The sequence below is a fragment of the Aquila chrysaetos genome, chromosome 22 (genome assembly GCF_900496995.4).
Source record: "Aquila chrysaetos chrysaetos chromosome 22, bAquChr1.4, whole genome shotgun sequence".
Taxonomy (NCBI): domain Eukaryota; kingdom Metazoa; phylum Chordata; class Aves; order Accipitriformes; family Accipitridae; genus Aquila; species Aquila chrysaetos.
The window spans coordinates 8,318,040-8,390,128 of record NC_044025.1 but is presented as its reverse complement, the minus strand read 5'-3'; the positions used below and the strand labels follow the sequence as shown (position 1 = coordinate 8,390,128).

The 72,089-nt window shown below is 37.1% G+C and overlaps 1 protein-coding gene across 6 annotated transcripts; it reads left to right on the top strand.

Moving 5' to 3' along the window:
* The first annotated feature begins 23,976 nt into the window (after positions 1-23,976).
* GABRA6 (gamma-aminobutyric acid type A receptor subunit alpha6) lies at positions 23,977-59,044 on the top strand. Of its 6 annotated transcripts, XM_029998181.1 has the most exons (11): positions 23,981-24,304; positions 24,580-24,698; positions 25,018-25,085; positions 26,400-26,620; positions 26,727-26,809; positions 27,415-27,558; positions 27,991-28,143; positions 28,224-28,376; positions 32,550-32,809; positions 44,058-44,318; positions 49,196-59,044. In XM_029998181.1, exons 1-11 carry the CDS (start codon positions 24,267-24,269, stop codon positions 49,244-49,246), a joined length of 1,551 nt encoding a protein of 516 aa, XP_029854041.1. In that variant the 5' UTR covers positions 23,981-24,266; the 3' UTR covers positions 49,247-59,044. The 6 variants fall into 6 exon arrangements, with proteins under 6 accessions (XP_029854045.1, XP_040975160.1, XP_029854041.1 ...); XM_029998185.1 differs by lacking the exon at positions 44,058-44,318 and having other exon boundaries at positions 23,977-24,304; XM_041119226.1 differs by lacking the exon at positions 49,196-59,044 and having other exon boundaries at positions 23,979-24,304; positions 44,058-47,425.
* Positions 59,045-72,089: the final 13,045 nt, after the last annotated feature.

The following is a 72,089-nucleotide window of genomic DNA, read 5'->3' as shown; positions in this document are numbered from 1 at the left end:
GGAACCCTCTTCCATGCATTCAGTCAGATAATATCAAGAAAAACAAATGGTAATATCAATTGAGACTAGAAAAGAAAAACACTTTCCATTCTCCCCTTCTGTGTTCTGGCATGGCATCATAACAGACGGTTGTATATGAAGATATGTTTCCCATTGTGTTGGTTATACGAGTCATCTGTTAAATAAACCCATCAAAGGATTTGGATGCTTGTTTTAGAATTGAAACATCGATAGTGGGGGCTTTGCTCATCCCTAGTCCATACTACTCTGGAAGCTTAAAAAAGTAGAAAGCTTAGTATATGCATTTAAAACAAAACAAAACAAAAAACAACACCAAGCACTGTAATTTATGTCTCCTATTCTGTAGGAGTTTGTTACTTGGAAAATTAACAACATTCTGTTCCTACAAGGAAACAGATATACTTACTTTGACTTATGATTTGTTAATTTTACAAAATATTAGCATTGGTATTCAGCCAGGAATGTTTAATCTCTGAATGAGAGGGAAAAAGAAAGGAGAAAAAGGAATGCTGATGAAAGTACTGCAGTTGTGGTTACACTTCTTACGAAATTAATTATGTTAGTGAAAAGTAATAAAAACAGATGTTTCTAACAGGTCACACTGACTAAATGTCACAAACAATTTTAATACCCCATTGAACAACAGTCTCCAAGATTGAAACTGCTATTAATTTGAGGACTAGTCTTAAAAATGTGATTCTCTTCCAGTAGTGGAAAAGAGAAGTCTGCTCATAGTTTTAACAGATTTCAGCTATTCAACTGCCTTTGGGCCAGATATTTAAAGTGCGTAAAGATGTAGAAGATACATATGGGATTTACAGAAGTGACTAAGTGAAATTTAGTGGGAAGTAGATACTGCTGTCTAACTTGCCTTTAAATAATTCTGTTAAACATCTGACTCTATCGTCAAAGCACCTAAATAGATTTTCCCTTAGTAAACCCATCTCTTGGTCTTCAGCATTGCTGGACAACGTGCTTAGTTGTTATAGATCTTTTCTTTTTGTCTAGCAATGTCCAGGTTTCAGCTGGGGTAGAGTTAATTGTCTTCCTAGTAGCTGGTACAGTGCTATGTTTTTGAGTTAGGTATGAGAAGAATGTTGATAACACACTGATGTTTTCAGTTGTTGCTAAGTAGTGTTTAGTCTAGATTTTTCAGCTTCTGATGCCCAGCCAGCGAGAAAGCTGGAGGGGCACAAGAAGTTGGGAGGGGACACAGCCAGGGCAGCTGACCCAAACTGGCCAACGGGGTGTTCCAGACCGTGTGACGTCACATCTAGTATAGGAACTGGGGGGAGTGGGGGTGGGGGGATCACCACTCGGGGACTAATGGGGCACCGATCGGCAGGTGGTGAGCAATTGCACTGTGCGTCATTTGTACATTCCAATCCTTTTTTTATTATTATTGTCATTTTATTAGTATTATCATTATTAGTTTCCTCTTTTCTGTTCTATTAAACTGTTCTTATCTTAACCCATGAATTTTACGTCTTTTCCTGATTCCCTCCCCCATCCCACTGAGGAGGGGGGGAGGGCAGGAAGTGAGTGAGCAGCTGTGTGGTGCTTAGTTGCTGGCTGGGGTTAAACCACAACAAGAAATCACACCAGCTTGGAGATGTTAAGCAGCAGCAGGTCATTTGGAAACATTATTTGAAGTAACTAAGAAGTACAGAGTGTCTTGCAACCTGGAAGTCATATTCCATTGAAGTCTCTCAAATTCAAAACATTTTCAGATTTTGAATATATAGCATGCATTGTACAAAATGAAGTCTTCATTTAGTTTCAGTACTTTCAAAATAAAGTATCTTTTACAATTATTTAATCAACATTCATTTAATCATCACTTTCTTGTGATCGTGTTACACCAAATGATGTCTTGGGGCCAGGGCGGGGGGGGGAAGGAAGAGGTGAGACTGTCATAACATATCCAAGAAGGCAATTTACTTTTGGATTTCTTAATTCAGATTCAATTTACAGTCTAATAAGAAAGTTATTTTGTTATTATTGGACTTAGTTTTTTGAGAGAAAAATATGTATTAAGGCATCTTTCTTATCAGGCTCTGCCCTGAGAGCTCTGACTGGCTGATGGGACATGAGCAAGGAGAAAGGCTTCTGCATTCCTCCCTTTCTGCTGCAAGGACTAGATACCCATCACTCACCTCTTTACTTCCCACTTCAAAGTCTCCTTCAGATCAGAAAATGATACTGTAAAGCGGGAAACAAGTAAGGGCATGTGCTCCTATCAAACAGATTTGATGCAACAGGAGGGACTTTATTTTCCCCATTAACAGTACCCTCTGCCTTGTGTTCCATGACCCAGCTGTGGCCAATTACATTGGGACTTTCTGTCTCCAGCCACTGAAAACTTGAGAGCTTGAGATCTAAAGCTAGGACAAATACAGCTGAAACAGCATAAGCATGTACATGGTCACTCAGAGTGAACACTTCATAATAAAATGGTGTAAAAAAAGAATCAAGTGTGTTACACAGAAGAACAACTACTTGCAAGACACTTAAAATAAACACTTAGCAATGAGTTGTGATTAACAAGCTTTCTAATTTTTGAAGTCACCTGCCCATCAAGTTTTGATAAAAGAGGTCAAATTTGCTATAGGGAGTTGAAGTTAAGAGGAAAAGAGGAAAAGGCAGCAGAAAACTACTTGGAACTCAGTAAGGTGGATTTTTTTTTTTCCTTTAAATCTTTTTTAAAAGATTTTTTAGTTTTATAAAAGCAGATTCTAAAATGCATACCCTTCAGGTACCCTAGTTATAATGCACAGCTTTCCCTTCCAAGGGTTTTCTTATTCTCCCTTGGAGATAGGGCGAGAAGTCATTTCTAATGCTCTCTGAAACTCCAGAAGAAAGTGTTAACCATTCAAAGTTAGGTTCTGGTCCTACACATTCATCCAAAAAGCCTAGCTTTTTCTACTTATCTTTCTCAACCATAGATACTTCTGGCAGCAACAAATGGAATTTCTGCTTCCAAGTAAGTTGCTGGCCATCATTTGAGAAAAGGATGACTACATAGATCTAAGGAAATGTTTGCAGGTTGTGTGTGCTACCTAACTTAAGTAATTCCACAAAAAAAATTACTTCCGGGAAGTGGCGAGTCTATTACAGTTTATAAAACCAAATGTGATTCAGTTTTGCTGTCATAGATGAATCTCTGCTGTCGAACTTTCCCCATGATCAAGAAAAAGATATCTGCTGTAAAAATGGGAGTAATAAGAATGTTTCAAATAAAAGACCTTAAAACAACCTATTATGCACCAGAGTGCTGGAGAAGTCTCCACATACTCACATTCCATGACCCTATCTACTGATGTAGATAAACAGTGTTGTTGTTTACCTCAAATACTCTTGTGATGACATAATTGCAGCACGAATTTAGTAAATCTCTGCATAATGCTCATCTTGAGCCCATTAATGAGCTTCATTATTAACGTGGCACTTTTAGCAACTTACAGATGTGCTCCATTCTGCTCATTCCAGGGAGCAAAGTGACGCTTGGAATTGGACACTTTTGAGTTACCACAAACTGGGGAAGGGAAGGATGACAATGAATCAACAATCCAATTGATTGATACAAGAATTGGAAATGTAGTTCTGGAACCCTAGAACTTAGCTTTTTTTTTTTTTTTTTTTTTTTTTAACTTTCAAAGTCATTAATATAATGGCAGGATAACTATGTGCACAAAGCATCTGTAGCTTAATGTTTTTGTAGTACTAAAGTAAGAAAATAGACCAGTAGGGGAAGCGTTACCTCATTTTTTCTAAGCAACAAATTTAGAGGTTTTGTAATGATCAGGAGAATCAAACTGGAATCTTGAACAAAACCTTTCTAAGATGACAGAGTTGAGAACTACAATTTAAGTACTGTGGGGTAGTTTTCCCTTAGTTTATGAACTTATCCATGTTTGCAGATCTATAACAACTTTAATTGGGATAAAAAATCTTAAACAAGAGAAAAAAATTTTCTTCTCTTAGGCCAAAGTACTTGGTAGCGCTCAATGTGAATAAACAGTTAACTGGCATCTCAGATATGAGTGATATTTAATTTTAATTTCCACATCCAAATACCCATAAACATTTAGAAACATGTATTAATTAAAGTGTTTTTGAAACCTGAAGGCACTCAAATTGTTGCTATTAGTCTTCAGGCTACCTGAAGACAAAACAGTGTTCCAGATTCAAGAGTGAAAAATTCCTGTGTTCAGGACAGCATATCTTACATAAAAAATATTCTCATTAGTTTTAGTTCCTTTATTATAATGCATTATGTATGCAATTTGGAGGGCAAATCCATGAATTATCAAAAAATAGATATTTATCACATTGATAAATAAATTTATGTACAATATCTACTTAAATTCCCACTTCACTACACTATAACTCAGGGGCTTAAGCTCAACAAAGCTGTTTTGGTTTGTCTGGGAACAAAGCAGAAGGCTTTAAGCTTGTTTGCAGTAAAAGGAAAAGGGAATTTGGGGAATTGACTTCCATATGATATATTAAGGGTTGATCCATATTCTCAAAAGGGAAACATTTCAATGGGCTTCAAAACAGGGCATAAACTACTGAACTGTCTAAAAACTTTATTTCCTGGAAAGTTATTTGCAATTTGCTAATAAGTTTGCAGATGAGTTCTTCCACTACGCTCCGTTGGAGATAAGAACATTGAGGAAAGGAGGAATTTTGGTATGAGTTTAAACAATTAATATTTTTCCAGTAATTAATTTCTTTGTGATGCATTATGGAAATGCTTTTTATTTGGAGGCTAAATTGTTAGTCTGAAAATACATGCCATTTAAAAAAAAAATTGAAGAAAATCTTCCACTACCTATCTGGATTTCTTTTTCTCTCCCTCCTCCCCCTTAAAAATCTGGGATTAAACTCTCCATATAACAGTAAACAATAAGGATTTACCTTACCACCTTCTGCATTAACTCTGAAAGAAAAGTGAGAATCAGATCACATATCAGATCCTACATAATTCCTTATTTATTAGGCAGAATTATAGTCTCTTATTTGGATTTTGGTTTGCCAGTTACCCTTTCTAAAATGCGAAATCCAAAACCTTAAAAACTTTTCTTAAAACCTTTTCCCAGCTTCTTGCTTTCTCTTCAATAAGTCATATCGAAGGGTTCATTACTCGATAAATATTTCATAATAGTTTGTAAGTTTGCTTATAACCACAGAAAAGCTGTGGACAGATTTTCAAAAAAGTTACCTTTCACCCGTTGTTAGAAAAATTCAGAGGTACTGAACTTGTGTACACAAACCCTTCACATTATCACTGAGTTTCTGAAGATACTGAGTTAAGCTAGAACACTTTTCTGAAAGTGACTGACCGTTCTCTAAAAAAACCAGACCATTTTAGCTTTCAGATTGGACATTTCAAAGCAGAAGACAATTTTGATAATTCGAGTGATTATATTATTGAGTTCCAAAATAAAAGCAGTGCTAGCATCCAATGCTTGCTTTCTTACCCTAATAAGTTTTCTCATAGGTAGGATAGTCATTGTTTTAGGAACGACGAAAAGAGAGGTTTGTTAGGAGAATTTGCTTATGTTGCAAAGGCTCCTGAATTCTAAGTGTTCTCACATAATGGAGGTGTTCTTTAAATAAGGAAAAATTAATCTGAATTTTCAAGTTTCCTTTTCTCCAATTAACACGGTTTTAGGTGTTAAAAAAAAAAAAAAAAAAAATCTTTCTCATTTCCCTCAAGAATAAAATTTCAGTACCTAAACTGTATTTTCTGACAACGCTGACAAATTCATCACTTGCAAGAAGCAAGAAAAGACCCTAAACCTGAGATACTGAAGCCATGAAAAATCAGTTGAATACATACAAGTATGCATCATGACCCAGACTGGACTGACCAGGGAGTCCTGTTTAATTCAAAATTCCCTCAGGCTAAATTAAGGCGAAACGACACCAAACTATCAGTTAAAGATTTTATTCATGACAGAAGCAAACTGAACTGGGGAGGCGTGGTAGTAGGTGGCAGTGTTTCTCACAACAGGAATTGGCATAAGACTACTTCTGTAAACCATGTAACCCGTGGTAACCATATACATCAATTCAGGGAATAAGGAGATCCCTCCCGTTGAGTCACGAGGTTCAGAGCAGACCCCCTTGATTTCTAGACTCCTCCTCAGAGAAGGGCCCAGGGGCGGCTGGATCCACTCTTAATCTCAGACTTGGTCAACGGTTTATGTCTTGAAATGGATGAGGTGCAGGGATTGTGGAAAAGGAAAGACAGAAGAAGACAGAGAGAAAAAGGAACAGAGAAAGATTTCACCGGTCCTGGGTCCAGCGTTGGTTCAGTCAGCTGAGGGGTCCAGTCAGCCGAGAGGTCCAGTTCCAGTGGGCGTGCACACCACGGGCTTCAGTTTGTGTCCTTTTATCATCCTTGCCCCTCCTTCAGGGGGGCACCCAAACTCGTCAGGCTAATGAGCAGTTTGTGAGCCTCTGGGCTTGGGGTTTTTTTGTGGAGTAACTTCTTCCCTGCAGACGTGGCCGTTGTTTGATCTTTGTATCAGAACAGCTTATCAGAACAGGGAGCTGCGCACCATGCCCTCTCCCTCCTGTTGCTGGTGTCTGAGCTGATGGGCTTTTCACCTTGGTTACTTGCTGTGCAGGGTTTGTCTTTAAGCAGAACGTTGCCCCACCACAATGTTTGAGACATTAACTCTTTCAGTCTCTCACAGTACGTTCACCTGTATTGAACATAAATGTATCAGCGTGCTGAAAGAAGTAACTGTCTTTATAGGGACTGAAGTATGCATGTTGCATAGGTGTAACTGTAGACAACAACTACTAAAGATATACCAAAAAGTTCATACATTTTTCTTCTAGTCCACCTGCAACCTTCTTTTAATTTTAATCACAGCTTTATGCACTATCAGATCTATTCCAAAATATCTGATTTTATTCCTCAGTCATCACTGGCATTATTCAAGAAATGTAGGTATTTTATGCCCTAATCATCACCCGAATAACTGGAAAGACTAGGGGAAAACAAACAACACAAACACCACCACCCCCAATTCTCTTGGTAGATTTGTACCAAAAAAGATAAGGTAGTTCCTAAAAGGACTCCACAGATTCCAAGTTAAAACATTATTATATCATATCTCTAATGTAGATCAGCTAATTATTTTATTGAACCACATTTAAGCTCTGTGTTTAATGTTTCATTAAATTGGATGATTTATTTGTGCTATGATCCTGGAAAAATTTTAAAGACCCATTTCTTCTTGGAAAAATTTGAGATGGTAATAAAATTTAGAAAAAGGAGAAAGATCAGAAAAGCTTACTAAAACCATTTTTGTTAGATTATTTAAATGTTGCTAGCAAGGTAACCACAGAAATGAAACTTCGCTTGCTGAATGACATTACAGGATTTTAGGAATTACGCAAAGACAGTTTCAGGTTTAGATGGGGCAAGTTTTGCAGAGAGGGAGAAAATCGCCCACACGTTTAGTATACACTGAATAGCTCCTAGAAATGGGGAATATATAACAGATTTTTATTAGGATATTGTTTTGAGACTTCTACATAAAGACAGGTATCTGCTAAAAATAAAATTACTTTCCTCAGTGTATACAACTCTGCTATGTACATAGATGCTGCTGCTGATTGACCCAGTCAGAAGTTCAAGCTGTCAACAATTTCAGGTAGGACTTTCAACATAACATGCACAAATTACACTCTGCAAAACCAAAAATCAATCTATAAAAAGCACCTTGGAGAACAGGAATACTACGCAGGCATTTTCCTTTCATACCTTGCTGATTTGCATAGGGGTCAGTTCTCAACAGTGTTACAAATTTTGTAAATACATAAATTATATAACAAAGGTAATAACTGGACTTGAAAACACAATTCATGCTTTGCATTAAAGAAGGGATGAGCTGTCCTTCATTAATGAATTCCTGAACACAGCTCTAGAAAAGCTGTTATACTTCAGTGATATATTGCTCAGCTGTTGAATACCAGTTACTGTGTATTATACCAAGAACAGTTGCTTTTTGAATACCAATTGGTCATTTTAATCTTTTGTCTTCTGTGTTTGCATGAGTGAGATTCTGTAACATCATATAGAAAGAAATCATCCATCATACCTTAAGACATTGTCCTTTAAAGGAAAGCCCCATTTTAAGGCTCCTACTCAGTCAGTAGATATGTAATTCTTAAATTTAAGGCATGGATATCCTTTCCTTAGGAAAAGATATTCTGTACTTCAGAGAGCAAAATCTACAGACTTCATAGCACTTCCATACATAGCCATATTTTTGTATCTGACTAGGGCCAGCTGAGGTAAGCTGTAATATTTGGTATGAGTTCTTGAAATACAATAGAATTCTAAACACAATTTTCATGCACATGGAATTTTCTGGCCTTGAAACAAAGGCTTTATTGCTGAGTATGTCAAGAAACACATACACTAAGACAATCTGCATTTCAGTTGGTTATATAACATCCATCTTTTTTGTTAAAATAAAAATAAACTGCAAAATTCACCACAAGGCAATTAGAGACCAATATAATTTTCTTCATATCATAACCATCTTTATACCATTATTACTGACTTTGGATCAAAATTAACAAATTTGTATGTAACAAATGCAGATGAAAACTTCTTGAAATAAGTAGTAAAATTTTCAAACTCTGTTCTGATTTAAAAAAATAAAATTAAATAAAATAAAAAAATCAGGAGCAGGCCTCATAATGAGCAAGAGTTACTCATGTAACCATGTTCAGATAAAAGTAGAAATAAGCTGGGAAGTTCAAGCAAGAGTTGAGTCAGATAACTGGTTGGATTCACATGCAGTTGAATGAATATCTGTATACATAGTTTTTGCTCAGATAGAAATATTTTAGTAAAATATGGCACAGAGTAAAGGCTGGGCATAAAGATATAGCACTCTACACTTAGTCAAACTGAGCTTCTGGTCTACCCCAAAAAAGTAAACTTCAAGACCAGCAGCTGCCCTCCTAGGAATTTCTAGTACCTCCAAAACATATGATCAGCAATAATCATGCAGAATAGTCATCTAAATCTCGGTTGGTTCAATGAGCTAAAGATGTCAAACCCTACTTTCTTCTTTACTTACAAAAAGGCATTCAGCACATTGTGGATAAAGAAATGAGAGAACATGACCAAAATTTCCACAGCTGTGGAAATATATAATGGCCAGAAAAGGTAAAGTAACTTTGATAAGGGTATGGAAGATAATACACATTTTATTAAGGCAATTTTAAAGCACTAATGTCTCTACTTTTACAGAATTTACCAGTGGAATTCCACAAGATTTGCTGCTGTAGTCATAACCAAACTGTTAAACTTTACAGACTGCTACTGCAATAAATTAAATATTTTTGTAAATGCTTTAATAGGTGCATGTTGCTACTAATAAAATTAATTATTGCTATGCACCAAACACAAATTAATAAAAATCAATGATGCCTTAATACTCATGATCAATATATTTCATTTCTATTGCTACTCTCCAAAACCTTGTGCCTATGAATTATAGGACAGAGGAAGCTGAAAATAGGATTACTAACAATATTTTCAAGGAAAAAAAAATCTGATTCTCATGCATATTATCCTAATTGGTTATTGCAGTCGTTTAATATGATGCATAAGATAAAAATTCAGCTGAGTGCTGAAGTAGTCTTACAGTCTAGGTAACCACACGTCATTGCAGGCAATTGTGTAATATAGCCTCCTGCCAGTAGATGGAGATAGGAAAACAAACGAAATTGATGTACACCAATCATCTTCTGTTCAACTTTCGCTGAACTTTCATTGTTTTGTTAGGTATCTGCATTTGTCAAAACCATTGCAAAACCTAGCTAGATCAGTGTTATCTTTTATTAATGTTGTTTCTAAGAATACTTTCTCCCCCTCAGGTACTCAGAGTACATCCCATCGGAATACTTTTGAAACTGCATTGTGATAGAGCACTGCCAGCTAAAGAAGGCTCATTGCTACTCTGTCATTATTACGCTCCATTCCCCTCCTTTCCCATTTTTATCTACAACTTCACATTCTCTGTTTTACTCTGTGACATAGACTATTATTATTTCCTGTTGTTCACAAACAGTGTCAAATGCTGATTACGTAGTTGTATTGCTTACTGGCATTTCAGCTAACTTGTGCAGACCGCCAGCAGCAATATGTGCAAGGTAGATCAAAGGGAGTGTGGAGGAAGGTTAAGTTTCAAACACAGTAAGAGTTTCACTGATGACAAGACTAACTTTTGATGCAGTACAGGAAGATTGAACACAAATCACACCTTTCCTCCCACGTCTAGATAGGTTTTGTGTTATACACTGAGAAGATTTGGATTGTTTCTTTACTTTCTGGTAAACAGTATTAATGCACTAATATAAAACATGAAAAAAACAGAACAGATACAAACTGCAAGAAGGGAAATTCCAGCTAGATAAATGGTAATGAAAAGTCATAGGAAGATGGGCCAAACACTGGAACAGACTACTCAGAAAGGCTGTGAAATTCCATCCTTGGAAACACTCAAAACTGAGGTGGATTTGACCTTAAGCAAATTGATTTGACTTTGGAGCTGGATCCAATCTTTGAGCAGGGGACTAGAACAGATGACCTCCAGAGGTCCCTTCCAACTTAAATTATTTTATGATTTTATGAAAGTATATTGCTCCTTTTCTTATCTCAGATATACCAAAAGGAAAGGTATAAATATCATGATATTAGCAAAAGGAAAAAGTAAAGCAACTTTGTATTTTTTAAAGTTTTTAGAACATAATAGGAAATAATCAGAACAAAGAGGACCAAGATCTGAAGATATTACTAACATTTCTTCTCAAGTAAAAAAACTAGTATTTTTGTCTGTTGATAAAATGTTACTTGTCAGACAATGATAACTGGAATCATTCGGTAGTCTTTGGTTGCTGAAACTGACAGACGTTCAACAATACTCCTACAGAAAGAATTTTTTACTCAAATTTAGCTGTTAAATCTGCCGTTGATTTAAAAAATACTTTATTGAGGAAAGCTGGCAATTCCCATGAGGTACTTTAATTAATAATTTTCAAAGCTTCAGTAGATAAATGTTACCCTGTCAATAAATGCTGTCATGCAGTAGCACCACAAGATCCAATTGTACTAGGCACTGTAGAAACTAAGATTATCAACAGACTTCTGCAAGCTAAAGAATCTAAATCAGTAAGGCAGGCACATAAGAGAAAGGAAGGATGAGAAAGGCAGTATTATGATTACTCTTGACTAGGAAAAAGCAAAGGTTTTTTTGCAATGGATTGTGACATTTGAATTTATGATGGACAGCAAAATCCAGAAACACAGACATTCTCTGCAAAACTTCCACTTCATTGTAGCCTTCCAAGAGGGCTTTCCTGATCTGTGGGTAATGGGAGCCCAGATAGTAAGACACGGCAAGTGGCTGCTCTTTCCAGTGCTGTTGGAAGGACAGGAGCCCAAAGACTTAGATCATGCTTCTTGATTTAGCAGACAGTGTGACTGCTGAGGACCTGGGTCAGAAAAACTTCAGAAGCCCACAGACATTCTTCATAGGAAGAAGCCCACAGACATTCTTCATAGGAAGAAGCCCAAGGTTCTCTGCAGCTGAGACAAAACTTAAAGTGTTCACTTAGAGTATTTATTTTGACAAACATATTTCAATATGAAATTTTCTTATCATCAGAATTTTTCCATCTGGCTATTACTATAATTTGTCCTTCATCACAAGCGTGGACTTTTATAGAAAGTTGTACACAGAAACAAATTTTAGTAAGACCTGGGCCTTTATGAGACTATCCCATCTTCTTGTCAGCTGTAGTCTTCTCATGAGGCAAGATTTATATATGCTAGTTCTCTCTCATGTTTCAGTATTCTTGCATTTATATGAGCTTAAACATACATGCTTGTAGGTTCACACTCAAAAACATTTAATTAGAATAGTACACGCAAATAAGGACACTACTAATAATTTCAGATTTCGGGGTAGCTAAGCTAAACCAGAAGTAGCTGAGGCTTCAAAGACATAAAATGATGCGTCTGCAGAGAGCCACTACATTTGGCTGGCATATATAAAGGTGGACAGAACTCATTGGACACAACGAAAGCTGGCAAAAGTTAAGAGTCAGGTAATATAAAATTACTGCTGTAGCATTTTTTCAAACACTATTTTTAAAGGAAAGGCTACCTGGGAAAAAGTTTAGAGTTTGCTGACAGAGAATGCTATTCACTTAAATTTGGGGTAACAATTACACAAAAAATAAGCACAGTAATACACTGTACAAATAGTGGAATTGCCTTCTCTGTTGAAAATTTATTGGGCAGAAGCTGTTCTTTATCTGGTCTAGCTCCCATACATGTCATATAGCAAACACAGTATTACAGTCTCATCAGTTCAGAAATTATACACAACAATTTTCATCCACTGATCATCAGTTTCATCCATTGATCTCAAGGCATTTTAAAGGGAATCAGTATCCTTCTCCCCATATACTCAAGCACTCAGACTTTAGAAAGCTGAATTTACGTTAGGACCTTAAGGCCACTGTGACCCAACACACTGATTAAACTGAAAAGAATAGCTTCTGTATCTTATTATCTACAACTGTAAAGTTTGCATAGACAAATCATGTTTAAGATTCAATTAGAAATACCAATACTGTCAGAAAGAAAGGGCTGACGTGTCTAAATGGAAATACTATGCTTACAACATATAAGCATTAAGCAAGATTTTTTTTAAAATGCTATGAATGCTTTTGTGAGAAATGGAGAAAGTGTAGCTATAAAAATTGAGAAAAACAAATGAAAAGGATACATTACAGCAAAGGAAAAAAAAAAATTAGTATATTCACAGAAGCCTGCATGCAGAAAGGAGGACACTGATCCAGAAATAATTATACTGGGAAATAGGATAAAGAGGATAAAAATAGCTGCCATTAAACTGTTATTTTTCCGCCAGTTGTCCTGTAACATAATGTTTTTTGTCCACTGCCTAAACTGTTTTGTCTCTTATGTATTACATGTATTAATACATATATGAAAAGATGACAGAGCTGATTGAGATTATATATTTATATGGATATATAAAAATATATTACCTACTATATGCAAGGCTTAATAAACACAAAGTTGCCAAAATAGTGGAAGAAATGGAAATCTTTTAGGTAAACCAAATATATACTTTCAGATGGATTTAATTTTAAGTTGATAGGTTATTTCACTATGATCAAGTTTGAGGCTATGGAAAGTAAAATTACCAATGTTGAGGTGGAAGGAGATGAATGTACTGGGAACAGACAGGCACCACCCCATGAAACTGTAGGTTTGATAGCAAGCATTCTAATAAATCTGCTAAACTACAGCCTCACTTGATTGGAAAATAAGATGTCCATGCTTGTGCTACAACTAGTCCCTATACAAATTAACACTGTATAGCCTGTGGATAAAAGCACACGTTGGGGAGGGGGGTGGTGGTGGGGGGGGTGTTGTTGCAAGTAGACATACCCATTATCATTGTCTTACTGTATGTCACATAATGCAACTGCTGACTTTTAGACTTTCTTTCTCCAAGGTTCAGAGTAAAGTAGCAACCCAACTCTTTCAGTCACTGTGTACCTGAGGTCTAGAGCTTTTCTGCATAGGAGAGTTCACTGCCATGTCTTCATGTTGTTCAGCAAAACCGAGAATTATGTATTACATCTCTCCCTCCGTAAGTCTATACATAAGAGCCAATGTTCAGGACCAGATTCATAGACTTTGTCCATGTTTCTTTATTTGCAAGAGTCCTGATGATTATAACAGAAGATGGGAGAGATCACTAAGTACAGGACTGGAATATTTATCTGGAATATCATCTATACACAAAGAACTAACAAAAATTCATTTCAATCCAGCTCTTGACACTGTGTTTATTTATGTATCTTTATTTCAAGACTGAAAAGAACAATTTTTCATTAAGATAGAAGTGTTAGCAACTTGAGAAGCCTCTGAGTATTATATCTATTATAATAAAATTGTTCTAGAATATATTTCATTCTTTCACCATATATGTCAAAGAACATCTGGCAAGTATTTGAAGCAAATAATTTCTCTATGTTCTCTCTGTGTATGCGTGTCTTTCATTTTAGCCCCTTCCAGATCCCCTTTCTAGTAAAGGCTATAAATAACTAGAAAGCACTTATTCTAATTAGTGTTTCTATATTTTATAACCAGTGACAAATTACTGATTCCAAGATGCTCATCTGAGAAATATTATTTTATCCACTGTAAAAATAGTAGTAAAGAATAGTATATACAGTACCAACAAATCTTTGAAGATAGAAAAAATCTGCAATAAATTACAATTTTGAATGCTGTTGTAAAAAAGGGGTAGATGATTCAAAATTCTTAAGAATGGCAAGACTGTTAAACAGCAAATGATTAAAATATTAATAGATCATATGGCTTTTCTGTGAAATGCATGAAAAATTATTTTAGGTTACATATGTAGCAAATACATGAGCAATCTAATAATCTTTTTGATTCACATAATTTTCTATATAAATAATTCAGCATGAAATTTTTTAAATAAACCTGCATCTTTAATTCAGAATTTCATTGGAAGAGGGTACTTATTATACTTATTGAAAATAATTTACATGTTTCTGTTGTGTTATGGTGTTTCTTTGGGTTCCCCCCCCCCCCCAGTTCACACTGTTTGGGTTGGGTTTTTTTAAATATATACATATAAATAATGCTTACATTTTATATTAGGAGAAGGTGCAAAAATAGATATAAATTTGTGTCCTAAAACTGTATTATATTAGGTTTCATTTGAAGCCTTCAAATACATGTGTCAATTGACTGAGATAGCTAGCTCCTGTTTACAGTAAGGCATTTAAGGACAATCATTACAGAGGGATACAGCAAAGTAACTAAAAGTTTTATGTTCTCCAAGAGGCCTAACAACATTTGTTAGAAAAGAAGTAAATGCAGCACCTTGGATGTAAATATATAGCGATTTAACTGCAACATAAGAAAGGGCATATAGATTTTTGCAGTACGAGCAATTAATAGTTTAGTGCATTCATTTGCTAGTCTGAAATGTTTGCAAACAGGTAAGCAAAATATTTGAGTATAAAAATACCTCAGAAGGATATTTACAAAAACCAGCTACATTTTTCAAGATATTTGGAAGGTTAATCTTTTACAGTACTGTAACTTTGATGATGCTCCAATATAAGATTGATGTAAAATAACATGTACATTTCAATACTATTATGATTAATATGCAGATCAGGTGAATACAAAGGTTGAGAGAGAGAAAAAGCTGGTAGCTCCACAGGTAAAATCTGTGATAATTACCATTTGTATTGTTCTTAATATTCTTAATATGTCAGGAAAGTTGAGAATAAAACATTTTTCTTATTCTTTTTACTAATACAGAGGACTAAACAAACATCTTACTGGTTTCTATAATGCAACCATATAATCTTTCCTAATAACTTCAAGCAACTGTTGAGAATGAACCTAATTAAGGAACACTTAACTGGCTTATCTCTGTTTAAGCAGTCAACAAGAGGAAAAGATTCACATGTCAGAAGGTGTGTTTTATGCAAGCATACAACGTAATCATCTCCAACATAGGGGGTGAAAGAAATTTCAGTATTGTGAAACAAAGGAAAATAAGGAGAAAACTTTAAGGTTTACCAAATAATCCACAAGTAATAATTTGAGAAATATTACTTCTTCCATCCTCCCCCCTTTTTTTTCCTGGAGGGCATGGGGAAGAAGGAAGGGAAAGACTAACAGTTATAATTACATGAAAATTATTTGCAACACTAAAAGGGACAAATAAAAGTTTTAATTTCATATTTTTATCTTAACAGATTTCTTATAAATTGTGCTCTATAGTACACAATATTAAAAGACAGTTTAACTTGAGACTGCCAAACAACTTACATGAGGTGTTTGCTTTCTGTTTAACTGAGTACACAGCTAATAGCGCGTTCTTAAATGTACGAAAATACAAGCGCATGACTTTGGAACTCATGCATTTAAATTCTGTATTTCAATTATATAACTGTTTCTGAGAGAATATATAAAACAGAGACAAATATAGATGAATTAATTTTACTCAAGTGCTTAGGTGAGTATCTACAGGGAAGTGACATAAATCCAATCTCTGATCACAGTCAAGGAGTGTGAGCTAGAGGGGATAATACTGGTTATCAATGTATTCCACAGTTACTCTAGAGTGAAATATTAATGTGTTTAGTATAATAAAATATATATTTAAGACATTCAGGATCTAACATGTGTTCATCTTATTCAAAGCTACTGCAATAAGTTAGCACTTCTACATTAGTCTCTTAGCTAACATACAACCAAAACTCAGTGAACTGTAGGATTCTGAGAGAAAAATATGGATTCTCTAGACACATAAGAAGCCATCCAGGCAACATAGTAGTTTAAGTGACTCTGAGTAAGAGGCAAACAAGCTCTCTCTCTCTCTCTCTCTCTCTCCTCCCCTCCTCTTTTTGTTGTATTTTACTCTTGTGTAAAAGCAAACACCGCCTGCCCCCGCCACCCCCCACCCCCCCCCCCCCCCCCGCCGATTAAATAAGAAGTTCATTATTTCACCTTCCTTCAGGTCTAAAATGAGTTGAAGGTTTTTAATCATACTTTTGGAAGAAAAATCAAGTATAGAAATATCCATATCTGAGAAGTAAGTTTAGAAGAAAGTTAACTTCATCCAAAAATGATGTGAAAACAAATTAAATTAAATTTAACCCTAAGTCTCTACAATAAAATAAACCTCATTAGGTAATAGTTGGTAAAGACTTATTAAATACACATATGAAAAGTGGGTTTGTTCATTTAGTTTGATTTCTAAATGTGTACTCCTAAGGAAATATGCTCAAGGAGAGAATATTAACTAGCATATCACAATCTTTTGAATCACTTGTCTAACTTCTGTATCTTGTGCAGTCTTACATATTTTTATCCAGGCAGCTTTATCTTTAAATCAAAGGCAATGATATTAATGTGACTATGCTCTGCCTGTAAATCCTTGATAGTCTACCATCTACATGACAAAATAGAAACCCATTTATCTACTACCACACAACTAATAAAAGGCCAGCAAGGATTTACTGGGCTTTTTTTACTGTGCATTTGGGCTTAGCATTCTCTCTAGACAATGTAGAAAAGAACTGACCTCCAAAAAAAGCAGAAATCTTGAGACTTAAGAATCTGTGTCCACTGATTCTTGAAATGTGAAGAAGAATGACAAGCTAGAAACCATCTGTCTCTTATCAACCGGTTCCTGTTCACTGTGAAGAAAGAATCACCACTATCATTACTATTATATAATCACAGGGATTACTGTAACCATAATTAGTTAATATTGTTGAATTCACTAAGCTTCACACCAATTCAGGTGCAGTGAACCTGCAGTTGCCAGGGCCTGCTACCCCAGGTGCTGCTGCTGGAGAAGGGTTTCCTTCTCACCTGGAGCTTGCACCTTACACCTGTGCTGGAAACATACCCAAACAATCATAGGACCAATGTGTGCTGGGTTGACAGTCACACACAGGGAACTTGCTTCTTCTAGATTAGGACTGGGACACTTGCCAATGCAGTCAAGATGGCAAAGTTTATGCAAGATTCAGAAAAATAGAGAATATACAGTAGAACCTGCTTCTCTCCTACTATAACTGTCTGTCCTGAGACAAAGGATACTATTCTCTTCCTGATAAATTAATGCTAAGCCTTATTATTTAGTTGTGAATGGCTCTGTAAAGATTACCTATATTGAAATAATAATGGATGATTAACAGCAAGTACAGTTAACGTAACCTAGTGAATCAGATTTTTGTTTTCCATATAGTATCTCTGAGGTACAAGAGAACATCCTCTTTTAAAACAGGTCTGTCTTTCAAACACGCACTACTGAAATAGCATAAAAAATTTGAGAATCTGACTACATAGATGAGGTCATCTGGAGAACCAGCAAGGTTTCAAAAAGTAAAGCATTCTTTCCCTTATTCACTTACAGAAAGATCACTCAGCCATCAGCTCTACTGTTGGTGACGGTGCTTAAAAAAAGGTGACTGAAGCACAGCATGACACAGACTTAAATAGTATTGTTACCACTCCCTGATTCCTTTCCCTCTGCAACTGAGAATAGGAAACAGTTGCTGCCATTAACTAAGAGCCCTCTTGTCAGTCGATATTGAAAGGTGGCTGGTATGGCAGATGGCAATAATGATAACAAAAGAAAAGGTCTTTCGAATACTGAGGTAAGGGAGAGTTACACAGCTTACTCCTATGTCGTTCCTACCATGTCTGTTTTGCAGTGTGTCATGTCTATACAGCAGGGAAGGAGCCTACGGGCTTCAGTTTGGTTTAGGTTATTTGTAGATGGCAGGTGTATAAGACATCTAGAGAGAGCCATCAGCTTCCATAGAATGATTCATGGATGCTTTGCATTTCCCAGAAAGCTTTAATCATTATTATGACTGATAGAAATCGCTAAGAAAAACACAAAACCACACAATACTTGTATTGATTTCTACACTACACAGCCAGTTCCATCTGTACTTTGAAATGTCATTTATATACCTGCATGGTAGGTGGAACAAGTACTAACAACTGAACAGCAGTCTGTCCCATGTCCTTCAAAAATATTTAATGAAGAATTTGTTTAATTTGCTGCCCAGTAGATCTGCCAAAAGCAAGCTTCCTTCCTTTACTGAAGTGTTTATGCTAGACTGCACATTGAAAAATGTCTGAGAATCAACCTGAGATTTGGAACAATATGTTATGGTTTCTGTCTGTTTGGACCTTTGATTTTCCTGGACATAAAAGCAAACTCAAGTTCAATCTCCTATGCATGCAGGCTCAAATATTTAAGCATTTATTATGGAAAAAATAAGAATGTATGTTTGTATATTTGTTTGCAGGTGCATAACTCAAATTTGTATGTATGAATTAGCAAACAATTTTTCACTGTGGTCAAGCTTTGTACAGGCCAAGAATGAGTAGGACAAATGCACCTTTGCCATAGTGTGCTCCCTCAGTTCTGAAAGCTGCTCTGTCCTGTGCCAGCTCCCTGTGTTGCAAGGTACCAATAAGGCAATCTGTGAGCAGATGACTCATCCACACTCAATATTATCAGTGGCAGGGTGGGGTGAGCAGCATAGGTAGCAATATGTGAATACATTCTCCCTGAAGATTTCTGAAGGCAGAGGAAATATACTGAAAGAGTAAACAGAGTAAATAAACACTGTCCTGTGACAGAAAGATGACCATCAAGGAATAGCAATCTGGCATGCATCTTACTTACATAGAATTGTACAAGAAAAACTATTTTTCCTATATCTCCACTGTATATCATCTACAAAATTAATTTCTTCACTGGGAAATAAATAGAGCTAGTAAAAAAAAAACCCAAACCAACACTTCCCCACCCTCTGAAATCCAAATTTTTTCCACAAAGTAAGAGCACTTTTTAAAGAAAGTTTCCCTATGTCCCTTCAATTAATTTAGTAATCACATCCACATCATAAAAGCTTATTTCTTCTTACCTAGTATGTATATGCTGAAGAAAAAAACATGGAGGGGGACACACATCTCTGTCAGGGGCTGAACAGTTAGCATGTATCAGATTAACTGCAAATACCGGAGACTTAACTGCAGTCTTGTAGCCTTTGTGTGAAATTTGTCATATTTTAACTTGCTAGTTGCCACAGAAACTTTAGTCAGAATATCTGTTTTCATTTCAAAATTCCTCAGTTTCAAGAAGAAAGCACATCTCTCAAGAAGTCTTCAATGTTGCAAAACTCATCTATTTTTCAGCAATAGTATTCCCAAATGAATTAGAAATATCATCTTTCATCACAGTGCTAATGACATCCTACAAGGTGATAAAATTAGCAGCTGGAAAGTGTAATCTTGCCATCACACTTCTCAATTTGCCATTCACTTCTTCCAAGCTGTTGTCCAGTTCATGCTACTTTCTCAACAAATTTCCAAATTGTTTGTTTGCTTAAATGCCCAAAGCATATGTTGCTGACAAGCCTTTTATAAGATATTTCATTATTCCCACAAGAGCTTTGTCTCCCAAGAAACTTCTCTTCTTGTCTCTATGATAACTATTCCTTTGTAAAGCTTGCTCAGATCACTTTTATAAAATTATGATTTCCAAATAATTTTCTCAGCTATGTTTATTCTCAAACTGGCCTGATAACCACAGTCTCATTAAAATTTGCTGGTGGTTTGATCTTCTCTGATAAAGGAATATGTGCATTTGATAGTGTGAGCATTTCTCTTCATAATTAGAAAATAAATACAAGAGTACACAACTTCTTCGTTCAAAGAATTTAAAAACTGCTGAGAAAATGAATATAACTGTTTCACTGTTGAAAATTCCAAATTCCAGTACCTAAAGGGGCCTACAAGAAAGCTGTAGAGGACTTTTTACAAGGGCATATAGTGATAGGACAAGAGGTAATGGATTTAAACTGAAAGAGGGTAGATTTAGATTAGATATAAGGAAGAAATTATTTACTGTGAGGGTGGTGAGGCACTAGAACAGGTTGCCCAGGGAGACTGTGGATGCTCCATGGCTGGAAGTGCTGCAGGCCAGGTTGGATGGGGCTTTGAGCAACCCGGTGTAGTGGAAGGTGTCCCTGCCCATGGAGGGAGGGGGGGGGGCAGGGGGTGGTGGAACTACATGATCTTTAAGGTCCCTTCCATTCTAAGAACCCAAACCATTTTATGACTCTATGAATTCCACAAAAAGAAAATATTAGCTGAAAGTTCAAGATAGATTAGATTAAAATATCTATCCAAAGCTTATTTCAGCTCATGATACCATCTAGCTCTGTGACAGACAGGAAAGTCCCTTCTACCACCTTTACCATACAAAGGCTGATTTTAGCATTTTTAGAAGGCAGGCTGGAATATTTTGAATGGATTTGAGATCTTTTTGCCTGTCTCTGACTCTTCTCTGCAAATTCTTTACAAAGAATATTATCATGTCATTTTCCTGCAGGGAAAGCCCAGACTGAAATTATATGACTCATTCAAACCCTGCAGTCCACTTGCCCAAGTTATCTGCCTTGCCATCAGAGATCCATGCTGCCATGCAAGAATTGCTAGACTAGACTCAGAAGTGAGATAATAATAGACAAGGGAGTCCAAAGAGTTTTCAAACTGATGCACATGTATGCCTTCCTCTAGCTGCTTCTATACACATATTACACTAAACTGGATTTGCTCTAAACTCTCATTGATTCACTGCACTTGGACTCACACTCAGCTTGCAACTTGCACTCATTTATTTACAGCATTCATTAATTAATTTCAACAGAGCAAAGCCCAGTGCTGTGTAGCAGTATGAAAGCTAGCTCAGGGACTGAAAAGGGAATAGCTGTGTAGCACAGAATCCAATGCTAATTTACTTTGTTACTCCTGTAAATTATCTTTTTCAGCAGGGCAAGCTGGCATCGAGAGGTGTGCGCTATGCTCCTTACAGTAGCAATACTAAGGATAATCGAACATGTCACTGCTAGACCTCGTTTAACTGTTGGCTGGGATTCAACACAACTGTCCTGTTTGAGGACAAGTGTCATTATCTATATTTTTATTTTGAAGGCAAATACTGAATTGTTTATCTGTCCAAATCACCCCTTTAGCTTGTCTTATCTTAAGTGAAAAACATAAACAGAGCACAGTGAACTCCTAGAACATTTAAATTCATAGTGTTTCTGTTCCCTGTTTTCTTTCTTTGTTTTCTCCACAAAGCACCTATTTTTCAGTCTAAATAAGTTGTGAAGTAGGCTTCCATGGCTGGGCATGTATCTAACCCCAAATTTCTTAAACTCTGCGCTTACATAGATGCTTTATCTATAAGACCATCACAGATGTCCCAGAACAGCTGCTGCGCTGGAGGTCCAACCTGGTCCAAAAAGTAAATGTATTAATCTTCTCCCCAAATTCCAGGGGGAAAAACCCAAATATTCTATTTCTCTGACTCACATCCTAGTCTACGCCTAGTGAATGAGACAGACTGTTGTCTTTTTACACAATAGGAGTCTAATTTGGAACAGGCTTCTATTGAACAAAAGGCAGTTGTAAATTATATGATTAACAGAAAATGTGTTCTTGTTTAATTCACAACAAAGCGAAGTGAAGTAAAGGAAGTAAGGAGTGGTTGGTGGCCCAATATAGCACTGGGCTTTTAATGCCCAGGAGATGCTTATTAAAAGAAGCTGCTAAAATAAACCTTTTAAAAGAAGACAAATTGGATGTGTGCAATTAAGCTGGGGGATGCTGATTGGACAAGGCACGTGCTTAATTCTAAAAAGTGTGCTCCTCTTGCACATTCTGTGAATGAAATTAGAATGCTTTTGCTAATATTTTGCCAAGACTTCTTTTTCCTTTCATTTGAAAAGGACATTATTCCAAGAGGAGGCGTAAGGTAAGCCACAGAACACAGATCTCCTAGCAGTGAATAAAGTGATCCAATGGAGTCAGAAAAAGAAATAAAAAACCTTTAAAATGTGTTTATGTATTTATTACGAATGGAAGCATATTTGCAAAAATGGGCATTAGTGGCGTTTATATGCTAAATGCAGTTTTAGTGTTCTGAGCGATGCACACAAAAGCCTCAAACATGTCAGTAAATGGTTCTGAGTATCAACAAACATACTGAGCTATACTAGCTCATGATGAATTCACAGAGATCACATCTTTGGTGTATTCATAGAGCACCAAAGCCTCTCAGGAATCTGGGTTCACAGCTGTTGAAAGGCAGAGCCAGAGCTCTGGCTGTGTGCGACCAGCCCATCTATGTGGATTATATGATGCTACTGCCCATGACAACAGGGAAAGGGATTCAATGACAGAGGATATCCTGTATTTTTAATCACATTCTTATATTCTTTTGGTTTTGTAGCATCACAGTCTCTCTTAGACACAAAACTTGAGCACAGAACCCCAGTGTTGGACTTCATCTAGTCTTACTGTTGAATACATGGTTCTCCTAGTTTCATGCAAATACTTACTTTCCATTGCTTGATAGTTAAATACATTTGCTTAGAAGCTAGTAATGCAAATGTGGTTTATGCAACAAAATTTTATGAAAACAATTAATTTGCTTTGGTCTAGTTATTCGTTTCTCTGTATTACCATGAGGACAGAAAATTGACCCAACTGCTTTATTTACAGAGTTGCTAAATGACATAGGTGCTACGTCATTCATTGGCTTTATAAGAAGTAGTAAGGTCACAGGAAAAGCTGGAGCAGCCTGAGCTTGTTTTCCTTTAAGGCTGACTACGTTAACACACTTAGTGAACGAGGGGACAATAATGATCCAGTCAGTACTTATCAGGACAAAATTAGTAACGATATACAATCCCAGTGGTTTAAAAGTAAGGAGCTCCGATTCTAACAAAAGTCCTAGTAATGCCCTGGTTTAAAGTCCGAGGGAAATCTGTGTATGTAACTCTCCAAAACAGCTTAGTATTAAAAAAAAAAAAAAAAATCCAAAAACCTGAACCAGTACCAACTTTTACAGTTCAATGTTCGTATATTAACATGTTTAGATAGTCAAACCCTCTATACAGTTTTGAAGGACTGATCATGAGGAAATCTGTTGAGAAAGGTCAAAAAACCCAGCAAATTGAAAACTGTAGGGTTTGTTTGTTTTTTGGTTGGGGTTTTTTTTTTTCAAAGTTCTAATGATGCAGAAGCTGCATAATAATCTCCCTGTGAACCATAAACATAATAAAAGCTGAGGCCATTTCTAACATAATCTCTATCAGCAAGATGCCAGCGCTTTTCCAGATTTCCTAACGGGTCCCTGCTAATTCCATGCCAAAACTAGCAGTGGATTTCTTCCTTTTAATCTCCCCTAATGCCTTATTCGATTATTGTCACTGCTCTCCGACCGCGCACCGTCCCTTCAAACCCTAATTCCTCCCCTGGAACAGTCGGATGAGGCTGAACGGCGGTGGCGAATCCAAAGGACACCCAGGGCCACAGACAGCCCCCGCCTCCCCACCGCGGGCAGAGGGCTGCCGAGGACCACGGGGAAGGGGGTGAGCCGGCCGGACTCTCCGATATCCTCACCCGGCGGAGCCCCTGGCCAAGAGGGGAAGGAAGGATGAGCACCGACGCTCGCTCCAGTTGACGGGTCTGAGGGCACCTGCGCGTCCTCGCACGTACCTGAGGCATGGCTCTGCTCATCGCCTGGGCATGCATCGCCGTGAGGTGAGTGAGCTCGCCCCCCCCGGCCCCCAGCCCCACCGGCCCCCAAAGGCTCCCTCGAGCCCCGCCGCAGCCCGGAGGAGCCGGCGAGGGGGGGCCGGGCCCTCTTCCCTCCTCCGCTCTCCCCTGGGGGCCGGTTCCGCCACAGGCGCGAGTCCGGCGGGAGGGCTGAGGCGAGGGGACGCGGGCGCGAGTCCGGCGGGAGGGCTGAGGCGAGGGGACGGCGGCGCGAGGGCTGAGGCGAGGGGGCTGACGGCGGGACCCGCATCTCCTCGCAGCATAGAGAAGGCGCTGGGGGGCCAGGGCGACGGGGGGGACCTCTACTCGGAAAACATCACTCGGATCCTCGACAAGCTGTTGGACGGCTACGACAACAGGCTCCGACCGGGATTTGGAGGTAGAGGGAAACTCCCGTCCCCTCGGGGAGCCTGAGAGCACGCGGCTCGGTGAGGGAAGGCGAGCGGGAGCTCTCTGGCTCCCGGTGGAGGGGCTCGCCCCGGCGGGCGCGGGGAGGAGGGTCCCGCCCCGGACGCGGCGGGAGGGAGGCGGTGAAACCCAAGAGGCGGACGGCGGAGGAGGGAAGTTTCCCGTGCCCGCCAGCCCCCAGCCCGCCGGCTCTTGCGGGGCGGCCCCGGTGCTGCGCTCGCACCGCGGCCCCGAGGGGCCCCGCCGGCCCTGAGCCCGTTCCGCTCCCAGCTCGTCTCCGTGTCCCGCAGGCGCCGTGACAGAAGTCAAAACGGACATCTACGTGACCAGCTTTGGGCCGGTGTCCGACGTGGAGATGGTAAGGGCCCAGCTTGCCACCCCTGCTCTGCTTTCCTGGGATTCATTACGGTGGCATCCGAGTTGACCGTCATTAAAGCAGATTACGAGGCTTAATCTTTTTGACAATCTCTAGGGCCCAGCAGAGCTGTTTGGCTGGAGCTGCATATAGCTATTTCCCCAGCAGAGTCAGCCAGGGCAGCCCCTGGCCCAGGGCAGCCCCTGGCCCAGGCCCGAGGCTGGGCACAGAGGGCAGTGCTAGCCTGGGGTGAGGGCACGGATGGGAGGTTAAAGATGCCTCTTTAACTTCGTTAAGAGGATTGTAAGCATCAGTGGCCCAACACATAGGTTTGCAGGAAGGCTGCGTGGTAGGAGACAACCTAATGAGCAGCTGCAGGGGAACTGTGCCATTTATGAGACAGCTACCCCTTGTCGTGCTGGGTGCCCCCAAATTCGGGTAGCTGCGGACTTGGGTGAACTCCATCAGTTACAGCAGCCGCCCCAGGAAGATATTAAGCCATCAGAGTGAGGATAGCATTGCTGTTCTCATTCTGGAAATTGACTTTGATCGCTATTTTTGCCTTGATACACTTCCTCCAATACCTGCTCACCTGAGCCTGCAGTCCAGTTTGCAGGCAAGGAGCTGTGGGCCCCAAGATACAACCGAAAGTTTTTCTGCCTCTCTTCATCAGTCAATCTAAGATAAGGCATAACCTTGCCTTCTTACAGAATTTGCCTCCAGTCAAGGTTTATCTCCATTTCCTAAGCAACTTGTGTAGAGAAATCATTCTGAAGGTTTGTGAGAATATTACTAAGAATCCTTAAGAAAAATAACTTACATTAATATTAACTTGACACCATAATCCTACTGTGATGTGACTCACTCACATCAGTCCTTTCTTTGTGAATATCCAAAGTAAGCTGCAAAAGAGGCACTGAGCATGTCTTTTTGTTCCTGGCAATTAAACATTGATAGTTTGTTTTTGCACTTTGAAAGGATGCTAAATTAGACATTTGTATTCCCTTAGACCTCAGTCACTTTGAATTAAATTATTATTTCTGAGAGGGCAATGAGATTTTTTGCCTTACTTATATAAAATTCTGTGTTCACTGATTAATTTGTAACTATTCTTTAAATAATAAGAAAATAGAATATGTTTTCATAGACTGCTTTTTTTTTTTAGTAACTACTTAATGGTAATAGGATTAAGTGTTTAAGCAGTAAATGAAATGCCATTCACATGTGCGTTAGGTGCTTTCATGGAGTCACTGTTTATACAACAACTTGGGACTGCTGCCTTCCCCCATAAATCAACCACCTATTTATTTTCCATAGGAGTACACAATGGATGTCTTCTTTCGGCAGACATGGACTGATGAGAGGTTGAAGTTTAGTGGGCCAACTGAAATTTTGAGATTGAACAATTTAATGGTCAGTAAAATTTGGACACCAGATACATTTTTTAGAAATGGGAAAAAATCAATTGCTCATAATATGACAACTCCTAACAAACTTTTCAGAATTATGCAGAATGGAACTATTCTTTACACAATGAGGTGAGAGCCTATTCTTCTGCTTTTGGCTGACCTTTATTTTTGATTCTTTCAGCAGTGTTCCTGCCTACCATTTTTTTTCATTGTCATCTACTATAATGTATTCTAGACTAACCATTAATGCTGATTGTCCTATGCGGTTGGTGAACTTCCCCATGGATGGACATGCTTGTCCATTGAAGTTTGGAAGCTGTAAGTTTTTCTGTATCTTTCAGTTTTTTATAGTAATACATTTGGTCTACATGTATGTGAGAAGATCAGAAGTGAGATCCTAGGACACTACTTAATGACATAGCTGAAATTTATATTTTTTACACTAGAATCTTACTTTCTCCTCTGAGACTCAGACCATTCATAAGGACACGGATTTATTCACTGAAGGGTGACAGTTGAAGCATATTTTATTGTTTATTATTCTTACACATCTAGTAGTCAAAGTGGGTCCTTCAACAAGTCATAAAAGCTGTGGTACATTTACTATATTACTTCTAGTTTTGCAAATATTTAGTTGATCTGTGGTAATCCATTTTGAAAATATTTAGGTGATATGTGGTAATCAATGTACATGTTTTATAGCAAGTTCAGAAACAAAAGCTAGTGCCTAACAGGTCCCAACTCAACCATTCTCTTATTGTTGGTTTTTTTTGCATTTTGTCATTAATGAGGTTAGGAACTTGCTGGAGCAGGATGCATGTTTCTGTGGGTATTTGTGCCACAAAAGGGATCATGCTACTTATTTTTTCAATTGCTTATAAATTACATAATTAATAATAGTAACTTTTCCCTCTGTAACTCAGATGCTTATCCAAAAAGTGAAATAATTTATACATGGAAAAAAGGACCCCTGCATTCAGTAGAAGTACCACAGGAGTCTTCCAGTCTCCTCCAGTATGACCTCATAGGACAAACTGTATCTAGTGAAACAATTAAATCTAACACAGGTAAGATGTAGTAGCCATGTGGGAACTATTGACATTATCAAACACATCTTTAAAATAAATTACAGGGTTTTTTATATAGAACCAAATTAGTTTAATTATCTTTTGCCATTTTAAAATCTAAAATCCTTGGAAAGAATCTAACCATTGTCTCTTAAAAGATAGCTTTTCAATACAGTCCCTTTAAGCATACAATTTTTCATGCAATTCTTAAGAATGCACCCTGTCTCCCTGCCCCAGTAAAAACAATACATAAAATGAATATTATTCTCCTCTGTTTCCATAAGGTCACTTTACCTATTTTTAATCAGCTTATTTTTATTACGCACTAGGAGGCCTGTAAGTGCTTTCGTCAGAACATAGCAAGTTGGGTTTAAGCGAATATGTTTACTCATATGTTGCCAAAATAATGCTGACGTACTTGTCTCTTAACAGGTGAATACGTAATAATGACAGTTTATTTCCACTTGCAAAGGAAGATGGGCTACTTCATGATACAGATATATACTCCATGCATTATGACAGTCATTCTTTCTCAGGTGTCTTTCTGGATTAACAAGGAGTCTGTTCCAGCCAGAACAGTTTTTGGTATGCTGCATTACGGTCTTTGAACAGCTCAGCATCACATATACCATTCATTCATTACTTTCATTGCTTGTTTGTTTTAGGTGAATATTCACTTCAGCTGCTCTATTTCCATCTTCAAAGGAAAATAGGCTACTATCTCATTCAGACATACATTCCATGCATCATGACTGTAGTCCTGTCTCAAGTTGTGTTTTGGATCAACAAAGAATCTGTTCCAGCAAGAACCGTGGCTGGTATTCATGTTTTGTTCTTTTATCATTTACTTCATTCACTGTATTGAATCCATTGCATCAAACAGCTACTGTAATCCAGTGGGGATTGGAAAAGACAGCTAGTAGGTTTCAGTGAACAAATATAAATACTAAAATTAAAGGAAGTAATATTCAATCTGCCCATGTGAGTCAAAATTCTTTACTCAGAATGTTTGGTTAGCCAGACTTGTTTGTGATGTTTTTATTCCCCTGAGTATTTTGTTGTATGCAGGAAGGGACAGTTTCAGAGTAAATGTCAGCCTCTCCATTTTTTAAAGAGGAATTTTTCAATTGATTTATTCTTTTGTGAAACCAACCTGAGTTAAAGCTTTAAAAAAAAAATCATATGGGATGGAATTAATCTCATCTGACATAAGGTACCTTACCTAGCACTCATTCTGAAGTGCTCTCTTCCCCTTGTCTACAAAGGTACCTAAACAACTAGCAAGGACTTTAGATGGATAAAGTTAGGTGAGATGAATCCTGTCCCTAGCACATGTCGGAGTTATAATGTGAAAGGTGTGTCCATATTGCACGGCAGGGCCCTTTTTTCTTTCCAGTGGTTTGTATTAATGCTCCCAAAGCTGTGAGTTTTGTCTCCTTAATTTTTAGTGTGTGCTCTGCTATTAAAATTGACACACACCTCCTGCTTCAATATTGATAAGCTCTGAAACTGCACTCATTGTTAAGGGGTAAATTTGCACTGAATTGTTGTTTCTAGAAAAACAATCATAAAAATACTAAGTAAAAATAATAAAACTTGTCAAAAACTTCATGAATCCACTACCCATACATACATGTTTTGCAATCCTATCTATCTTCTCTTATCCCAGTATTTCTATAAAAAAATTCCCTTTGTGAGACTTGTCTTCAGTAACAGAAAGGCAGTTATGTGTTCCCTAAGCATAAACGCTGCAAGTCTCATAATTCAAACTGAGTCTATAATTGTAGTTAGCAGGCTACAGAATTTGTATGATTTGATTTCAGTCACTTGGCATTTCCTACCTGCATGGAATGGTATTCATAAAAGCGTTGCAAACTTTTAGGAGTGCTAAGTGAACACAACTTCCTCAGGTGCCTCTGAAGGAAGATTGACACTTTTGTTCTTGAAATCCCCGTTGGGAATTGGGATACAGTTTGGCATCATTAAGCACTTACAAGTATTATTTTCTGGCAATTGGGATTTATTTAAGTGCTTAAAAATATTAAAATATCAGGCAATAGATTTTCAAGGATGTTTATTGCAATTGAAGCATAAAATATATATAGGAAGTTTGTATACCAAATATGATGCTACCTGATTTGGTTTTATGTTGCGTCTCTGGACTATACAGTTATATCCTCTACATTTGGAGTAAAACATATTTGCTACCTAGTGGGCAGTGGAAGTCAATTCTACATGCTTGAAGTAATGTGCAAGTAAGTCTTTAGCTGATTCAGTAATAATTACATAGAGATCCAAACCCTGGAGTAAATACAGAACTAGAAACAGAAAATATTTTATGAAAATAGTAAAATAGACACTTTTCTCAGTATTGTGGAAAATTAGTCATGTTGGTGTTTTAAAAGAATATTTCAATCCTTATTCCATTCTTACTTCTCCCAGGCACAGCCTGAATTTATAGTCCTTACTAATTCAAAATCCCATGGATTCTGAATACCTTCATCTAAGGAAAAGAGGGCAAAGTCCTTATGACAAAAAAACCTTTCAGGCCCCAATAAAAAAGAAAAGGTTTAAAATGGAGAAGGTTTAAAATGGAGAAGTAAGTCTCCTTTATGCATCATATTGCAAATACTTGAATTATAAATTTTCGCTTATACTTTGAAGTTCTCAAACTGTAAGTTTGCAAGAAGAGAAATTAATAGTGGAAGAATAACAATGGTGTGCCCAAAACAGCTTCTCAGAACAAATTCATTTAGCTACTCTATTTACCTCCAATATGGATGCCAGTTATCCTTTGCAGGTAATAATACAATAAATACACTGAACATTTTGCAAAGATAAATTAATGGTCATAAGCACCTATTCTTTACAGACCTGCAAGTGAAAAAGGGGAGACAGAAATACTTGAAGAGGCGCTCTTGCGTTCTTTATAATTGTCATTGGAAAGAACAGCAGATTGCTAGTATGAATTCCTTATTTTATGTGGAGCTATGTATGTAGATATGCATATACATATATATGTATATATGTGTGAAGTTTTATGAAGCATGGCATTATCAGAAATTACTTTGAATAAGAAACATCGTTATTGGAGGCCTAATTTTAAGTATGCTCTGAATCCATATAGCAATGGCTATTATTTCACATTTTTATGTGCCTTTATCTAATCTTTTATTTCTGGCAAAATGTTCATCAGTTATTTTGCAGAAAGATAGTAGTCAGCTTCTACCTTCCTAGCAGGTCACCCTGGGAATTATAAATTAATATCTAGTCATTAAACTTTATTTATAATAAAATCTCAGATAGGGAAAGGTGTTTAGGTTTTTTTTGTTGTTTCATTTTTAATAAGAAAAGATAACATATTTCAGTCTTTCCATTATGTAACAAATTCTTGAAAAATTACCAAGAAGTGTTCAAAGTAGAAAGACAAGGGTAAACAATCATCAGTTACACAGTTTACCAACTGTAATTTGGCATTCAGTTTGATAAAGTAGTTTTCCACAGTGCAGAGCATTTCATCAATATTCACTCCACACTGAGAGAAGTCTTATCTATATCTGTAATAGAATAGGAGTCTTATTCCTAAGTTTAAATTCCTGCTGCAGTAAGTTTTTATTCAGACACAGAATATATCATTTTTATTACTAACTAGCACATGGACAGATTCTAATCTAATCACACATCATACTGAAAAGTTCATTCTGGACCTTTGAAATTGAAATATATCTCAGCATATTTGTATTCATATTATAAAATGAGTCTGGCATGTTTGGGGGAAGTAGAGATCCTACATACTTTTATACCATCTCCTATTTGCATTTCATTAAAACATGTTAAGTAATGACATTGGGACGTAGTTAACCTCAGACAGCTGGCAAGCTACATCATGTGAAAGAGTTGCAAAAAAACTCTGAAAATAATCAAGTCACCCTGTCTTGGTGCTGCAGTATGCAATGACACTGCATCCTTTCCACTGAGCATCATTCATAGCATATTGATTCATCATCATGACATTATAACATCTTTTACTTTCCCACCTACCCTTTCCCAACTGGAGAAAAAAGCAGAAAAGGGTATTCTCCACCTTACTGTCTTTAAATACCTGCAGTTTTCACATTCTAGCAGGCATAGTTACAAGTAAACATGAGTCACAGAGGCTTTTATGTTAATGAATGAGTTTGTGCTTGCACTTTTTGCTTGTATCAGGCAGCAGTGGGAAGTAGGTATATTTCCTACATTGTTAACGCTATACAGTCCAAACCAGAAAAAATAAATTAATGAATTCACATGAAGAACACTATGGAGCCCATAAGCTACATGACCAGATTTGTTATGTGAAAATACATAAGCAGCTCTTGAGAAGTAGCTTTTCTGTCCTTCCATATTTGTAACTATGAGCCCTTTCAAGTCAAGATACTGTTAGTGAATCTTAAAGACTGTATCCAGTGATTAAAGTCAACAGCACAGAGGACCAAACTCTTATTACTTGAAATATTTGGATTATAGCCTACCACTGATTTTAATGCACAGTTTCGTTGATTCAGTGAGGGTACTGTAAGCCATGATCTGGCTTGTGCAACAACAGGAGAAAGAGAGGATCACTGTTTGGAAATGACAGTATGTTAATCTAGATTTCTGCCAAACATTCCACATACTAACCCCTCAAGTAAAGTGTCTCTCATGGTTTCAGCCTGAATTTTGTTTTACCCATGTTTATCACAAGTCTAAGAAGCTGCACCATGTGGTATGTAGTTATCTTAACTTTCACTCTGCTCAATGTATTAAGGAAGTTTGTTCAGAGCTTTTAGATGCTGAAGCCAGTATACATGAATTAAAGAATACAGAAGACTCGGCAGTCTTGTTGGTTAGCTGGTACACAGGATGACAGCTAAAACCAAAAAGGAGTTGTTTTGTTTTTAATATATTAATTTAAGAGTAGCAGGGTTGAAGCAAAATTCTAATGCCCCCATTTTCTCTCTTTTATTTTCAAGGAATCACTACAGTTCTAACAATGACCACTTTAAGCATCAGTGCACGCCATTCTTTGCCCAAGGTGTCCTATGCTACCGCCATGGATTGGTTCATAGCTGTGTGCTTTGCCTTTGTCTTCTCTGCACTTATTGAATTTGCAGCTGTCAACTACTTTACCAATCTTCAGACTCAGAGAGCAATGAGGAAGGCAGCCAGGGCAGCAGCACTGGCAGCAGCACTATCAGCAGCAACTGTACCGGCAGAGGACGAGATTGTCTCGGTAATTGCTTGCTTTTCTGATAATAAGCATCATATAGGAAGAGGCAGCTGAAGTAGTGAATGAAAAACAATATTAAAGTGATCTTAACCTGAAACAGATTATGTAACCAGATCATGCCTATTTATCGAAGACATTGTTCTTATTTCAGAAAATGAAAAGACTTCATTTATTCCTACTGTTTACTTAAATTTGAGGTATGATTTACTAGAGAGATGTTTATTTGGTAAGATATTTAAGGAAAGCCATTAGACTGTTACCCATAGTACTTCTCTTGAGCAATGCTGTAGGCAGTGTGGTCAGGCAGCTGTGGTTCTCTCAGTAAGTCTGCAGAATTTGTAGGGCACTGTACAATGGAATGAACATGTGCATTGGCCAGATGATTATGGGATCACTGTAGTACACTGCTACATACCATAAGTGGGTCATCTGGAAGAAGAGGAATTAGCCTTTACATAAACTTGGCATCTGTTACTTTCATAAAAATCTGTGTTGGTGGAAGTTTGGGGAAAAAGTGTAAAGATTAGGGATAGATTTTAGTACATGCGAAAGACAGGAAGGCTTTCTAGTATCAAAAAACTGTGTCCGAATTGCCTGTAAATATTATTCCTTACATCTCGGGCTAAGTAATGAATACTGTCTCACAGCATATGTTAATATATTTATCACTATAGCCCTCCTGTTTTCAAGATCAGTTTTACTACCACCACACTTCCCATTTTGAGAGGAATAACAGAATTTGAATGATCTTCTGCAAAACCTTTGAGTCTGTAGTTGAATAAGGAAGTCAATCTAAGAGCTTTTGAATATCAGGGCAACATCTTACCCACCATATAGTAATTTTTCCACATTTATTTATAAACAGCAGTTAAAATGACAACATTTAGGTACATTAAAAACGTTAAGTTCATAATTGATAAGTTCCATGTAATAGTGAACCAAAGCTCCACAGCATCTTGTTACTGGTCCTCATTGGAACTATTCAACAAATGTTCTTCACTTCAATTGGGAAGCATTGTGCTTGTAAGCTATATTGTATTTTGCTTATAATTTTTATTAATATTGAAAAAAACTGAAGACATTGTAAGATAAAATAAAGAAATGCATTTTATTTTCACTAAATATATAAACGCAAAAAGAAGCAGATCTTTATCCATTTTAACTCAGAACCACTCAGAACTAGCCTTTTTTTTTTTTTTAAACCACAGTTACATAAAGAAAATACAAAAGAACGTGCAAAAAAATTAAAAGGAGCTTGGAAGCAAATGTTTGCAGAATCTCGCACTGAGTTTGAAATGACAGCAGAAAGGCTGATTTAGTTTTGGCAATATTTGCAATGTTCATATCTACATTTATTTTAACTAGTAAACTTTTATAATTATATTTAAACCTTACAAAAAACAGTGAGGGGAAAAAAAGCATGCATTTGCCAATATTTAGGGCATACTTCCCCCTTTCCCAATATCATGGTATTTGACTGAGAAGTACTCTGGACTGAATGAGCAGAACATTGCAACAGTAAAATAGTGTAAAATAAGAAAAATGCTGTTAAGACTGAAGGAACTTTAAAATGTACTAAAGCTTCATTTTTATTCTTTTGTTGACTTTTTTTTTGAGGGCAAGCTATCAGAAAAAAAGCCAAAGAGATCACTTGGCTTTATGTAGCATGAAGGAAATATTGATAGCTGCTATATAACGAAGAGGAACAACAGCTCTGATCTTTCCTACACATGCACTTCCTTATTCAAGTTTGAGTTAATCATAGGGAGGTTTCCAAGAAGGAAAAAAAAAAAAAGCTACCTTTTTTTCATTGAAGTCCCTGCTGAGTGATATGAAAACAGTTTGGCCTACTCTGCACGTGCTACTGCTGGTAAATTCACAGCAGATGCTACAAAGCCACCTCCATCACCCTCCCTTCCCCAATCTCTAGAAGACAACTGTTTCAAAGAATAACCCTCTGCATTTGCCCAGATATACTAGAACATATTCCTGATGATTGTGGCTCCTCCAGTACTTGTGGGTGAGATTTACATGGTGTCTGTATCATTGCAGACCAAGCTAAACACAAACTACAAAATTGCTGTTGAAAGAATTAATAAAAGAAAAAGAAATTAAAAGACTTCAAATTTCTTATCAAGGGCTTCAGCCACAAACAAGCACGGAGCCATACTGAAGACACGCCTTCCTCATTTTGTAAATATTTACTTGTTCGCTTTTCCAAGTAAAAACCAGCAAAAAATAAGCATCTAGGAATAAAATTACCATCTGGGAAGCACACTGCAATCACTTCCTCAAGACAATTGTTTACAACTAGCTAACAACATACAGATTTAGAAGAGTAGTAAACCCCATAACTTCAAGGTCCCAAGGTAAACTCGGTCCCTAAAACAGCCCACAGTGTCCACAAATTCAGTAGTCCTGATCTTGTTCAAAGCTCATATTATCCAAGACAGTAACAAGTCCTGTAAGTCCACTACTTTTTTCTCACAGGACCAGTTCTCTATGAGAACGCACCTCTGCAGTAATAGAAAAAGCAAAATCAATGAGATCATAAAAATGAAGGGTACTTTACAGTTGAAGGAAAGATGATGTAGTCAAAATGGCTTCTAGAAAAATTAACTGTTGGATTTAAAAGGTCCCATTCCAGAAAGGCATGCTGGGAAAAAGCAGTAATTACAGGATAACAGATTTTAAGAAGCTTTTATTTTTCTTTTTTCTTTTCTTTCTTTTTTTTGTGTGGTAAAGGTAAGAGGGAAAGAACTTTTGTATGCTGTCACATAGATGGATGTACTGCAGTCAGTGATATAATTTCAGCTGAAACAGACCTGAACTAGCTAATTTGAATGCTAACAGTGTAGTTAGCACAGCTGATTGCGTGAGTATATGACCATTTCCTCAGGATTATCATCCTCTACTGAGCTTTGTACTTCTACAGCTACATTACTGGTCTTAGGGCAGTTATGTTTAAATAAGGCACACAGCATAACACTCAATGTAGATTTAGGAGCTGTTTCTGAGATCCTAATTTCCCCTTTGTTGCCCCATACCCCCCAACTTGTTCCATTTGTTTGCCTCTAAATTCTTTCATCACTTTTCTTTCCAGATTTTTCTTTTTTTGGTTGTTACAATGCCCAATTTTTATTCTTTACCCCTTGCATAATTTATCTTACCTCTCCTGCTCTTCTTTTTGCCTTTTCTCCCCATTTAGTCCATCTATCTTCTTAAAATGTTTTCTAATTCACTAGAAAAAAAAAATCTATTAGAATCCACGTCTTGTATATTAAAATGCTTTTTAACTGTCTGCTTTATTTGATTTAAAAAAAATAATTAAAATCTTTCCCTTCTCTCATACCCTGGGCTTTGGTACCTTGTCTTTTCTAATCTGTGATTATTTTTTTTTATTTCTTTTTGCTCTTTTAGATAGGATAGTAAAGTTTTTCATCCACTTGTAATGCTAGTATTTTTATTTGTGATTTTTAAGTGCAGGAAAGTTGTCAGAATTTTAGCTATAGGAAAGAGCAGGTATAGGACGAAGAGTAGTGGAACAGTGTGTCAAAAATGCTTACTGTCTTCTGCATTTATAGAAGTCAGATGGTGTTTTTACATTGAGAAAATTTCTGAAGATTGTAAAGGTTTACTTATTTTTGGGGAGTCCATTTATAAAAATAAAAGTGAAAAAGAGAGATGTACTTCCTTGAAAATTTTCATGGCTATACAACTGCCAAAGGAACTCTGCTACCAGTAGCAACATTAAGAGTAACAATATAGACTATATGTTTTTAATAATCTATTATCTTAAATTGCCTGAAGAGTGGCTAAAGAACATTGTGGTGGGAATAACCTTAGGCTGGCTGAACTAGTACTTTCTGTATGACAGGAGATACATTCTCCTGCTTTGCATAAGAGAAGCCCTGGGAGACAGTTTTGGTATAAACGAAAATTCAAAGGAGTTCTAAAACAGCCAGTTAGAAGCTTTTGCTGCTTGAGTGAGGGCCTAAACTCATCAAGATAAATGTATTTACAGAATATATTCCTTTTTTTTTAATTCCAAATTAACTGTGTTTCCTAAAAAAAAAAAATAAAAAATCTTCAAAATCCTATCAAAAAGCCTTCTTGTCCCTTCAGTGTACTTAATGTTATTTAAAATCTTGCTTTATTCAAATGAACAATTTTTTTCTCATGGGTTTTTAATATTGTAGCCGAAAAACCTGTACACTCGGAAAAGAAAGATGGCAGAAGACCAAATTCTGCTCTACTGTACTAATGAAAGTAGGAAAAACTCTGCTCAAGTCATTGGACTACACTGGTTTCAGTAAGAGAGACAATGGTCTGACTATGTGCTCAGTTAACTGATGACAGCCCAGCATGCCTGTTCTGGTTCCAGGAAAGCCACTCTATTTACCTCAGTTAACTGAGAGCAGAATTTGGCTTGCTCTCTTTGTCAGCTGCAGGCAATCCCTGTGTGAAATACAAAAGTATGGGTGTTCCACTCCAAAATACGATGGCAACAAGCTGAGTAGTCATCTGGACCCTGACAGAAATCTGTTTTTAGTCACATGGTGACCAAGCTTGTTCTAGCACGTCAAAACCAAATGCTATATATATACATATATATAAAAAAATATTATGGCAGTTAGCTTTTTAATCCATTTCAAATGTGTATTTTCTATATCAATCATATTGTTTCATCATTATGGCTTCCTTTATCCAGGAATATCCCAATACTGGAATTTGCAGGGGAAGGGAAATTGGTGATACTGTCTGGAGTGCACCAGTTGAACTAATGCTCTGCGAGATAGTCAGGGAATACACGCCATGGGTCAAAAGACATCCTTTCCACGTGAGACTACATGTAGAAGACAAAAGATTGTTACAGGGTGGTAGCTTGATTACAGTTATGTTCTAAAAGACCTGTTGTTTTAACAGAAAACAGGACAGAGCAGTGAAATACAACTGGGAGACCTTCCTTCTCCCTACAAATAACCTTGTCCCTGTGTTTCAAAATAACATGGTTTGGGCAGAAAAGGATTCTCATTCTCTTTAACAACCCTGCTCAACTGCAGAGCAGCCATATGCCACTTCAGTATAGAAGATTTAGTTTTCTATAATTATGTCAGAATATATTGAGTATGTTTAATGAGTATCCTAGTGTAACTGAAAGGAGAGCACTTCTATTTGGATTATCAACAACCCTTCATGAGATCATCCTGGAAACAGCTACATGCATTAAAGTCTTGACTGAGAACACAGCACTTTCAGTCGAATTAGGGAGACCTTCCTGCTCCTCCACAATTGCCGATTATCAAGTAGACTATTAAAAACAGACAACAACTTTCAACTATATTGACTTTGTGTTATCTCAGCAAGGAAAGTAGATGCTGATTATTCGGTTCTGCCTGAGTTAAATATTTGACTGACAAAGCCAATGTAGGGCAGTAAGGAAGGTTTAGAAGTAGCTGATGTCATATACCAAAATAGAAAAATTCAAGATGGAGTTAGACATTTTTTTGTTCAACACTGAAGTCTAATCCCAGTAACTTTTTTGCAGGGGGGCAGTGAGAACAAAGTCAAGTAAGTTAAATTACAGAAAAAAAACCTTAACAAGCCTCTCTAGTGCTGTTTGTGTAATTCTGTCTCATTTAGACACTCAGAGAAGTAGTTTCTATACACTGCGGAAATGTAGCAAAGTAAATGTAGAGACAGGGATTGTTCTGGACTGACACTGAATGTGACTTTGAACATTTAAATCTGTTTAACATAAACACATATTTTGACAGAGGCTCAGTGCTAATTACATGATTTTTCTGATATGCTACATATAAATGTTAGGAAGAGACTCTACCAAAGTACATTCACATTGAAAAGAGAATGACTAGGGTTCCAGTCTCTGCTCTTCTTAGTGCTTACCTGTTTTATATGACAGCAATTTTAATACAATGGGCATGGTATATTTTTCAAAGTTATGCTTTCTGCCTCTAATGGCTCTTTAGATGTTCCATGCAAAGTAAAACAGCTTTGAAGTAATAAGGTAACAGCCTCTCCCCCTAACCACCTTCACCTGATGGTTAGGCTGTATTTTGAGAGGTGAATTTCAATCCCTGAAGGTCAAAAAAGAATTTGAACATGGCTTTCCCATGCTCCAAGTGAGTAATTTAACCCAAGTGATTTAACCCTTTTACTAGGGTAAAGCACAAAGAAAACAAATTTGCATGTTATTCCTCATAATATTTCTAGGAAAGGAAACTTAGAATTCCTAAAGAGATGCCTGAAGTTAGGACTGTTAATGACTTCCAAACTATATTCAGCTTTTAATTATGCAGAACACTGTTTATAGATGTTAGCAATAAACATTTTTTGAATCAGATCCCACAGATGAGATATGCAAAGAAATGTCTAAATTGTAGGTTATAATGAACCTCTGGCAAGAGATGGATACTTAAACTGCCAAGACTGTAAAGATTGAGGTACTTTAGTGCATTCCCACCAGGAGGTCTTACATAATGTGGTGAACTTTTCCTGCTGCAAGGTGCTGCCTATGGATTGTTCAGTAGCTAAGCAGAGTTTTTACAGATCACAGTGTTGAATGTAGGGGCTAAACTATGCTTAACTCCCTCTTTGGGAGCTAAGTCACTAGCATGTGATTTTATGTGTATAATATGAATTATTGAAATTACTCAAACTGTATCTACTAATGAGATGGGCAGGGAAAATGTTATATATTTAATTTAGTATTCTGCCCTGTACAGACATTGAGTTTTTTTTGTTGTTTCTGGGGTTTTTTTTGTGTGTTTTGTGATGTCAGCAAAGTTCAATATCTTTAATCCAATAAATTATAAAGAAAAGGAGGAATAACACATTTTTTGTCTAAACATTTAGAGTTTATTCTCATGAACCTCTTTTTACTGCATTGCCTGCAGGAAAAACAGACATAAGTGAGTAAAAGAGATAAGTAAGGCCATACAGATATTAACTTGTTTAAAGTTAGCCAGAATCGGAGTGCAAACATAAGATACTCATATTACTGCTTGGTCATAAACAAAACTGATAGTGAGAGTATGTATTTGCAGTACAAAGGAACAGAGAACAGTAGAGAATTTTACAGATATGAATTGCAGAAATCTCTTGAGGAAAAGAAACATAAAACCAAAGCACATTCATAAATCACAGTTAGCATCCATATAAAATCAGAAAAAGCATACAAAGAATTCTGTTTACTCTAAGGTTATATGTGCTGTATTTTTTTAAATCTGGAAGGCAAGCAATTGGCTGAGAGCCTCCTGAGATATTCTGAGCATAAGCAAATTCTAGTGATACTGATGAGTTGTGAGAGCAGCACCTTTATAGACAAGATGAGTCTGCTTTGTGAGCTTTCTAGGGGATCAGAGAGCTGAGCTGTGGAAGCCAGACTGTACTTTACTAGCCCATAGACATACCAGTCAATGTCTAGTCCAGTTCTATGGTATCTCACGTTAAAAAGCGATCTTGCAATCTGTTCTGTGTCACTGGGTAGTCATACGTAGTGACAAGTTTAATTGCCTCATGGGACTAACATTCCACATGAGTGCAAGAGGACTCCTCTGAATCAGGATTCAGTAATTTAACAGAATTCATAATTTCATTATGACACAGTGTGCCATGCCTCAGGCTTTTTCTTGTTGCTCTTACTACTTGTAAAACAATCCTTACTATTTGAGTGATTGGCTGTGTGAACTACGCAAAATAGGCTATTCATTCCTGTTTTCTGTCTGTGTTTTGCTAAAGTTCCACAATGATATCATTGTAGGTAATCTGTCAAAAGGAAAAGTTAAATCTAAATATAGTAGACAAATGACTGTAGCTGCTGTTCAGAACTCAGCTGTAATAAGAAACTATATGGTTTCCTCTCACCGCCTCCTCCTCTTAGTTTAGCAATGAATTCCAATGAAAAACTTGAGTTGTGGTTCTGGGGCAGCAAGTCTGGTCTACAGTCAGCTACCACACTGAGAAACATCTTCATTACACATCTGAGATAAATTTGGACTTAGAATTCCATATCCTGGCTAGTGGTATACAAGAAAATAGTCCTCACCCTGACTTGCTGTATGGGCACACGAGGGTGTTAAAGACAGTGTAAAGAACTACTTGGGGACTTTCTTAATGATTTATATCAACTCTAAACCACCTCCTCAGCAGGTAAAGAGCATGACAAAAAACTGTCGCTTTACTGAGACAGTAAAATGCACTGGTCCTTCCTGAATATTGGAATAGACTATTTTAGGTAATGAGAAGTTATTAATATCACTCCATTGATAGAAATGGACCTAAACTGGCCCCAAAATGGGAGCATAATCAAGTTAGTTAGTGTGTTCCGCAAGTTCTGAGGATACATACTGACTCCAGATCTTCCTGTCCCCAACTTCAGATGAAATCACATTGAGATAATCCTCCTTCTATAGCAATTCTCCTTCTATAGGAATGAGATTTAATAAATATTATAAATAAAATAACAACCAGGATTACACTTTTCCAAGTGCCTATTCAGATGATCACAATGATTTTACTACCTCTACATTCTAAATATGTTCAGTAGTGAACATCAGCCACAGACCATATGCTACATCTGTTCTGCCTACTAACTCCATCACCTCAGTACAATAACTCCCGATTCATGCTTGAATGATCCAGAGCAGAATTTGACCCACCTTATAGCAGAACACTGCGTATAAAAAGGGCTAAGATTCATCTTAGCACTTATATTTTTAGGAACCACTCATTCTCCACAAAAGGTCAAGCTATCTTGCAGTAAAGTGAAAAACAAGCTACCTTACGACTTCTACAATTCGGTTCAAAGCAGGGCATACAAGCAAAACTGAAGAGCAGCTTGAATCAAAGCAGTAGCCCAGGCTCTGTCAGTCAGTCTGTTTATAGAGTGGGATTATTATTATTATGATTAGTGCAAGTGGACACGGATAACCCTCTTTCTGTTTCTGTGACACATCTGTAGATCACCCGCCATTTAAATCTGTCTGTTGCTTGCTGTGTTACTGGAAAGTACAAAACCAAACATCTGCGTTCCAGATAGGCACAGCCCCAGAATATGAATGCCATTTAATAACCATTCAAAACATGATACTAATCATTTAATGTGTAGATGGCAAAGTGGAAGAAGGAGGGATATGACAAGTTGGAAGTGTTGATGGGTTGGAGGGAAAGAAAAAGGGCAATAGATAAAAGAGGTACATATACAGGAAAAGAACTTTTTTTCTTTTTTTTTTTTTTTTTTTTTGCAAATAAGATGTTGTTCTCTCCACCTTTTACTTAGACTAAAATCAGCTGTGAGTACTCCATCTCTCCCTAATTTCGGCTGGATACCAGTCCGTTCATCCATGAGCAGAACCTGGCATCATGTTGTAGCAATGTCACTTGTTCTGATACTCTGGCAGTGACACTGACCACTAAAAGGATAATTCCTGTTATAACTCTGTTTTAAGTCATACATGAGATACCAGGTGTGTTAGGCTAGTCTTTTATCTAAAAATTGTGTACCAAGTACAAATATAGGCAGTGTATTTCAGCAAATGCTTCTTTTCCTTTTAACGACCCAGTCATTTATCTGATTGACTAAAATCTGTTTCCATGCATAGAAATCCTGCAAGATAAATCCCCAAAATGCTGACAGTGGGCTACATTTAAGTGAATGATTGTCACTAAATCATTCCCAAAGAATGACTTTAGAAATTGCATATCTAACAGAATTTTGCTACCTTAAAACCATTCAAATGTTACTATTCTGTTTTACAATAGATATATATGCTGTTGTATTGTAAGTTGTTTACATTGTCTAACTTCCTCATCAGCTTCAGGCATTTGGCCATCTAGTTCTGCTGATCAAAAAAGTTGCTTATTCAAACCCAAGCATAGCTGCGTATGTTGTGCAATTTTGTGCACAAGATTTTTCATCAATAATCTGGAAATAAGTTTTGCAGTCCTTTACTGATGAAGCTTTAGACTCAACTAAAATGTTGTATGTTAGCATTGCTTTTTAGAGTCTAAGGTATTTCTATTGCTCCCTATTAACAGAAAACTTGAGTACTTCATATCAAAACAATAAAAACCAACTTGACACTCTAGGCACTCTTCTGTATTTTCTCAGGTATCAGACAAATCTTATGGCTGCTGCCATGGATTGACATTACTAATGGTAGTCCTGGGTAGTGGCAGTAGCAGCAAGGTTTTTGAAAATTTCCTCCCATTTGATACTACTGTGAAAGTGGGTATCTGATATGCATTAGAGCAGGCTTAGAGCCTGTTGTAGCTCCTGTTCCTAAGCCATTGCTGGAAGGAAGAAATCCATTACTTCTACTCTTACAAAAGTAAAAAAAATGGCAACTTGGCCACAAATAAAACAGGTGTACATAATGAATATACATGACAGCCTAGCAACTAAGAGGTAAGCTCTAAACGTTCCTGAGGTCTGGCTAAATTTTTAAGAGTTTTCACACAGCTTTCTGAAGAGTAATTGGACCTGGCTATGAAGATTGCACAAAATATAGGAATAATGTGGTTTCATGTTACCATAAATGAAAGTAAAAATAGTCCCATTACAGTTAGGATGAGTATTTGTCTTCAGTTGTATACATGAAATCGCTGTGGGAATCATGAGAGATATTTGAGAATGAAATTTCATCCTAGAAAAAACTACAGGACAATTTAGCATTCATGTCTTCAGCACCTGTAAAGTTAGTCTATTTCCTTTTGTGCAGCACTTTTCTAGTTCATCAGCAGCTAGTTTGGGGACTAATAAGAGTGTGACAGCTTGACTCCATTCAGCGAGTGTCTACCAGAACTCATCAATGGGTTCACACAGTGAAGACTGCACTTGAGCCAGCCCGTATGTGCTATTTTGTTTAAACTTGATTCATATCTACATAAACTTCAGTCATACCAATATAGTGCAATTTAGATACACCATTAACTTCTTTTCTTTTCTTTTTAGCTCCATCTTTTCTTTTTCTTTCTCTCTTTTAGCTTCTGTTTATTACCATGTTAAAAATATGGAAAGCACATACACTTTTATGTTTTTGCAGCAAAGCTTTAAGGCCACAAATGTGCCTCTGTATATTTGCATTATTTCTGTGATTTCCTTGGGTTGCTCTATAGCAGAGAAGCAGCAATAAAATCAGAAAGTTGAGTAAAAGGGTGGAGAGAAGCCTAATGATCACAAAATCACCCTTTTTTTTTTTTTTCTCCTTTTTTCTTTTTTCCTCCACAGCATTCTGACTCCAACTGTAACCTGAAGAAGCGAGTAAACTCCGTAACATCTCAGGCAGATCAGTCTCCTGAAGCCAGCATAATATCAAATAGTGCATCTCAGTGTCAAACAGCGTCAGTTCCTCCACCAGCCCCACCACCACCACCACCTATTGGAGGCACAAGTAAAATAGACCAGTATTCTAGGATCCTCTTTCCAGTGGCATTTGCAGGATTCAACCTGGTATACTGGGTCGTTTATCTTTCAAAAGACACTATGGAAGTGAGTGGTAGAATTTCTGAATACTTGCTTATAATATGTAATATGTTTACTTGACCAATATTATTTTAATTGTTCATTTACTCTTGCAACTCCAGTTAATCAGCCCTTTCTGAGGAAAGTTACTGATAATAGCTTTCTCTAAAAAAAAATCAGCTGTGGCTTCCAGTATTAGTGGCACTCAGTACAAGGCAGAAAGGCTATTTGAAGATGAGAAATGTAAACACTTATCTCTATGCCATGTTGCACTGTGCAGAACACATTGTGTAAGACAACGTATGACGCCATTCTCAGCAAACAAACTAATCTTAAATCTTCCATTTCTTAATCTTCCTATCTGCAGTAAGGAATGGTAGAATTATCTGTTGAAGCAATGCACTGAAGGAGATAAGAACTGTAATATCTCCTAAGGTTTGCTCAGTGAGGTAATAAGATAACAGTCTCCCCCAAAAAAACTTTCTTATTCATTCTAAACATTTATCCATAGTGTGAAGAATTGACAACTGCAGTATACAGTTTGTGAATCAGGAGTCCCTGTTTTTATACATTTTAACAGTGGTTTTTCCTGTTTTTTCATATAGCTGAACTGTTTTATGCAGATAAAGCTGCTAAATTCTTTGCTTATGTTTGTTTGAATCAGGCAGAGACTGATCATGTCTCTAGATATCCATGCGGTCCAGAAGAGATGTGTGCCCTGCAAATTGAGCATGTCTAGAATAATCAGTCAGTGATTAGTCATTAAATTTTAAGTCTTTAATGCTTTAATTCTCTAATTTTTCCCTTTTGCCTAAATACAGCTAATGGTGTCCCATTTCCTTGGTAAAAAATATATTCATTTGCCTCGTTGCCATAGCGTTTTTGAATCTCACTGTACATTGCAGTCAATATGATTGGTACATTTAGCTTTATTTAGGACAGCTAGAGAGATAATGATGGTATTTAGATAGTACTGAATGCACAAAGTCCCTACATCAATAAAAACAGAGGCTGGCAATCTGGTATGAGTGGTGAGCAGATTTTACCTTTATTTCCTAGATTAGAGGTAAAGCCGGCCAAAGGAAATCTCATGGACAGCCAAGAGATGTTGCAGTTCAAAGTAGCAAGACAGTGCTGATCAGCTGATTGGTGGCATCTTGCCTCTGCTTGAAGCAGAGGCTACTAGCCCCTAATTTTGCTGATTTTTACTACTAGTATGATCTGGAAAATGCTGTCTCTCAAAGACGGAGTGTGCTGCCAAGCAGCTTATATGAAATCAGGAGGGCAGGAAGATAGGAGGCACTATCTCTTACAAATGTTCCTGCAGATGTCTCTCTCAAGAGGTCACAGCTGCTAACTCCTGGCCACTCAAAATCTGCCCAATGCTAAATTTAACATTTGTGCCAGAGTTACTGATCCTGCTATTAAAATATTGACTATGTGTGCAAATTACTTGTCTCAATCAGAGAAGGGAAGTATCAAAAAAGCTCATGTATAATCATTACAGCTTCTGTTTAGAGGCCAGTTCCTCAGCTTGTGTAGCTTGCCATAACTCCAGTGATTTCATTCAACTATTCACATTTTGGATCTAGAAATATTTGGAACATAGTTGCCATTTCCCTTGGTAGCGATGAAATATTTACACTGAACCTTGTATATTAACAGTTATATTAGAAGTAGGCTTTTAAAATACTTCTAAAGTCTAGGACATCGTGCTGACTATAAATATTTTTTAAATGCCACTTTTGCAAGCTCACAAACTCAGAAATTATTCTGTAGTAGCCTTACAGAATGACAGAAATCCAACAGCAAGATTTATAAAACAGAACAGTATTGACAGCTGGTAAACAGTTATGTGAAATGCTGATCAAGCTCTTCTTAAATTACATTTTCCTGTTTGTGTACTCAGTTGTAAATAATAATAATTGTGATATACATTGCTAGGTTTCTCATTCGATGTGTTTTATCACTTCACCACTTACTACTTTCAATGAAATCCAGGATTGTTTTTGCTTTAAAAATATATTAAAAATATATAAGCCTTTCCATTCAAGCAGAGGAGATACAAAAGTTAGGTGAGCAAAGCATGGCAATGCTTCAAGGCCAGTTCAACTCAATCACAGGCTCCAGCCCAAAAGATTAAATATTGGTACAGTATTATTCAGTTAAGGAATTTAATTTCTTTTAGAAAGTGCACATTGTACAGTATTTCAGGTATATTAGCTTCTCTTTTGTGAGTTGTTACTCTGAGTTCATTTGGCTTTTGTTTAAAAAACAAAATGGGAAAAAAACCCCAACTAATCAGTTCATTGAAATAACCAAATTTCCTGTGCACAAGTTCTTGTAAGTGCAGCTTTCTAGGGTTTTGATTAGTGTAGTTTGAAGTGCAGAACATCATTCACCAAACTTTGTCATTGTGGAGATGCCTAAACTAAACAGCTACGTACTGTCTTTGGATGGTGTATATGGAACAAATCAAGAAGTATTTCATGAATCTGTTTGTAAAGGCAGGCTATTAGCACTGGAATCAAAGGTAATTTTCTTCTGACCAGACTCTTTCTTTGACTTGGAAGGAAGTGCAAGAATTGTTTTTTACTTCATGTTCTGGATTCAGAGCATCGGCTAGAATGAGCAGCCTTGTTAGTGTAATGACACAGAGTTGCATGAAATGAGGAGCTCTCTCCTAAGCTGTTTGGTAGTATTTCTGTGCACTACTAAGCAGTTTTCTTATGGCTTAAGTAATGGGCCATATGCTACAGAAATGAAGAAGTCATTCTTGTGTATTGTATCTGATAATACTTAAAAGAACCTTGGGGCCTGAGTACTTTCCAAAGTGCTCCTTGGGGTACCTTTTTCTTTCCTGTCCATTTAGTCATTTCGTTTTTGGAAGACTTCAGGTTAATCACCCTTTCTTTTACTATACATGTAAACTAAGAGTATATTAATTACACAGAAATTTTAGGATTTGGAAGTTTGTATAACGAAGAAGGTGTTTCTAATAAAATGTATGCCTTTAAACATTTTAATATTATTTTCAAGAGCAGCCAGGATTGGGCAGATAGCAAGAGTATCTTAGACTGAACTCTGTATTTGTACTTCCATATATAAAGAATCAAGCCCAGCTCAGCAAACTAGGAAGTTTAGTAGCTAACTTTCATTGTAAAATTAATCTTTTGCTACGTTTTTAAGCAAAATGGCAGCATTCTCTGAATGAAAAAATGAAAAAAAAGGAAAAAAAAATTCCAAGTTGAAATTAAGTGCTTTAACTGAGTGCTTTCTATACGTGGATGGGGATAAAATTATCTTCTGGCCTTAATGTTTAAATAAATGATTCTATTCTCCATTGGAACAAGTGGGAAAACATTCTTATTCAGTAGCAGCCATCCACCATGCAACCTGATACATAAAAGATATTTCAGTGTAAACTGGTTTGCATTGTGGAGTAGCAATAGCATTGCAGGACAACAGTTATATTGGTAGAAGTATAGAAGTGAAGCTAATGTAGTTCTCTGCCTGCATTTTGCTAGACAGCATGTTGTTAGAACCTAGGAGGTACTTGAAAATATGTATATGAAAGAATCCCCAGCTGAAATAACAGATGCCAGTTTTTGGACCACAGAAAATACTGATACTTGTATAATAAGCCCCTCTTTCTCTCAAAAGGTTTTACAACTGTAATGCTGACAGATGCTTAACTATAGCCATATCACTGTGCCATTTATAATATGAAAAAAATAAAGCATTAAATTTACTCTACGAGGACTTACTCCCTCACTATGTAAGGTCAGTTTGTAATTAATTTAGATGGAATGTTTGAAGATGTGACATCCCCATAATTTATACATACAAAATGGAACAAGCATATTTCTGTGGTGCATGTTCTTCTGTAGAATACAGTAATATCTGCCATCCACAAAAAGCTCTATACAGTAACAAACAATACACATTTGTCTAGATTTGCCAAATAGAGAAGTTCTTGAAAGGAGAACAAACCTATCTGACAAATGAGAAGAAGTTGTCCTAGCTTTTTATTTTGTCATACAGCATTTTTTGGCTTTGTTTTTGGTTTTAAATCTTGCTAAGTCCTTGAGCTGAATACTAATTTATGACAGTGACCTTGGTAGGTGAATTGCATGCTTAGTTTATTTTAAAATTTGCTTGATTTAGAATGCAAAGAGTGCCCTTTTAATGAGAAGAATACAAGTACTTAGCCTACCTTTGCCATATCATTCACAAGCATATGCTGTTCTCACATCTTCTTACACATCTTCTTTCTAAAGTAACCTGTCTTAGTTTTTATATGTAATGTTGTATTACAGTTTTTAATGTAATGAAACACAGAATGATGGAGTGAATCAAACTGAAGAAGGATATGATGTTAAAAGTTTTGATGATAAACTGCAGAAAAACAAGCAGAGGCCAGCTTTTACATTTGGGAGCAGAGGAAGGTACAAAGTCACTGAATGTGCTGAATCCTGGATATTATTTGGACACAGAGAACATAATATGATAGGAGAAAAAGAGTTACATAACAAGTTGAAGGAGAAGATGAGATATTAATGATGTCACATAGGAAGAAACAATAACAGAAAGAAACAAAAACCGGAAAATTATTTAGCTTCAGTATGTTAATATTCATAAAGCTTGCAGTGTGTATTGTTAACATCATGTTTCAGTTTAGACGCTGGAAAAATAAAGTTCAGGAGAAAACAGTCATTGCTATACATACTTACAATTGAGCTTTGATGATCCAGGTAATGAACATCAAATTCTAAGAGGATTCTCCCTTGTAGTGCAGTTCTATTTTGAGTCTGCTGAGACAGTTAGAAATCAGGTGGGTTTTGTTCGTTAACTTAGTTGTTAACAACCCATAGCTTAAACTTCTCTCTAAACTTTTCTTCCAGTTTTTTGAACCTACTGCAATGCATCTTCGAAATGACCATCAGTCCAACTGAAGAACAGCTCAAGGTTTCAAAGAAATCACTGAAGGTCGTGTAGGGTTGAAGTGACTTCAAAGGATTTGTCTATCCACAGGTGCTCTCAATTTTCAAACAGGGAATATTTATATTGGACATCACCTGGAAACAAACTCTGGACAAATCAAAAAGATAGAAACTGCACAGGGTTCTAACAATACTTTCTCAAGATTTCTTACACTTATTCTACTATAAAAGTTCTTGTTAAATTATTTTGTTCAATTGTCAAAGAATGTGCATTTGTTCTAATTCTGTTATAAACAATTGAATGTTTACATTGATATAAAACATCAATAACAGGATTGTTTTTTTAAAATACAATGAGGATTGCTAAAATAAGCCTGATTCTGAACTGGTATAACTTGGCATGGTTTCACTGAAAGGTTAGGAGCTGCACTGATTTGCAGCACTTGAAATTGACCCAAAATAATGTTAAGAAATCCTATGAAAGGGAGCTGCAATCCCATCACGTTTTCATAACCCTTCCATAGAAAAGATGAATGATGTATTCTGATTTTCTTTAATTTCATTTTCATCCCCTTTAATTTGAGATAATATTTATAAAGAACAAGATACAAGAAGAAAGGAAATAGAAACTATTGTTTACGTACTTTAGCTGGTTAGTTACGATAATGTAATTTTTTTGGTTGAGAATGACCATGAAAGTACAACCGGACTAATTACAAGCAATTTCTTGGCAGGATCTAGAAATGCAGGACTGAAATATCAGGGAGTTTCCAAGGTCTAAAGCTGAATAGACAGAAAGATGCAGCTACCCATCAAGCTAAATGTAAGCCTCCAGCTCTAGGGAACTTCCTGGAAGCAAGTCTTGAATACCTAGCTAGGGAACAAGCTGCATTTTATCAGCTGATTCTACTGAACTGCCTGTAGCATACTCCCTAGAACTTTTTTCCAGAGGCAAAGTACTGCCAGCATATTCAGAGTTTAAAGGTAATAATATTTTATTTGTCACTCTCAACACAGTCGCAGGATTTCTTTCTCATGTTTCATAGTAATCTATTATTTTATTGTATATTCACTCTTCATCTCCATAATCCTTCTTAAGAATGTAATTAGGAAAGATATGCCTAATCAAATCAAACCCAGGCCGGCTTTGTTGCAGGTGTAATGGACACTGGTGGAAGTCAAAAGCATACACAGAAGTTCCACATGCAGCCAAATAAAAATTAAGGACTCCTATCTTGAAATTAATTTTAGTACATTGAAATTAAATTAATTTCAAACAGAAATCTGAAATGCTGCATTGGTTCAGGAAATTCAGGGTCTTTTGCTTTGTCTAAACAAACATCTTAGTCACTGTAAGAAAATATTTTTGGGCTGATTGACTCCAGTAGGTTGACAACTGCTTTATTGGCAGTGTAGCAGTATTAACTGTCTGATGACCTAGCTCCAGCTGTTTTCCTCCTTCTATTTCAAGAGGAGTATATAGCTTTTACTAGTGTGATAGCTGGGCTGAACATGAGAGATCACTTTTTGTACTCCCTGATCTTTAACTCTGAAGAGCTTAGTTAAGTAAATTTGAGTCAATAGTAACTACTGTTTGCACAGAGATGTCATGTCCGCAATTTGCTTTTCCTGACTGGCTGCAGGCTGACACACTTGGATGTATTTGTAAGTGCACTGAGTTCTTTCTTCATTTTGCTTTGAAACTAAAATTGTGACAGTTTTTCCCATTTTCAGCCTTTATATACTATTTTTTAAAAAAATTAAACTATGGACACTGGGCAAGTATTTTATAATTTGTAAATACATCTTATTTTGCAAAAAGCAAATTGTGCTGTAGGGACCTAGAGGTTATTTTTCAGTATAACTATACTCATTTGTTCTTCACTGACTAGTTTTCTATTTTGAGTACATTAATATCTGTAAGAGTTTTCAGAGTACTTTAAAATTGGTTTATGCACAAAATGAAAATGTTTAAAAGCTATGGGAAAACAAGTGACACTGAAGAAGTCAAATTTTGTATCTGATCTTTGTTTGAAAGAAATCTAAGTATAATTTTACAGCAGATGTAGAGAGTTACTAAATAGTCACTATTTCCTTAGAGTGTAGTATTTCAACGTACAAAATAGTGGAAACTTCCTGATTAGGAAGCTATATCAGCCCCTTAAAAATGTATTAGCAGCTCTTGGTATTTAACAGTATATTTCAACATGCCCACAGACTGCTTATCTTTTTCAAAGGAGGTTTTCATGTGGAAAAGATAGAGAAGGAATGGTTCTCCACATCTGTTTCAATGGTAGGAAGGGAATATGTATTTTTCCTATTAAATGCTTTGTAGAGACACAGGTATAATCAATAATAATGGTAATAATGTCAAGTTATATCTTAGAATAAATGTAATTACTTACAATTAATGTCAGTTCTTAACAGTCCTGGTTATGGTCAAACACTAACCAAACAAGCAATACAGTAAAAAGAGCACATAAATAGAAAATGTTTTTTTATATATATGTATATATTTGTATATGCATATATACATACATATTTCTGTAGAAAATATAAATAATACATATTTGTCTATTTAATACAAATTTAAAGGAAATTAGGGGAAATGGGTTTCTTCCAGTATTTTTGACTGTATTGCAATAGGAAGAGCAGGAGGTAAAGTTGCTGTAAGATGGAAATTTGTATGTGCAAAACAGGACACTGCGGGGGAGAAGACGGGCAGTTACCTTGAGCTATCGCACTCTGGTAATACATTATTCAACATTGACCTAACTTTCTATGTATCCCAGTAGAAAGGATGCTCTGGTTTTAGCCCGCAAACCCCTCAAAGGGACAGAGTGTAGCTTAAATTCATCTTTAGCCTGTTCTGCTTGATCAGAAGTGCAAGAAATAGAAGAACTAAGAGCACAGTTACAGAATTATGTCATAGTACAGTAGAAACCTCAGTTACATATGAGTCTTTATTATTATTGATCTGGGTTTTTCTCCCCCTCACCCCAATTATTTTTTCATAATTTCTAAACCAAATAAAAATCCAGCAGTTTTAAGGTATAGAGACAATGCAATGGCACACTAGATTAGCCCTGAGATCATCCACTACTGTGTTCAAAGGATAGTCCTCACCAGAAGCTAAAGCAAGAGTTGGATACACCCCAGAAATGTGAAGATGAAAGTCCTCAACACTCTTTTGATATAGCATTCTGTCCAGTATTTTGATGTTTTGATGCATCCTGTCATGTTACTAACTCAAGGCCTTTCTCTTATACATATGCAAACAAAATTCAGAGGTGACTTTGTCATTGCTTAGTTCATTACATTCTCATTTCTCTTCCAGTTCATGACAAGAAGAGCATTCCTCATCTGCCTTCTTTATAGAAGTCATTCTTGCAGGATTTTCCTCTAATCAGTAAGCAATCAAAGTCTTTCAACTCTCCGCATAAATGCTGTCCGTCACCTGGCTTTATGGAGAAACCTGTGAAGAAAAAAGTCCTTATCCACGGGCAGAATGGGTAGAGACTTGGGGAGTTAAGTATTCTGTTCTGCATCACTACTTCAACAAAATCATCACTCAGCCATGGCTGGAGTGGTGCTTGCGTACAAAAAATAAAGATCCATGGTTCATTTCCAGACAGCAGTTTGAAGCAAGTGATAGCAATTGAGTGTCAGCAAAGTATATTTGAAGTAGAAGTTAGTGACACAGCACGAATGAGACTCAGCCATGCTTTCTGAGATGCAGAAAAAACAGCAAAAAACCTATTCTTAATCCTGTCCAAAACCAAAATATATGCAATCTTTCAAACACAGATAAGGAAAAAACCCTAACTTGTTTATTTAATGTAGTTATATAAAAGACAAGAAGTGATGGCAAAACTTCATAAACCACGTAACATACATTTTTGCTAAATCACTTTGCAACACATTTGAGTTGTTACCAAAGAGATCATTAGTTCATGAAAACATGATCTGACCTCAGTTATGAGTAGACTATTTTTTACTCCATAAATAAGAGTAATCTCTAATAGTTTTAAGGTACTAAATTCTTTACACACCTTGAAGAGCAAGTAAGCCTTCTTTAGGCCATATATAGTTACACATTCAAGCACTGCTGCAAAGGTTTTTCTCCCCACCTCACACCTGCTTTGTTTATAATAGTGTTTTCATAGAGCAGATAGAAATATTTTGTAATTTAAAACTAAATAAAACTAACAATCTAAAACTCTTTACTGGAATACTTTTGTCTGCTATTCCTGTACATTAAAAAAGCTTCATTACTAAACCGCCAGCTTTGCTTTGGTTAAAGTTAGGAAATATCAACTGTTAGAAGTTGACTTTTCTAAGGACTGTAAACTCAGCGTGCTCCTTTAAACTACATGGAGACATGGTGTTCCAAATAGAGATGTGGGGAATAGTTAGAAGATTTAAAAGTGGGTTCTCGGCAAAGAAGTCACAGGTTCTGTCTGCATGTGAAACAAATCATAGTAAAAGACAAATACTAAAGCTCAAACTATGCCCTTTATTGTCTACTTTCATCATCTTCATGTCTAACAAGTGATCTGACTCAACTATTAGTTAAGTCAGTGCATAACATTTGCAATCTCATTAAGAAATTATATTAAAGAATTGCTAGTTCCAGAGATGAGTCTATGGGAAAGGTTGGATTGTGATGGTGAGACAGATTAGAACTGATCAGAAATAGACTAGTTCTTCTATCCAAAGATTTGAATTTCACTGGATTGAACTTATTTTAAAAGGCAGAAATATCTTTGTATGAACAAAAAGATGGGTTTTGGTCAATAAATGTAATCAATATGCATTCTCAAGTTTTAGTAAGCTATACGTTCCTTATGGACTAAAACTTGGTGTACTTCTGCCTCCCCCTCCATACATGAGTAAAAGCTTCTTTTTCCTTTCTGATCCAGTCTTCACATAAAAACCAACATTAATTGCTTGGTATGAGATGTCTGCTTGCAACTCAAATCTATTCAAAAGTAAAAATAAGTTTTCTTTTTAAGCTTCATCAGTTTTAAGTTTTACCCATGTACACTTATTTTGAAACACTCCTTAGCCTTCTTACTTGTTTTCCTACAGATTTTTGTGAACTAAATGAATCTACTTGGAGAGGGGCCTTTTAGAACTGAGCAGCAAACAACTATCTGAATAACTAAAGTTTATAAGGTGTTACTGAGTGACACCAGATCAGCTACACAGCCCTGAAGGAATAGCTGAATAAGTATTAATAAAGAGTAGTTTTAGTGTTATGAATACATACATGAGAAACCCAGAGTGCAGCCTCTGAATTACCTACTGATCTATTGAATTGATTCCTGTACTACATGCTGCCAAGAGCAGTATTTCACTTTTGTTAAGTAATTTAATTCAAAACAGAAAAAAGGAAAACATTATAACAACAGTAAAGCAGGAAAAAAAAAATTGCATTAAATCTCTCAATGTGAGCAAAAGCTTGTGAGCAGAGTGGTATGTGATCGGTGTATGGTCTCTTCCATGAATGAAACAGATTCCACTAATGGCAGCCAGGGCTCAAAACATGGACTGAGGGCAAGAAATTACCTTATCTTTGTATCTGTAAAATGCAGACCTAGGATGGAGAAGCAGTACATTTAACGCTACCTTTGGATTTTTCTGAATCTTACTTCATTTAGTTACATTTCTAGGTAGGTTTTTTTTTTAAGGAGTAAACTGCTGAATCACTCACAGGTAGACCTTAGTAACACTGATCATGGTCTCTCTAAAATAGTTCAAAGCATTTCACAGTGCAGCAACCATAGAATTCCTGTTCTCAGATTACTACTTCCCAGTTTAAGAAATAATGAGCACATCACCTCTATAGTCTTGGGTTTGAAATCATCCAGACATTTATACTTCAAGTATAATCTGTCTACAGATTATACTACATCTGTATCCCCCCAAAAAAGCCCTTTCCTGGTAAGATGGACAGAGCCTTTGCTGACAGAAGTCAGCGTATGTGTCTGACAGCTGCAGTCAGACTTCATGCTTTTAATAGTAACTAAAGTTTTTTTCAGGTAGGTTTTAAAATCAATATGACAAAGCAGTAAGTTTTGCCCTTAGTACTTCAAGGGCTTTATTCTGATGTTACTTCCAACACCATAAAAGTGGAGTAATTCTACTGAAACAGATTGAATAAGACCAAAGTGAAAGGAAATAACTGAGACTAACTGGTGCCGTATCTAAGAAACTTTTAAATACCAGCCTATGTGATCGCTCAGTTGTAATAGTACTATATTACCTAAATTTAATATGGACCAACAAAAAATTACATAAATCCATTTACCCTAGATTGAGATGCCTTAAAAAGACTAGCTAAAGAAAAGTAGAGTGTCTACAACTTTCAGTAATTACATGAATTAAGGCAAATGTATCCTTAAATGCTATACTTAGGAATACCTATAATAGTACTTTTTTTAAAGAATGAAAACAAAAACCAAACCATCATTTATGTGCCCTATGAAGGCAACATGAGGAGATTATAACAGCAAATAAAGGACAAAACCCTCAGGGGTGCAGGAACTTAGAAGCCAGAAAGACCACAGATGTCTTTATAAGAAGCTCTATACACAGTGTACCTATTTGCACTTCTATTCTGCAGGCATACAAAAATTCTGTATCAGAAAATCACTTTCTATGTTTGAGATCTATTCATTAACAGCTCTTTACAGAGCAGTCACAGGAGTATTATTGTGTGCTTGAAATAAATTAAAACCACTGGGTAAATGTGCTCTATTCAGGACCAATAAGCAGCAAAGTGAGTTTAAAACTCTAATTCCAGCCGTACTAGAAGTTAAGATCCACATGACTCCAACATCCTACCTTTATTTTAAGATTGGAAAGTAATTTATTCACTCACAAGGTATTGTTTCACTGGGGGCTGATCAAGGAGTCATGACTTTTATTAGTGAGCACCTTAATTTTCTGAAATCATCAGGAAAATATTCAGGTCAGTGATGTGCAAGCTAACACTTTTTCTCTCTACAAGTTCCATTTAGAGGTGCAGTAATCTCAAAACATCTCCCATGATACCCTCCCAAGGAAAAAATAATTCCTGGAGACACTAAATTGAAAAAAGTAATTGGAAACTGTTCTGATTTTAGTACTAAAAGGAGAAGGCAAAAGTGGATTTTGTTACATGTTTCTGCAAGGGACAGTTTGGCCATTAAGATTATTCAAATAAATGTAATTTGTAATAGTCTCTGAGAAGGCATGCTGACAATAACAGACAAACTAAGATCCACACTCACCATCTGAACCATATTCCTTATTGGCCACGCTACTCATATTGCCTTAAAGGCTGAAGAGGTGGTAAAAGTGGTGGCATGATTGATTACAGAGAAAATATGGATCAAAGAGCAATTTTTTTTTATGGTGTTGAAGGACAGTGGGCCTTCTAGTTCCTTCCCATTACTGGAACAGCAAAAATTGAGTGATACTTGGACTTGAGTGCAATTCGAACACTTGCTGCTGAATGTACTTTAGCTGGTGTTCATGAAAGCCAAAGTGTCACAAGAAAATTAGCATCAACAAAATCGGTAAGCAAACAGCATTCAAGTCAGCACAACTCTGCTTTATGTTGTTTTCAGGGGAAAAAAAAATGTTTCATTCTAGAGACAGTAAAAAATTTCATCAGAAATTGTCAGGGAACAGTTTTCCTCTGTCAGTTCTCATATTATTCTGCATACATTTCTAGATAGTTAAATAAAAACTCGATAGATTAAGTCAATATGTGGCCACCAGTAGTAACACCATTGATGTGTTATCCCCACTTCAGCTATTATTAATACAGATGCTTTCCTTAGATGGAACACAGGTTCTTCTGTCTAGGAGAAATTTTGAGTAAGGTTTTTACTTCCATGAAGTGCAGCTCAGTTTACATCTGTATGAAGGGACTGCACAAAGGCTCCAGTAGAAAAAAAAAAGGGGGGGGGGGGCTGTGGATCAGACTCATAGCAAAACTGGTTCTTGCACTAGAAAGCTTAAATGTAGAACTGGCCAGAAAAATGATCCTGCCTTCCCTCCCTGTGAGATTTTGATCATCATAGGTTAAACCAGGGCATTCATATAAGTTATTTTGTGATTTTATTAAAACCAAAACATTAGTTTTCCAAATCATCTTTTTTCTTCATTTTAATCCTTCTGGCTAAACTGTTTTAGGTTTGGGTCTAAACTGTATCCCCATCCCCACCACATCTTTCCTAAAGAAGTTAGATGATTTTTCCACTGAAAAAAAACCCAAAAGATTCTCCAGTGGACAAAAATGTTGTTTGTTGAAGAGACCAATTTTCCATTGAAAAACAGTTTCAACAGAAATTCATCAGAATTTAGTTACCTGTAATGTATCCCAGATAGAAGAGTTGGAAAAGTAAAAGTGGTGACATTCAAGGAAGTTACTTCTTTCCTAATGATTGTACAAAGATCAGTTTGCAGTGGAGTTAGTGATAAAATGCAGGACGTGCATCCGGAATAGTATCCCTAGGATGGCACACCTTTTATTACGAAGAACTTCAGAGAGTAGGAACTCCTTTACTTTGAGAGGAGATGCTTTCACTCTCTCTTATGAGAATGCAACAGTTGCTGCTGTAAATCTGAAGATGAAACAAAGAAAATTGACAGCACTTTCAACATTCAATACAGTCCCCACATACCAGACTTAGTGCACCAACTGCAATGCAAAAATGCACGTGGCACGCTTGGAGGACCATGGCAGCCATCCCAGATACTGCCCGAGATACAGGTACAAAATACATTCAAGATTGTCAAGAGACTTTCAGAAAGGGCACAAACTGAGTGAAAAAAGTACCATGAACGTGCCAGCAATGTAATCTGGTTGATCTAAGGATAACATGACGCAGTGCCGATATTCACACACAACAGTAAGGAATTATGACCTAATTTCAGAGAATGGTTATAGCCTGACTTATACAGCCAAAGGTCTTCTGTTCCAGACACTCCCTGGAAGGGAGTGAATGCTCCATTATTGGTGATGAGCTGCTGCTAGTTGGGACAAGAGGGGCATGCATCTGCGACTCTCTCACAACTGCGAAAGAAAGCAGCCTCGACTATTTCAGCCATTAAATTATCTTGCTGAGTCTGCCTAAAAGTTTCTTCTTGTCTTAGAAGGTGTCCAGGAACATCCCAGTCCTGTGAAACTGACTGGTTCACAGATTCTTTGGTTGCTGGAGATCACAGTAGTTGGTTATTTTTTGTTTTTCTGGTTCATTGAAATAAAAATGATAAAAAGAATAGCAAACTCCACTTGTAACTCATTGAGTTCTATGGGATACACATTGCTGTGGCTTTTATGACAAGACTGTAGCCATCACCTGCTATCATCCACTCAAGCCCATGGCAGTCAGTCTCAACATTTCTTTCTCATTTGTATAAAGTGGGGTTCCCACAATCTCATTTTCATTATTTCAAACAGGACTCACTAATTTTCTTCCAAAATATCAGGGCTATTTTCTTTCATAGTGCCAAAACCCCAAACTTGCTTTGTACAATTACTTCCTCTGTTTTTTTCACATTAAATGTCTTTCTACACCTGGGTGAGTAACACAAATTGCTACTTTATGACATTTTTGTCAACTGCTGAATACTAGCATATCTCCTGATGGCTATTCTAAAGGTAGAAAGAAAGTATTCCAGAATATGATGCCATCCACGTAGCTAAGGGCAGGCAAGTGATCACCATACGCCTAAATCCCACGGTCCTTTTTGGGCACACAATTCAGTCAAACCATTATTTTACTATAAGTGCTATGGACACATGTTTTTGCAGGATAAGCTAAGTTAACAATAATTACTTTGAGATCTTAAACAGGCCTTTCATCATCTTACTACTAATTTAAAACCATTTTGCATTCAAGGCTATTAACATGGTTTTAATAGTACATATTTGTCACATAAACAGTATTTCATGTCCACCTCAGAATGCACAGCTTAGGAAAGACAATTTACCTCTTTGGTATTATTTAAATACAGTACTATTTTCCTTGGGGAGAGTGAGATGAGTCCTTAACTTTTTATGGCACATACAGTATGGAGAAAAAAAATTAGCATCATTTATTTAATCTCTGTCACAATCTTAACTGTAAAAACATGCATTATCTGCTACCAGAAACTGTATCATATGGTACCCATAATACTGCCAATTAACTTTTCTCCATTAGCACCATACATCCTCAGTTTTCATACTGTTTCAGTCCTTACCTTTATTCTATCTCATAGCAAGTTCTAAACAGGAGATAGGCAACTTCAAAGAGGATAATAGGTAAAGGCATTTCAAGTTTTCAGAAAGTAAGAAGAGGCCACTTCTAAATCCCAAGATTCTGAACAAGTGCCAATCCAGTGCGTATCTATTCACAGAAGTCTGTGAAAGTCACATAGTGATCAGATCCAAATACAGACTTTTATAGTAAATCATATTAATTCACTATTACATAACCTTGTACATGTCTCAGATCAAGTGGATGTTGTCACTTTGTCTTACAATACAGTACCAGTGGCTCAAAGGTACTTTTCCACAACAGTTTCTTCAGGAGTTCTTTTCTAGCTTTTCACTTTTAAATCTTTCGATTAACATGCTTCTGATGCCCCTGTAATTTATAGAACTTTCATTTACCTTACAGGCACACTTGTGTTCATCTGTTGTTTCAGTGTACACAATTAAGCACCTGTAATGCGTGGTTTATTGACTAAAATGCCAGTTGTTTGCTGGAACCCAGACAGTCTTTCAGGTCAATAAGAGAGTTGGTGCACTTAAGTAATAAAATGAAGCTAGAGTTGTTTTCTGTACTGGATGTGCCAGGCGAATACACAGATTAATTAACCTCATGACAAAGTAATTATGCAGAAAATGTAGTATTTAAAGGAGATGTTTCCAGTCAGAACAGTTGCACAGGCAAATATGCTGAGAAGCCTCTAAAACACCTCATCATACTACAGCTGGATTAACAATTGTAATTAAACTCTCCAATACTGTTTATCTACATATTGTATATATAAAAAGCATGGACTAATCTGTGGTGAACAGGTTGAGGAGAAGAGAGCTGAAAGAAAAAAGGGTACTTTTCAACAAAAAGCAAAAATTTAAATGCGTAATATTTTTTGTAAAGAATAACTGCTTACAAGATCATCAGAAACATGTTTGTAAATTTTAAATATACCAAGGCTATCTAGTTTTACTACTGTGATTGTATGTTATACAACGCAGGATATAAAAGTGTGTTCAAGTACATCATGAAGTATTGATGAATCAAAAGTTCAGCACTAAGATATCATCTGATTTTCAGTCTTGTTGAGCTCCCAGTCAGCCATCGCATTGGATCGAGATAAATTTGGTCTAAATAACATGATTAACTCTACTTGGTCTCTTTATGACCAGCATTTTCTCACTGGAAATATTTAGAAAAATTTCAAAATGGAATTGTCATTTTCTATTGCTAAGAGCAAAGTGGCTTACTTCAGAAAGAGCCTTGGGTAACTTACTGGCTGCAAACGTCACTCTGAGGAAGGCCTAAGGAAACATTTCCTTAAATGTGTCTTTTATACCTTATTTTGATCTGCTTGGCATCCATTCTGCAAATTTCTTAACCAAACTGCTTGATACTTTAGGTGTAATTGTCATTCTAGAGAAAGCACTTCTGTATCTACAGTTTATCAGCACTTTTTAAGTTGAACTTATTATCCTAGTTAAATTATTAGTACCATAACAGCTTAACCCTGCAGTTCATTACTAACCAAAACCAGTTCTATCAAGTAAACCTGTCTAATTTAATAAAAATATCAGGTATTTCTTTTCCTTTCTAAACTTAGGTTAAACTGCTATAGCCTTTGTGGTGATGGGATACTTTCTAAATGTAGGCATATTTATAGTCAATTCACTTGAACTGCAAAACTTACTGGACACACACATTTTTCCTGCTTCTGTTGAGGTACACCTAAAATGTCTCCATAGTGCTAACAAACTGGCAGAAAATTAATTTTCTGCAGTTCCAAGTTTGGGGACATAAGGACAGTGAAAATAGAGTATTTTCAAGTTAATTCCTAAAGTCTTACTTCAGTATAATGGAGGTGGGGGCGGCGACAACAACGTGACAGGAAATGGGGGGAGGATGTGGGTATATCATACACACAAAATAAAAAAAAAAAAAAAACAAACAACCAAACACCAAAACCAAACAGACCAAGTTCATAAAAGCCTGATCTGGGGATCAATACCATTGTGGAATAACTTCTTATTTTACCATCTCACATAATGCTTCTGAAGGGTGACCTTCCCCACCGTTGTAGGAATGGAGCAGGCAATGAGCTGTATGATAATCCTAAAGTAACTGTGAAGACCCCCATGGCGGTATTGTTCTGCCATTTGGAACGAGACAAAGAAAGAGAGTACAAAATCCAGTATTTCTGATTCTATTAGATTAGCTGTAAGGAAGAAGTTCTTCACTGTGAGGTTGGTGAGGCACTGGAAGAGGTTTCCCAGAGAGGTTGTGGATGCCCCATCCCTGGAGGGGATGTTCAAGGCCAGGTCGGATGGGGCTTTGAGCAACCTGGTCTGGTGGAAGGTGTCCCTGCCCATGGCAGGGGGGTTGGAACTAGATGATCTCTAAGGTCCCTTCCAACCCAAACCATTCTAGGATTCTATGATTCTAAGCAGATCAGCCTGTATTCAACATTTCCAAGCCAAACAAAGACTATTTGTGAAACTAATTCTCAAGCAATTCCCAAGCATTCTAAGCAATTCAGGTTACTAAACTTTACACTGAGTTTTGTGGAGAGAATAGTGTTCCTGCTTTAGGCTTGTTGGTCTTATATTTCTATCCTATTACTTCCTTGCAAGATGTGCAAAATTTGCAGTTGCCTACTAGAAGCTAAAGCTGGTATGAAAGTCCTACTTTAATTTAACAGAAAACGATGTTCACAGAGCTCAGGGAGCATCACTCATTTTGCTAAATATAAAAAAGGTGCTTGTTAACATGAGAAGACAATTATGGAAACTCATATATAAACATATCTTTCAGACAAATTTTTACTTTGTGGCCTTATTAAAACAATGTTAGGTACTACTATTACTAGTAAAGGGGTGCAAAGACTGAGGGGGTGGGTGAGCACCTATCTGCTAGTTCCATTCAGCATTTCTGAGATTTAACTGCCAAATTTTTCAAGGATTAGAAGCAGCAAATTTATTTCGTATATTCATCAATAAATTCTAACATAATATAGGCCACTTTCACTGTATCCTTAAAACAGGGGATTTTCCAAAGGCTTCAGCAACCTCATATCCCATTCACTTATTTCTGTAGAGCGTGAGAACTCCATATTGAGTTGGAGGAGGCTGGCTGTATAGTTCAACATCTTGTTTCCAATGGCACAGAGAAAATTGTGAAAGATTTCAAACATAAATTCTGCATGCTATTGAATTACTTTTAAGTAATTGTAATCTCATAATCAGCTCTAGTCATTCTGTTTCTTTCTCCACCTGATGTAGCTTTTGCTATGTAATTCTGAAAACTTGCATTTCTGTTAAACCTTTTTTAAGATGAGACTATCAATGAGAATACAATGTTCTATGCAAGATTATACATGTATTAAATATAATAGTAGTAATTTGAGCATATTGTAATGACAGGTAGCAGCAGATGGTGCAGTTGTAGGTAGTATTACTAGTTCATTTTCAGTTATGAATGATCTATTTACTTTTACAAAATAAAAATGTAATTGTTTGTTTTGCAGTCCAGATTCTACTGGTCACTTGTTTCAAAAGAAAATGGAAGTGTTCTCTGATTTTTTGTCTCTACCTTTTTAGTGGGTGTAGTCTTGGTATGGAGTTACACACCCCTTCCCCCCACCCCCAAGCCAATAAACTAATGTTTGTACTATACTTCTTGATTAAAAGAAAAAAGCTATGCCTGCATTCTGTTGATGAACATCTGTTCAAGACAGTTTTATGCAAATTCATGTTTCTTGTTTAATTTGCTGGGTGGGCTCAACATCACTGAATTCTTTTCCCCATAGGAATACTGTACCTATTGATATTCAAATAGGCTTGCATTGTTCACCCAGCACCCCATTCAGCATATCCAAATATTGAGTTTTCTTCAACCACTACCACACCTGTAGGTGCAATGAATGAGAATAAGCAATGCCTTTTGTAAAAATGGCATTGATTATCCCTATAAATCAGATGTAGGAATGCAAATTAGTATCCATTTTGGAAACAAGGGGCTTTAGAAACATAAAACTTGAAAGATTTAGGTCCAAAGTGCCTGCCACTTTTTCCTAATATGTATCTTTAAAGAATGCTTAAAATTAGAGCAATCATTTTAAAACATTAAGGTTTTTTGGTTGTGTCCTTTTTTACAACAGTAATTGTTTTTAGTAATAGTTTTTTCAGAAGACTTTTCAAGGTAAACTACTTAATTTTACATCATTCCTGTGAGGTGACTGCAAATGTGTTGGTTTTTTTTGTTTTGTTTTGTTGTTGGTTTTTTTTTTAACTGCTGAGAAACCTAAGATGGCAGGGTCACCAGCTCAATATGACATTCAGCACCAGATGCACTGGAAAATTCTAATTCTCATTAATTTCAGTTAAGGTTGTATGTACAACTCAGCTGACATAAGCCATTCAAAATTACAGACTACTTTTAAAGATCTCAATGCAACTTTCCAAGGTCAGATGAGTCAAGACAGAACAAAAATGAGAATTCATAAGTTTCCTCCTCTATGGCATGTTTTATAATAACCGATAGACTAGCAATAACCATACAAGGAACTTTAAGTGCTGTACAATTGCAAAAGAATACATTTTGCAGAAGGATAAAGTCCACCTGCTCTTCTTTTAGCTGGAATTTCCCAACCTACTTTTGTGTATTCAGCAAAACCTGAATGCCTATTTAAAAGAGGCAAAGGATAGCACTCACCTACCCGGTAGGAGGATTTGCTCAAACATTCAAAGTAGTGAAGAGCTAACATACAATTTTCAACCACAATGCAGATACAGGTATAGCACTCTGGACCCAATTTTCGGTTACCAAAAGGAAACCAGTAAGATATAGGACATATAGTACATGCAGTAAACTAGGATTGAGGGATTTAGATTTGTCTCCTGATGCTGTCAAAAGTCTTATATATGACCTTGGGAAGTTCATGACCTCTCTGGAATTTACATCTGGGGACTCCACACAATAATGATTTCTGTCTTTTCTATGTATATTGTAAACTCTTCAAATCACGGTCTGCCTTATGACATGCGTATTACAGAAAAAATTGCCAATTAAGTACTAAAACCATCATTGTTCTCTGAGTTTCCACAATATATAAATACACTAAGAATAATTTGAGTATTCCAAATCATGCAAGTCAATGTCAGGAGACATTCTATCTCGTTAAAGAGAATGTCAGGAACCTCTTCATCCCACTTATTCTGCAATTGGTGAACATTCATCCACCTCACTGTGGGTAGAAACACCTCTCACTTTCAGAAGATATGATATTTTTATGCGCACACTTATATGCAGCTGTTATTAAGAATGCAGTCACATCATTTTTTATTCTAATAGTGGGAGTACATAATCAGTTCAAGTGCTGCACTAGTAAGGAGAATTCAAGACAAATTATAAGTCACAGATAATTACTATTAATAGAAAATATGCCTCAAGGAGAATGGAGTTATTAGATAAACATCATTGCAGTGCTTAGTAGCTCAGGAGTGGATAAAAGAAAGGAGAATGAGTTGCTTTGGGATTCCTCCACCCTGTAGTAGTTGGTGAAGGGATATTTTTTTAGAATCCTTTCTGTTCCTAGCCACATAAATGCAGCTTTCGTTTTAGCAGAGGTATGAGAAACTACAGAACAGTGCCATATTGAAACAGTGCAATACTTGGTATGGCTCCTGGCATTGCAGGAGATGTAATAGCTGCTCAGGCAGAGCAAAGGCTCACTCTTTCTCTTGCACACCTTTCTGCCTCAACTGATCAGGGTTGGGCCTCTTTACAGCACTACTGTTGAAAACAGGAAGTAGTTCTCAAAGGCAAGATTTTGTGTATATGACCTGGCTGCTTTAGATTTGAATATGCATAGAAGTGACATAATTTGCTTGCTGTGTTAAGTTTTATGCCCTGTACTGGAAGAAATTGTTCCAAGCCTGCCTGCCTTCCTCTCAGCCCTATCTCAATTGGACAACTGACTGTTCTGCTGGATGGCAGATACTTTTCCTTTACTTTAGTATTAAAAAAAAAAATTAAGAAAAAATATCCTTTCATCTTGAAAAGGAAAGTGTGATTATTGAACCACTTGATTTGCTTGATATGATGGTATAATTTTTGATTGACCCACATTTCCTCCAAACATTTGGTGGCTGGTTTCCTTTAACAGTGCTCTGGGAAGGATTACCTTTAAAGTCTCACGAAGCAAAGTCATACCGAGCCAGCCCGCTTTCAGCCCTAAAGTGGTCGGCTGCTGTAGTACACTACTGGAGCACACCTAAGGTGGGAGACGAGGCCAGAATGGCAATGCTTTTGACAACCTGGAAAAAAAAAAAAAAAAAAAAAAAAAAATAAAAAAAAAAATCAATAGCTTACTAACACACACTCTGAAGTGTCTCAGTGCTAATAAGGAACAGATTATTAACCTGATACATCAAGAGGTTTTAAAATTAGTGTGTCTTTATTATACTGTCCAAACTATTGAAAAAATTGCTTGTTTAAAAACCTTTTTCCAGAGAGAAAGAGGAAAGAGATCACTGCAATGTTTCTTTTTCTACATTGACGATATCTGGCTTTATTACAAGCCCTTCCCCCTTCTGTAACTAAAAGAAAACAAGATTTTCCCCAGTTATTTTTAAAAATGACCTGGAGTTGTTTTAGACTAGTCCCTTTGTGCTATTTGAAGTCAACATGTTTGCTGTAAACAAGAAAGGTTTTCTTCATTGTGGCCTCTGTGCAACAAGAGAAAAGAGCAAGGCAAATCAGAAAGATGAGGATTGAGGAATCTGGCTGTAGGCTTTCCTGGCAGATAAAGAGGGGCTACAGTAGGATCTTTTAGTCAGGAGGGTGTCTTTGGTAAGCAACATCTTTCCTGAATTGCTGTTCGCTTGGTCAGTTGGAGTAAATAGTGCAGGATTATATATAAAACTTCTATTCTTAAAAGGAGTTCTTTTCTTCTTAAGTTCTATCCTTAAAATACTTCCAGTATTTCTGGCAATCAATGAGCTCACACTTTATGATAATTCTTGATAAATTAGCCTGATTTCACACTGCTTTGTAGTCAAGGACTGCAGAAGGGAAATGTTGTCTGGCATTTTCTAGTTTGTATGCCCATAGGCAAGGTAAGCATATAGAATATTTTCCATGGAAAATTTCCTTGGCTTACAAGTATTTCACGTTTCACAGAAGGCTGATGTATTATCAATTTACAAACCCCATTCAGTGCAATTTTTGTACAAGCAGAAGACTAGGCAATCGTAGGAAACGGAGCATTATATAGGGAGTCTAGGAAAAGTAGCATTACAAGTGTTCATGCTTGGAAAAATGAAACCATTGTTCCTTACAACACCGTTGATCTACAGCTCACACAGAGTGATGCAGTAAATGTCTGAGAACAGCTATTTCCCACCTGATCCTCTTCTGAACGTTGGTTCTTTCTGAAAAAATATATGCGGGAGGATGCACAGCCTCCTCGAATCACAAGTACTTACAAATTATCTTTTGCACCCCTGAACTTTCTCATCAACCTTTTGCTCTCCCTTTCCAGCCCACCTCCAAAGCCGGACAGGGTGTGTAACTGAGTTGGTTGAGACGGCAGGGATCTGCTCCCTACGGGATGTTGGCCTGCGCAGGGCTGCTAAAGCTGAGGAGGAGCACTCAGGCAGCAGCGGCACGAGAGTTGGCATAAGCACCGTCTTCTCTGTGTTCTGTGAGAGAGAAACAGCCCCTGTGGGAATTACACCATAAATCACAATCCATATAACTGCTTGTTTGAGTCTCTGTCACATTATATGTGACTCCCCAGACACAGTTCTGTGGCTTTTTTTTATCGACACCAGCTCACAGATGCGTAACTCCCCCGCTGTATTGAACAGCAGTGCCAAGTTTGGCACGGTTTGATCACCCTCTGTGTAAAGACACGTCTCAGAAGGGACATCTGTGAACTCAAGTGGGAGGCAATGACGGACCTCTCCTGCCAGCTGGCCGAGGGGCAGCATGGATGTCGACTGCGAAACATCTGTTCTTCCACCTGCAAGAGTCATGGTGGCAAGCTGCTTTCAGAGCAGTGGGGGAAAGATACAAATGTATATTTTCTAATTATGCAATTGCACTCTCCTGCCTATTTTCCATTTGGGAAAGCAGAGCAAATTGGCACAACTAGAAGTTTTGCTTCCCTAATGCACACATGGATCGAACTGGAGTCTGCATTGCAGAACAGAAACAATAGTCAAAACAATTCTCAACCTCTACTCACTGTAATGACAAGAGCTATGATGTCTAGTAATTTGATGCAAAGTAACTTAATAGTGCTGTGACAGAGAAGAGACGACATGAAAAAGTATTTAAAGCCAAAGGCTAGACTCTATGATACATAAAGATTTTTCCTTTTAGAAGTCACAGCAGTCAGAAGTGACATGATTTGTCTTTGAGACGCTTCACAGAAGCGATAGTTCATGAATTAGGGAACTGATGGTAGCTTTATTTATTTATTTATTCATTTACTGGAGGTAGGCCAGAGCAGCCCTGGGATGTACACCCCTGTTTGTTGCCTTCATTGGCCACAAAAAAACCTGGATAGAAGTTTCACGGTGCTCTGCACAGTTCTACCCTTAAATCCTCGACAGCTTGACTTCTGCGCAATGACACCAACTAGGTACACAAATAGGTACTCAAAGTAGAACATGTAACAGCTGGTTTTGGTCCGTGCAGCATGGGTATTCGCCACCAAAATATAGGGCATTGAGAAGCCCTTATTGCAGTTTTGGACCCTGAAAAACTTCTCTATATGAAATATAAAGTAGAAAGGTGTGACAACAAAGTCTGAGCAACTTCAGCAAGCCTTCTCAATTTATAATACTGCATTCAGACTCACTGTCTGAATAGCATCCTAAAATTTTCAGTTGGCCATTCCTAAAAGCCTTCATATGAAACAAAATGCCGTATTAGGAACAGTCACATAACAAATTACCTCCTTCATCCTACTAGTATTTAAAAAAACAGGTTCTAATAAGTGATACTTTTCAAGGAAAGAAAAACCTTTGAGACAGAAACTTGGGCAAATAAAATACAAAAGGACATAGCTCTTTCTGCCAGTGTCCTGATCATAGCTGGTAGGTCAAAAGCCTGAACAATGTGCACATGTAGAGAAAGTGGAAGGATCCATGTTAAAAAAAGTGAGATGGAAATCATTAGATAAGGACTTCATATTTCTGAATGACACCCCCTTTGAATCAGGGGGTATCCACAGTCAAATCCATCTTTGGAGTTGAGCTTGTCAAAAGCTCTCAGAAGCAGATTTTCAGGCTCTCACTGTTGATGTTTGGAGCTGTATTTCCAAGGGAGGACAGCTGACAATGAAGTGCTGTCATTAAGACCATGATACTAAACTTTTCTTTCAGGAAACAACAAGCAATGTAACATATAAAAATAGTTACAGATATTCAGGATTGTTTTGTTGTTGCTTTGTGTTTATTTTGTTGGTTTTCTTAAAGATGGGAATATCTCTTCCAAAACCGATGTTTGAAAAGTGTCCTCACAAGGCTGACTAAAATTAGAATGAATAGAACTAGAATAAACACAATTTCATATTAGTTTTCATCTGTTATTATTTCCAGCTCTCCATTTAACTGTGAATGATCATGAACAAAATTTGTTTCTCTTACTAATGATACAGTCCTCTTACTCTTTCATGTGGGATCGCTCAAATTGAAACACACTAATGAGGCTTTCAGAGCTGAGCTCCCATTTCCCACTTTCTTTGAGCATTACTTCAGAGAGCAGATTTGCTATTTGTGGAAGCAGAGAAGAGGAAGATGCTTTAGATATGAACCCGGGGCAGGTCCAAAGGATGAGCCTCAGGATGGACCGCTGCCTCGTAAAGCAAGGAGGCTAGGGTGGGATGATAGCGGAATGAGTCTGAGCTACCTGCACCCAACAACATTCCAGCAGTACCTAATGATTAGTTTTTCAAAGGTGTATAGCACTCCTTAATTTATACAGAATCAGGGAGGTGATGAGCAGTAGAGGTCCATGCTACACTTAAGTAATTCAGCTATGAACCCAGCACTTCCAACAGGCTGAGAAGCAGGGAGACACTATGAATGGCCAAGAGAGAGTCTACAGGAGTTCACCTGTACACAGCAACAACAAGGTACTCTTGCTCAAAACCAAACCAAAACCTAAAAAGCAGATACTTTATTATTCCATAATAGGTTTTTGGTCAAGACAAAATGGAAGTTTGAAATATGACATCTTGTTTTCAGTAGTGTCTTAAGACAGCAAGAGTAGATGTATTAATAACAAGAGCCTAAGCAAGCTATAATTGAAAGTTTTAGGTTAAGAAGCTTTTTCTACTCCTATTCATACAGTGGAAATACATTTAAAAACCTAGAATAGAGTGATGAGAAATCAAGAAGCCTACAGTAACAGGAAAATTTTAAGAAAGAATCAGAAACTTACTCAGAAAAAGCATTAGAAGAATGCAGTTCTAAAAAAGGACAAAAATAAAAACCTGCAAATATTAACAGGAAGGCAGGAAGAAAAAAAAAAAAAAAAAAAGAATACCAAACATGATTCCAAAGCCTTGAGAAGGTGATTTCAAAGGAAACGGGGAGATAAATGGATGACAACATGCATATTAATGAGCCCAAAGCAATTCTCAATTACAGTTCATTATCATTAACCATTTGAAAAGTAAAAACCAGATAAACAACTCGGCCTACTCTAGCAGGAGTTGAAAATTGCCTGGCAAGAGATGCTTCCCTCTCAGGAATTCTAAGTAAAGGCAAAGAGCCTCTGAATGTAACACTTAGGATTCAATTCAGATAATGAAAAAGACTTGGGGAAAGGGGAATTGAGTTGCGTTATCCAGAAGGACAAAAAGTAAGACCCAAAGACAACACACTACTCATAATATTCTGAACCCTCTGTTAAATACATCCTCCCATGCTGGCTCGCATTAATACTCCAGTCTGAACACCAGGTTGCAGTGCAACTCCCCTGCCCTCTCCACCTTCATTTAACCTTATCATCTCACACCCAGCCCTGCTTATTCTGAAATAATACCCCATCAGCAAGTTTCGGGGTCTGCTGATTGTTTTCTTGGTGCTCACTGCTGTAGAAACCTTCCCTGAAGACTGCTGACTAAGTACAATTCCCATGCAACTGCATACATGCTGGGGATCTATTCACAGCACACACATTATAGGTTCAATGTCAAGAATTTCTTGCCTTGTAAGTGTAAAATGAGTCACCTGCTTTGTTTAGATCCTGAATTAAGTTTTGGAAGGAACAAGGATATCAGAAGGGGACAGGATTTAGAAACTAGAAGAGCAAACTATGGCTGGTAGAGAAACTTTGGGAGGCAAAGACTCATCATACTTGCTGTGAAGAGTACAACGTGCTCTATTTGTCACACTGAAGAAGTTTTAGAAACTTTCCTTCTCCTCTCGGAGCCTGTGGCTGACTGCTGTGGTGAGCCTAAGCCATCGCTCAACCTCCCTGGGACAAGTGTCTAGAAATTAGTAATCTGCAAAACCGTGAAGGGGTTTTGGTGATCTGCTGGAGCTGGAAATGAAGGAGTGGAGCATGTATTGCTCAGCAGCTTCTCATCTCTGCCACCTACCAAAACAAACAGGTTTCGCTCTTGAGAGTCTGGCATCAAGCATTTAATTCACAGACCAGATGAAGCACCTAAGGGATGGTGCTGGAGCACTCTCCTGCAAATTATTTTCGAGTTTGGCGCCTCTGAAGAGATTCCCAGAGGGCTGCCTTGGAGTTAGCTCCTCTGCTGACAAGAGGGGTGTCATCGTGCTTCCCCAGGGAGGCTGCCGTCCCTCGAGGCCATCTGCAAGGTCTGTGCCTTGCGGGTGCCGTGGGTGTCCCTGCGCCGCCGCCTCCGCCGCCCGCAGGTGCAGCGCCCAGCAGCGGGAGCACCCTACTGCCACGGTGCAGGCAGCACTTCCACCTTCAGAACGTCATCGGCAGTGTAATCTGTTGCAAAACTATTTCACCTGAATTCTAGATCTTTTTCATCTGATTTCAAAAATAGTTTTATCTGCTCCAAAGCTTCATCAATAGGCAATTTATAAGCTCTTTTCCACCAGGCTTTGGACCACTCAGAGGTGGGACTGGCATGACTAACAACTTCTGTTTCCATCAGAATAGATAGATTCATGCCGTAACTGTCCCTTTAAAAGTCTGTGTCAAGAAAACAACAGGAAAGAGATTGGCAAAGAAAGAGAAATCTTGCAATAATTCCATATTAAAACCAGAGAGGTTCAATGGCATTACTTTTTTCCTTCTTTTGTTTATTCAATCTTATTTTCTTTTATTTTGCTTATTTTACAACTTGTAAGTTTTCATAAATTCTATGCATTCTCCGTATTTCCCCTCTTTCGATGTTACAAAATCTTCCACGTTCATAGCTCCATTTCATACAAAGTAGGTAGCCATTTTGCTAGCCTCCAAATTTTAAGACTTCTATCATTGGAGCTTGAAAAAAATTTGTATCCTGCCACTGGGTCAGCTGTGGAATCATCAGTGATTCCCCTGATGTCAGAAACATTCATTATAACTTTTCTAAAGTAAGCTGCTTTAAACTTTCACTGCCATCCTGC

Excerpts from the sequence above, each read along its gene's own strand:
- GABRA6 (XM_041119226.1), top strand. The coding sequence starts at position 24,267 with ATGGCTCTGCTCATCGCCTGGGCATGCATCGCCGTGAG. Across the intron at positions 24,305-24,579 it reads TGGGCATGCATCGCCGTGAG|CATAGAGAAGGCGCTGGGGG; the intron begins GTGAGTGAGCTC and ends ATCTCCTCGCAG. Across the intron at positions 32,810-44,057 it reads CAGAGGACGAGATTGTCTCG|CATTCTGACTCCAACTGTAA; the intron begins GTAATTGCTTGC and ends TTTCCTCCACAG.